The sequence below is a fragment of the Amaranthus tricolor genome, chromosome 6 (genome assembly GCF_026212465.1).
Source record: "Amaranthus tricolor cultivar Red isolate AtriRed21 chromosome 6, ASM2621246v1, whole genome shotgun sequence".
NCBI classification, from domain to species: domain Eukaryota; kingdom Viridiplantae; phylum Streptophyta; class Magnoliopsida; order Caryophyllales; family Amaranthaceae; genus Amaranthus; species Amaranthus tricolor.
The window spans coordinates 5,799,756-5,871,844 of NC_080052.1; the positions used below are offsets into that span (position 1 = coordinate 5,799,756).

Consider the following 72,089-nt stretch of genomic DNA (forward strand, 5'->3'; position numbering starts at 1 on the left):
TGATGACATTAATGATCAGACTGGCCTCTTGCGAATCTTATTTAAATGAAGTACTTTTTCAAATGATCTCCATTCCACGGGCGGGGTAGCTTCTTTTCCTTCATGTCTTCCAGTTCAAATGTTCCAGGCTTGATGATACGGACAATTTTGAACGGACCATCCCAGTTGGCTCCAAGCTTTCCTTTCTTTACTATCTTCCCTGTGGCCTCGACTTTGCGTAGGACATAGTCCCCCACATGAATATGTTTGGTTTTAACGAGCCGGTTGAAGCTGCGAATCATTTTTTGCTTTTGGGCCATGGACCTTAATAATGCGTTCCCCCGTGTTTCTGGAAGCAGATCTAGGTTCTCCCTTTTTCTCTGTTCATTCTCGTCGTGTGAGTAGTAGGTGACCCTTGTGGAGGGTATGCCTATCTCTACTGGAAGCACTGCTTCAGATCCGTATACCAGAGAGAATGGGGTATGCCCCGTTGCTTCTTTGACGGTTGTTCGGCTTGCCCACAGGATTCCGGGTAGTTCTTCATCCCAAGTACCCTTAAGTCCTTCTATCTTCTTTTTGATACCGTTTAGGATCTCTTTGTTTGCTGATTCGACTTGCCCATTGGTTTGTGGCCGAGATACGGAGCTGAAACGGATTTGAATACCAAACTTAGCACAGTATTGTGTTGTGTTTGTACTCATAAACTGTCTCCCATTGTCCGTGATGATCACACGAGGAGTACCGTATCTTGTGATGATATTTCGCCATATAAACTGACAGACTTGCTTGTCTGTGATTGAGCTAAGGGCTTCTGCTTCTACGTACTTGGTGAAATAATCAATGGCCACAATGATAAACTTCCGTTGCCCCTTTACGGGGGGAAAGGGGCCAAGGAGATCCATGCCCCATTTGTCGAAAGGCAGAACAGCTTGCATGACGGTCAAGTAATTTCAGGGCTTCCTTCCTATCTTTGAGTGGTACTGACATTCGGGACATCGTTTGATCAATTTTTCCGCGTCTTCTCGCAGTGAAGGCCAATAATATCCGCTTCGGAGTACTTTTCCAATGACAGTTCGTACACCCTGATGTATACCGCATCCGCCTTCGTGTATCTCGCGAAGGATGTAATTTCCTTCTTCAGGGGAAACACATTTTAAGAGGAGATGAGTGTATGACTTTTTGTAGAGTGTTCCCTCGTAGAGTTCGAACCATCTAGCCTTCTTCTGGAACACTTTTGCTTGATTTTCATCCTGGGGAAGCGTCTAGTTTTGCAAAAATTCGATGTAGGGTTCCATCCACGTTTCTGACCGGTCAATGGTGTTGACCATGTGGTTGATACTGGGGTTTGGAAGCACTTCCCAGATAATGTCACGAGTCGCGGATGTTTCTGCTGAGCTGGCGAGTTTCACCAGAGAATCGGCCTGTGCATTTTGGGATCTCGGGATGTGGATCAACGTGAACTTGTTGAATTTTTGAACAGATCCTTTTACTTGCTGCAAGTACATTTTCATGCTGTCATCTTTGGCTTCAAATTCCCCATTAACTTGTCCAACTATTAGTTGGGAGTCAGAAAACGCGGACAGTACTTTGGCTCCTGCCTCGTAGCAGATTTTCAATCCCATCAGTAATGCTTCGTATTCGGCCTCATTGTTGGATGCCGCGAACTCGAATCTGACCGCGCATTCCATACGGACCCCAGCGGAAGACACAATGAGGAGACCAGCCCCACTTGCTGATTGCGTTGAGGACCCATCTACGTACAACTTCCATTCTTGATTAGGCTCAAGAAGTTGGGGGACAGTACTTTCGGCGATGAAATCCGCCAAGGCTTGTGCTTTGATAGCCGTTCGTGGTTCGTATTCGATGCCGAAATCCGCAAGTTGATTAGCCCAATCCGTGACACGGCTGGATTTATTCTTTCCTTCCAGAATCTTTTTCAAGGGTTGGCTGGACCTGACGACGATCTGATGGGATTGGAAGTAAGGTTTCAGTTTTCTGCTCGCCATCACGATTGCAAATAAGACTTTTTCAACTTCGCTGTAGTTTCCTTCAGATCCTCGAAAGGCATGACTCACATAGTATATGGGGAATTGCTTCTTCTCTCTTTCGGCGATCAATACTCCTGACAAGGAGTATTCGGAGACCGAGACATATAAGACCAATTTCTCCCCGTTGTATGGCGAGACTAGTTTCGGCAAAAAAGACAAATGCTCTTTTAACTGCTGGAAGGATTCTTCGGCTTCTTTTGTCCATTCGAACTTGCTCTGCTTAAGGGTTTTGAAGAAGGGTGAACATCTATCAGCGGACTTGGACAAAAACCTCCCCAAGGCTGCTATGCATCCTGTTAGCTTTTGAACTTCTTTTACAGATCTTGGGGACTTCATGTCCCGGATTGCCTTTATCTTATCAGGGTTAGCTTCTATTCCTCTTTCGTCAACGAGGAAACCAAGGCATTTCCCACCGGTGACCCCAAACACGCACTTTTCAGGGTTGAGTCTCATTTGATGTTTCCGAAGAGTGTTGAATGTTTCGCGTAAGTCCGCGGCATGTTGGGACGCTCGTTTGCTTTTAGTGATCATATCATCCACGTATACTTTCAAATTTCGGCCTATTTGAGATTGGAAGACCTTATTGACCATTCTCTGGTAGGTAGCTCCAGCATTCTTTAGCCCGAAGGGCATAACTTTGTAACAGTATACTCCGGCATTTGTGATGAAGGCCGTATGTGGCTGGTCTTCTATGGCCAAAGGGATCTGATGGTAGCCGGCGTTTGCATCCATGAAACTCAATAGAGCGTGGCCTGCCGTGGAATCAACCAGACAATCTATCTTAGGGAGAGGATAATCATCTTTGGGGCAGGCTTTATTCAGGTCCGTGAAGTCAACGCACATCCTCCACTTGCCGTTTGCTTTTTTCACGAGGACGACATTTGAGAGCCAGTCAGAATACTTGCATTCTTTGATGAATCCCGCTCTTAGCAATTTCTCCATTTCCTCTCGGGCGGCCTCTATCCGCTCTTTTCCTTGATGTCGCAGCTTTTGCTTCACGGGTTTGTAGCCTGGTTTTATATCAAGTTTATGGCACATGACGCTTGTAGGGATGCCAGGCATCTCTTCCGTGGAAAAAGCGAAGATGTCGCGGAACTCTGTAAGGGTGGCAACGATATCTTGCCTAATCGGGGCAGGGAGATCCTTGTCTATTTTGATGCGTTTTCCTCCGAATATGTCCACCTCCTCGTATCGTTCTACGGGGCGAGGCCTTTCTTGCGGGTTGGGGCTCTCTAGATACACACTCATGACGCTAGGTGACTGCTCTTCCCTTTCCCTTTTAGAGGGGGTGGTGGAAGTTCCTCGCTTTAAGGTGTTGATGAGGCATTGGCGCGCCGTCACCTGATCCCCTTTGAGGATTCCTACCTGTCCATCATCCCGCTCGAATTGTAGCAGGAGTTGATGTGGAAAGATTGCGGCTTTGATTTTGTTGATCAGCGGAAGCCCCATGATAGCGTTGTAGGGAAAGGTGAGATCCACCACCGTGAATCGCATGGGCATGGTTCTGCTTTCATTTTTTTCTCCCACCCGCACGGGGAGGATGATCGTGCCCAGTGGAATAACTTGACTTCCCCCAAACCCAATCAGCGGCTTGTCTAGGGGTTGCAAGTGCTTTTCTTCGAACTTCATCTTTCTTAAGCACTCCATTGTTATGAGATCGGCCGTGCTCCCGGTATCCACGAGTACCCTTTTGACTTTCATTTGCCCAATTTTGAGGGTGACCACCAGAGGGTCCGTGTGGGGTTGTTGCAGTGTTTGGGAGGTCGTGGCATCAAACTTCATGATCGGCCCCCTTGTTGAGGCCTTCGGGGGCCCTTTCAGTAGAGTGTGGATGCTATCTCTCGCTGCGCGGATGGTAGGATATTCTTCCGTATATCCTCTGAAAATCATGTTAATAGTTCCTTGAGTGTTGGAACTTTCGCGTCTGGCCTCATCCCTCTTGGGGGATCTGCGTCTTGGATTCCATGGCCTTCTTTCTACTTCCTTTCTAGTGTCGTAGTCCTTTCGGTTGATGAACCTGGACAACTTTCCTTCGTCCGCCAATTGGTGGAGGATACGTTTGAGTTCGCGGCATTGGGCCAAAGTGTGGCCATGCTCTTTGTGGTAATCACACCACAGATTGTAGTTGCGCCTATCAGAGGGGGTAGCCGTAGGAGGTGGAGTTGGCAATTGATCTCTGATGGCGAAGAATATGTCCTTCCTATTCCGGTTGAACAGCGGATCATTGCCTCCATCTAACAGATTCCTCGTCCTGGGCTCCCCTTCAGTGACATATACGTGACGGGGTCGTGGGGGTCCCATATCTGACGGGGGTTCCTGACGACGCGGCATGTAGTTTCTTTCCCTCCTTGATGGCTGTTCTTCTCTGTTCCTTGAGGGGTGATTGGCAGTAGGGTCCTTCTTATCAGACCTCCGTTTTTTAGGATCATGGGCCTGACATATTTCGGAGGCCGTGACATAGCTTTGGCATTGCTTCATGGCCTCCGTGTATGTCTTCACTTGACTTTCGACCAACTGCAACTTCAGCCGTTGGGCCTTCATTCCGTTGATCAGGGCATTTAATGCAACCGATTCTTCCAAATCGGTTACTTCCAGCACCGCCTCATGAAACTTTTTTAGATAGGATGATATAGACTTCCCTTCCAACTGCGTGATGCTGAGTAGATGGAAGTTTGATTTCTCCTGCCTTCTGGAAGCTACAAAGTGGCCCAGGAACTTCTCTTCCAGTTGGGCAAAGTTGTGTATACTTCCTCCTGGAAGGGAGGTATACCATGTCAGCGCTACTCCCGTAAGAGTAGTCGGGAAGAACTTGCACCATAACGACGGGTCATCGGTATACAACAGCATCAAGTTTTTGTAGGCCATCAGATGCTCCTCCGGGCAGGACGTTCCATCGAAGGCCGCCATGTTCGGAATCTTTATTTTCCCATTACTGGGGGTATTTAGTATCTCCGGGGCTAGTGGAGAGATTATTGGTATAAGATTTCCAGAAAGGCTACTTTTGCCGGCGTCATTCCGCGGCATGGTAATGCGGCGGCTAGACTCCGCGGCTTGGGCTTGCTTTCTTTCTTCCCTCCTTTTATCCACTAGTGATTGGACGCTTTCAGATGTCTTTTGTTTCTTGCTCTCTAGGAAGGTGCGGGCGTCTCGAGAGGCGGTTTTAGATTCGCCATCTCGCAGATCTGTTTTGCTGAGACTTGGGTAGGTTCTAGATCTCTCCCGCCTCTTCTTATTGCGTCTACTGGAGTGGGAAGTCCTCGAGTTCCCATCTTGAGATTCATGAGACTTTAGTATCTCCTGATGGGGTTCGATTCGTTCTTGCAAGTTTTTTATTTGGTCCGCCATGTCTTCTAATACTCGTTGTTGAGTAGGAGTATTATTTATGACGGCGCGGAGTTGTTCAGAGAAAGCGGCAGTGAGATTTCGTGCTAGCATGTCCAGATCACGGCGAGTCACGGCTTGATTATTAGCGTGACCTGCAGAAGTGTCTGTATCTGTGCTATGCACGGTGGCGGTTTGAGTCGGATTTTTCTTAGGAGCCATGACTTCTTATTCTCTCCCCACAGACGGCACCAAACTGTTTCGATAATGAAACGAGGAAGTGCAAAAGACACTTACAATACTGTGAATGGAAGCGTTGTCTGGAACGGCGACTCGTAGAAGGAAGCGGCTTGGATTCCTACAACACAACACGTTAGCCTTGTCCGGGGGGTGATCTCCCAGAATACCCCTCCGACGCTCAAGTCAGAACGTAGATCAAAGATTATTGAATAATAGATTGTAAAGAATGCGGTAAATGATATCGAGATTAAGATTGTAAGTGTTTGGGTAGGTTAATGAAGCAGTGGGAGTAAGGATACTAGTAAGGTTATTTTTTCCAGATGATCCTCCCTTCTTGATGGTAGCCCCTATTTATAATGGTGAGGAAGGGAAGTTATTTCTGAGAAGAGGTGGACTATCATGGGAGTAATGGGCAGTTACCAAACTTGAAACAAGGAGAACCATGCATTGTGGGAGAGTGAGGAGGTGAGTCAACTTGATGGTCATTTCCTTATGGGAAGTTAAGGTTTTTAGAGATAATTGGCCCATGGGCCATTCAAGGAAGATGGGGAATCCAGAAAAAGCCCGTTGACCGAAAGTCAAAGTCAACACAAAAGGTCAAAGGGTATTTAAGTAATATGACGTTAATAATTTAAATAAATAAATAAATAAAATAAATGATACCATGACATATATATATATATATATATATATATATATATATATATATATATATATATATATATATATATATATATATATATATATATATATATATATATATATATATATATATATTTCCATAATTAGCTTTTGCCAAACACATATTACAAGTAATAATTTTAACAATGAATCACTCACAAGTAACTACTACTTATTCATCCCCATAGATCATACAATCTATCACAACCACAATACTATTAATTGCTCTCAAAAACTGCTTTCAAGCACAAAAACCTTGAAAAAAACAAATTAATGCATAACACTATTTATTGATTAAATAGTTCTCTTTTTATCAGTTTAATTTTGCCATATTATAAAGTTTTCAATCTCATTGTTACTTTGCTATATTTATTTTTGTTTTGTATTGTTTCATACATCCTATCTCATACACATGAAGCACTTCCTCCGTTCCAAATGACTTACGGCATTCAATCGCACTATTCACTCATCATCCTTAATTTGTAATTAATTCTTAATATATAAATTAAAACATAATCAAGTGAGATCTTGTTTGATTTGTCTCAATGCAAAAATTATTAACATTAATTTTTAATAATTTTTTATTATGTATAACTAGAGATACTAAAAATTAAATTAATGTATTAAATTACGTAAAAAAGCAAATGTTACAAGTAATTTGGAACAGAAGAAGTATTTCTGAAAGAAAGCTATTGCTTATTCTAGGCTTCTAGTGCTCCTAGCATAACTGTAAGGGCAAATTTGTCAATTTGTATCCTTCTAGCTAACAGTTTCCCTAGGAAAACAACAACCCTCCATTTTTTTGGCATAATATACATCAAAGAAAGTAAAACTGAATTTCAAAGCTTAAATCCAAGGAGAGATCAAATGGCCACTACTCTCTTTTTGGCTACTCCACTTTCCCAGCCTTCTCAATGTATGTCATTTCCTTCCTTTGCTTTTCAGTGTCTATTGTAGCTCTTTTCTTTGTTTTATCTTTTCAAAATTGACGCTTAGAAATTTGACCTATAATGTCACTGATTTTGTCAGGAAAAGGTTAAGAAAATGTAATTACTGCTTGAATTATGTCTAAGTTATCAAATTGCACTGGAATATATATGCAATGACCTTAAAATTTTGGAATTTGACTATGGGTTTTTGTAGCAGGTAGAGAAGTAAATTGTACAGATTTTAACAAACTTCATAGCTCAATATTTGGGGAAGTGATTAGGGGCACAAGTCTTGTTCAAAAAGGGTTTACTCAGAGCTGCAGAAAGAGGAGTGTCTCCATCACTTCATTGGTACACTAACCCTTGTTTTCACATCTTGATATGTGGGTGTTTGGCGAATGGCTATAAATGATAGTTGATTGCTTTATGAAGTAGTTTGAGCGACTGATTTTGAACGTGCTGCTATCAGTAGCTTGTTAAAAATGGCTTATTCATACCAATTAACTGTTTGAACCAACTAATTTACTTTCCGCCTAACCATCTGATGTGACAAAATAAGCTAAAATAGCCCAATGTATTTTTTTAACAAACACCGCCATATTGTGATAGCCATATTACTCAACTTAATAATACAATATTTCATTATTTTGAGAGGTAGTTTAGCTATGTGTTACCTAAACTCGGGAACTCATATCCTACACAAGTACGTCTAAGTGTCCGACTAGGCTAATTATGGAAAAATTTCTTATTTTTAGTCCAAATGAAGTGACAAATGTCATACACATGTTCAACTGTCAAGGATTCGACACAGGCACTTAGGTCAAATAAAGAGTCCGACTAATAATCTAATGTAGTTTCAACTAGATTATGACTTTATGAATGATAATTTCCCATGGATGTTAGAAACAGAATTCTCCTGTATAGGGCAAAAATGGTAAGGTGATTAATTCATAAGATCCCTGACCTGCTATATCTCAGTTTCCCAATTGATTTTAGGATAACAGCTCACTAGTGAAGTCATTGGTTTGTGCCCATTATCATCACATAGCTTTTTGTGCATGTAAATATCATATATTTGTCAACCAAAATGAGTTTTAGGACTGCAAAATATAAGTAGTTGTGCAGACTGTCTGTCCAACTTGTGCTCAAACATGAATCATAATTCAGCTAAGTAATGGAAATCAGATGACTTATTGCAGTTTGGAAGGAAAGTGAAACCAGCTAAAACTAAGCGAGAAACTGTGGTACCTGACCCTGATTATCGAATACCAATCGTCCTACTTGGTCAGGTTTTCAGAATTTCTTGAGCTTTGCTACCGTTTACAAGTGTTCTTCGCATATCCTCAAACCATTTTCTGAGTTGCTGTCAGCTTTGAATCTTCTGCATGATGGTTACAGGTGCTGCTGGTGCTTTAATTTATTCCGACAATATAGTAGCAGCCGTGCCTGTTGGTCTTCTTGGATTGCTTCTTTTAGTTCAGGTAATGTTAGAATCGGTTTTGGATTTGATAGGTGAATACGAAAAGCACAATATATAACTCTTGTTATTTCTGCAAGTTAAATTCGGAGCCCTAGTATTTTAAAGAATCGCTTCATAGTCAAGGATTTTGTCGCAGAACATAAAAATGATTTGAGCTGTTTACTACGTTCTCATTTTTTTATTTCAGGCTACAAGAGTCAGATTTGTCTTCGATGACGAAGCTCTGGTTAGTTTGCTTTGGCTCCCCTAAATGTGAATTCTCTATTTCTTTTACGTTGTAGCGAAAAGAATGAGTTGATATTCCATATGGTGTCCCTCAACTGTAGCGAAATGCGAGATATTATAATTTTTTATGTTTCATCACATGGTAGCACTTAAACTATTATTTTGTCCATATGGTAGCAAAAATCGTTAAACTGACATATTTTGTTTAGATTCTGTGAACTTTTTAATTTATCACTCCTTCATTTTAACGAGAATTCTTCTTCATTTCAACCCAACATCTTCTTCGTTTCTCACTCCTTCATATCAACCAGCACACTTCTTCCCGATTGCTCCAAGCTTCTCCATTCTTCCTCTCCATTACACTGAACTTTAGCCATCTTCGTGTGTGTGCTTTGTTGTTATTTAATTGGATACTCATTAGCTTTTCATTTTTTTAACAACATTTTTCTGAAATGGAATTTAACAGCATTTGAGAAGCCTTCACCATCCCTATTTTAAAAATTGTCCGATTCCAGTCACATGAATGAGTAATCCCACATTGTTACTGATCTCTTCTCAACAGTTTTCAAGTTCTAAACATGCAATCTTCAACGTATTGTTTCAAAATCTTTCTTTCTCGCTGTTCTTCCTCCTCGTCCCTCAGCAGAGAAGCAAAGGTCAATTTTCCCATGAAAGTATCCACAGAAAATTGCCATTTTTGGGATTGACCCAACAATGATACATGATTTCTGTTCTATTTTTTGACTATTCAAAAAAAAAAAAAACGTTTTGATTTGCATGTTGTCTTATTCATCACTGAATTTTGTTGGCTTACATAACCAGTGCCAGTTACTTGAATTTGGAATTTAACTTGGAATATTGTTCTATACTTGGTTAAAAAAAATTGGATCAATTAATCAAAATGCTGCATTTTTTGTTTGCTGATCTCTGTTGCAATTGTTACTAAAAATCTTGAAGTGGATTATCAAAACCTAAAGTTGGTTACATTTTGTTTGTTGCAAGAAAAATGGTGGGAACTTCTGAAATTAAAAAAAAATCATTGATATCCAAACTTGCAACTTGCAAGAAGGTATTTGGGATGCTGATATTGAGATGAATCCCGCCATTTTTCAAGAGTATAACAGTAAATATACATGGTTTTAATATACAAGTAACGGAAAAACACATATTTTGCCCCATTTTCTAGTGTATTAGTTTAATGCTACCATACGAACAAAACTATATAAAATTAATACATCTTGCTCTTCGCCAAACTTGAGTGTGACCATATGGAATATCTCAAGAATAATTACAACCTCATATGTTTTTGTTTACCAATTTTATTTGATTGCTATTGAAGGAAGTAAAAGTGGGTTCTGAGCTCAAGGAATCAGGAGAAAATGTGTTTGTTGGTGGCAAGAACCGTTGGAAGTAAGTATATATGTACACTAAGAACCAATGAAAACATGAAGCTCGGTAAGTAAGTGTTAAGACATGTAATCGTGTATGATTGCATGTGCAGGTACTCCACGTTTGTAAACTGGGAGTTCTGGTGGCCAAGTTTTCCAATCTTGGTGTATTTCAAAGAAACACAAACCAAGCCAGAAGGACAAATTCACTTCTTCCCTATTATATTTGTGAGTAATTACTAATAAGCGTACCTGTTTCTTCCGATTCTAGTGAACCAAATAGACCATATGACTGTGATTTTAGTCTTATAGTTACCTGTTTTGACACAAGAAAGGACTTTTTTGGTGGACAGAATGGAAAGCAGCTATATGATGTCATGGTTGAGCGAGCAGGTCCATCGAAAACCAGTGGCCCAAAAACGACGTAAAAATTTGAGCTAGCATCTCACTGATTTTGAGTTTAAGATTACAACTACAATGGTATGTATGACCATTAAAAGTTGCCTACTGAACAGCCCAATTTATTCCCATACTACTGCTATGTATTTCTGAATGTGGCCCTTGAACATTTTAAGATATCTGTTTATAATATATTTGCAACTGTATCTATAGACTATAATTCCTTCAAGACTTTAAGTTATGGTCATCATTTCATAGGGATCTTTCCACTTGAGGAGTTTTAAGTTATTTGTTGAAAGAAATGTAAATTTTGTTCAATCTACGGACTTGAATGTGCACTCTGTATTTTCTCGCTTTTGATGGAATCGCTTTTATTTTTGTCATATCGGGTACGTAGCTCTCTCCCTCTCTCTCTCAGACAATAATGAGCTTGTGGTTTGAACTTCGGAAACACAACAAAACTATTATTATTCGTTAGAATCTGTTCCAAGTTTAGTATCCCGTTTTTGGTCATATCTAAGAATAATCGTATCAGGACATGAATAAATCAATAAATTACATTGCATGATATGGATCAAGGAACAAGCATATCAGAACTTAGTAGAAGATAAACATAGGCTCGCTAATAAGCTGCCGCCTATTGACCCCTATCTTCTTCCACTTCTCGATTCATGTAACTGTTCATGGGAACTGCAGACAACAATCTCCCATAACTCATTATCTTCTCTTACCGTCAACACACGAATGACTACAACATATGAATTAGTTAATCAGTTAGCCAATCATCAACAACAAAATCCTACTTTGTCTCCTTCATATGCTTGTTCTGATGTGTTTTCATCGAACGCCTCTAGCAAATTTCTCAATAAGCTCAGCTGGAAACCCGGATAATCTAGAGAAAATTTCACATCACACCCCATCACTTCTTGGTACAATGAGCATCTGTGCCATGTTTAGTACAATTATCATAACCAACACTCTGAAGGAAGTCTCGGATTTCTTTGGCTGTGGTGTTACTCGCTTGCAACAAACGTTCATCTTCCTCATAGATCAGGTAAGGGGCTTCAACTCCTTTTCTAGAGAGCAGATTTTTTGCTCCCTTCAACACATGGTATTCCCATCCTTGAACATCAATTTTTAGTAGCAGGACGGGTTCCGACTCTGGTATAATTTCATCGAGTGGTATTGTCTTCACTTCAACTGCTATCTCTTCATTTGATTTGAATGCCAACTTAGCGCCAGTAGCAGAAACAGCACTATTATCCAACCTGCCAACTACCTGTCAACCACGATACATGCATCCGAACAATTAGTTTTATACATTTACAAGAAAACATAGAGATTTTTGTTATGAATACTCAAATACTAAAATCTTGAGTCGTGAAACGAAATGAACTTCTTTGAAACTAAACAGGTCCTCAAGTATTATCTTGGTTAGTCACAACCAAACAATTAGGGCAACATTTTAATTCACAGCAAAAACAGAATTACAAAAGATGTTCGGCAACAACCTTCGTACTGATGGCCAAGGACGAGACAGAATAACTAACATATAGGGTTCGTCCGAATCTCAAGTAAAGCTTTGTTTATAATGAGAGGAAGACTGACAGGAAGCCCTATGATGCACTTATCTCTTTTCTCAACAAGCTGCTATGTAACTAAAGTCCACTGGAAGTCTATTGAGACTCAAAATAGATATACAAAGTGTATACTAACTAGGAAAGATAGTTTGACCTTTGCGATACAGAACTCTCTCCTTTCTCAACAAGCAGAGCTTTTCAAAGAGAAGTGGGAGTACATACCTCAATGAACATATCATATTACTAATAGTTCCAAGGCAAACAAATAAGTCGATTTCCTTAACATCAAATTTATTACACATATATGACATGATGGGATTTTAAGTGAGGAAGCTTTCCCTCAAAACGGACCTAATTTCCTATCGTTGAGAGTTTTACCAAGGCAACTATCTCAAAGCTACCATGTCAATGCTCTTTTTGCTTTCACATACATATGTGAAGTCCATATCACAAATCAACTACACAAATTCTTATGAGAGACGGTCTCTTTGAGAGACCATCTCTAATTGGGCTGATCCATCATATATTTTTTAAAATATTGTAAGTAGGTATTAAGATAATGTAAGTAGACATTTAAAATATTGAAAGTAGGCATTAAGGATACGGTAAATATGCATTAATGATAATATAAGTAGGCATTAAGAATACGGTAAGTAGACATTAATCTTTAATGGGCTAGGCTTGAGATACGTCTCTCAAAGAGACGGTCTCTCAAGAGACTAGCTGAATCTACTAACTTATTACAAGTAATGAAAATAGCACAAGTGTCACATGATTCGCTAATTGCCTTGCGAATCGCGAATCGAAAAAAACGAATTATGTTCAGTTTTAGGATATTATTAAACCATTTTGAGCAAATCGCGAATCCAAAAGGCAAATTAACTAGTGAACTATGTTTCTATGATACAAGCCATCGTAATGTGAAAGTAGTTAAACCTCATGCTCACTCCATTTGTTCAAGAAGCAAGTAAGACTCGAATGTTAGTCCAACAATACTGAAGAGGAATAAAAAGGTGAATATTAACCTAAAAATGACAGGAAGTCCCTATGATTCATCTATCTCTCATTCCTGAACACGATATGCTTACAACAGTCAACTGGTTTATTGAGACTGGCAACAAAATATAAGGTGCATAAAACTAAGGAAGATAATAGACATCCATGATCTGCATTTCTCTCTCTTTTCTCAACAAGCAAGCCCTTATGAGAGAACTATAAGCAAACACCTCAAGAAATATTTCATGCAGCCATATGCCCATGGCAACCAAATAAATATCCAAATATTGCTTTCTCATATATCAAATTGATCACATGTAAATAGATAGGAGTTATGTGAAGAAGTAATCCACGAAAAAAAGACCGGCATTTCCAATTGTTGTGAGTTCACCATGACTTCTATCATTTAGAGGTACCATGTAAATGCCCTTTCTTTTCCACAGATAGTATATACATGTATATGGTAAGTCTTTATCACAATTCATAAATCGAGTATCTAAGAGCAAGCACCCAATATTCCTAATAGATTCTACATTACAAAAAATGTTCTACTAAAACAAAGAAAATACTATTACCAACTTCCAGATTGATCATTCACAAAAACTGTCCAAATGCTCCTAGAATATACATCTCAATATTCCAAATACCACTCCAGTTTTCTACTAAGTGTGTGTTTGAGTAGAAGGAAATGGAGGGAACGGAAGGGGAGGGATTTGGAGGGATGAGGGATCCCTTATTTTGGATAACAAAATGGGAGGGAAGGGATTTGGAGGGATTGGATGGATATTTTTGGTTAAGGTATCAATCTCTCTAATATTAGAAAAATTTGAAGGAAAAACTCATTTTCCTTCCTTTCCCTTCCCTTTCCTCCTAAACAAACAAAAGTTTCTTCCCTCCCATATCTCTTCCCTTCCTTTCCCTTCCCTCCCTTCCCCTTCCCCTTCCCCTTCCCCTTCCTTTCCTTTCTCTCCAAAGTTGCTATCCAATATAGTGTAAGTCTTACACTACTAAATAAGTTATCCCAAGTTAAAAAAAAAGGCTATATTTGCAAATTTTTGACTAAATGATAGTCGTTCTAAGTCATGAGAATCATAAGCAAGACAAGTTAATCCACTAAAATGACTAATATACTTTCTCATGAATGCCACGCATCACATCAAGAACACAAAAGTACATTACAATCAATATTGAAATACATAAACTATATTGCACAAAAAAACAGAACAAGTTTGAAATTACCATCAATATGAATTAACATTAACCATAAGAGTAAATTCTCAATCCAACACACAAAACCACCCAAAAAAAGTAAAAATCAAACTTTAACACAGCAATCACCTTATGAATAGTAATACTCCCAAAGTGATCGGATGCAGCAGCTTCAAACACAGTAACGAAATCCCCAACTCGATTAAAATGAATCCCATCACAAATCCTCTGCAAATTCTCAAAAACAGGCTCAAATGCCAAAACATGAAAGCCCATTACAGCCGCAGCAAAACTAGCCATACCCACATTGGCACCCACATCTACAAAAACCCCATTTCTACCTTCACTTTGGAACTTACCCAAAACATCTTGAACAGTCACAGAAATATCAGGCCTTTTAAAAGGTTTATTCTTTAAGATTCTTTGAATATTTTTATGGGGTTTTTCAGGCAAGTTTCCCAGATCAGCAAGTGAATATAAAAAGGGAAATTTAACACCTTCAACAGTGTTGGCAATTATAGGGTGAGATTGTGGAGATTTGTAGCAATCAAAAGGTGGGATCTTATAGGTGAATTTGTGGGCAATTGGGGAAGTGTAAGAGGATTTGATACTGGGAGAAGTAGTGAGATTTGTGGGGTGAGAAGAGAAGAAGAAAAGGATGAGAATAAGGAAGAAAAGACAGAGGAGTAAGAGAAGTGTGTTGAGGGATAGCAGATTTGGAGACCTTTCTCTTTTCCAGGCGTTTGCCATGGGAATTGAAAGCTTGAAAATTGGTGAGATTTTGAGGAAATTTAAGGATCTGCGTAAATTGGGAACAACTCACTGGGGATGGTGGAGTGACGAAATGCTACTCTTCGTTTGTTAAACATACTTAGGTTTTTTTTAAATATTTTCAGCAATGTTTTTAGACATGTATTATTAGATATATATATAGTCTATCTCTTGTATTTCATTTTAACACACAATATACGAAAATAAGAAAGGGGATATACAAAATCTAATTTTTCCCTTCCTTTCTCTTTCTCTCCTTCTCTGATATTATCTTCTTCCTCATGAACATTGCATAATCAAATCAACATGGTATCAGATGTTAAGGTTCAAATTGAATACCTAGATCATTTTTCCATTCATTCATCTCGTCTCTGCTTGTTTCAATTTACTTCATTGATTTAGGTATTTCATTTTCTTTTCTTTTTTCTTGATTCTTCGCTTAACCTAATCAAGTTTCTGGTCTTCTCTTTGTTTCTTCTCTGATTTTATTGATTCAATCGGTCTTCCGCCATGACAAATCAAGATTCTAGTTTAAGCTTTCTTGATCCTTCCGATCCCCTATTTCTTCATCCTGCTGATCATCCTGGTTTATTATTGGTATCAAAACCTTTTCATGGTTCGAATTTTGGCTCATGGAAGAAATCCATGTCGATCGCCTTGTCCGCAAAGAACAAATTGCTATTCATCAGTCCGAATTCCCAACCTAATCCCACTGATCTAAAGTATCATCAATGGAAAAGATGCAATGATATGGTTACTTCCTGGATTTTGAATGTCTTATCTCACGACATCGCTGATAGTGTTCTTTATTCGAATTCCGCTCACGACATCTGGAAAGATCTTGACGATCGCTATGGCCAAGCCAATGGTGTCAAACTATTTCAATTAGAGAAAGATATTCGTTTATCAGGCCAAGGTACAAATGATATCGCTGGATACTTTACTAAATTGAAGAAAAATTGGGATGAGTTATCCACTTTATCTTCTCTGCCTATTTGTTCTTGTGGTGCTGCACAAGTCTTGCAAAAATTTAATGAAGATCAACGCCTTATTCAATTTCTTATGGGACTCAACAGTGATTACAACCATATCAGAGGTAATATTTTAATGATGCAACCCTTGCCTTCCATAAGTCAGGCTTATGCTCTATTATCTCAAGAAGAGAAGCAAAGAGAAGTTCATGCCTCATCACATTTTATCACTGAATCAACATCCATGAATGCAACAAATCATATTCAGGTTCATCCACAATTCCAACAACATAATCAAAGTCAGAAGCAAAAATTTGATGGCAAAAGGTTCATCTGCACTCACTGTAAGAAACCAGGGCATCCTGCAAGTAAATGCTACAGACTTGTTGGTTTCCCTAAGGATTTTAGGTTTACTAAAAACAAGAAATTCTCTGGTAATGTTGTGTATCAACAAGTCAATGATGTTCCTCCATCTGCAGAGACCTTCATCAACACCTGCACTTCTTGTAACAATGACAATGGTAATCAGAACACTTCTCCAGATTTCCAATCCTGGAACTCCAATAATCATCCGCAAAATATATCTCAAGCTCAGTTCCATCAACTAATGACTATGATGAGTAATCTACAAACAAATAGTAAACCTAATACTTTACCTGGTGATAATAATACTCTTTCTTATTCTGGAGGAAACAATGGTCAGGCATTCACAGCTGCTAATTTTTCTGGTATCACTGCATTTTCTTTTCATTCTTTCTCTGGTAATTGTACTTCTTATAATGGTTGGTCAGCTGCTGATTATACTTGGATTATTGATACTGGTGCTAGTGATCATATGTGCCACAATGACAATTTGTTCATCCACACACACAGTCTTCCTCAAGCATATCATGTTACTTTGCCAAATGGTCATGTTGTTCATGTGCATAAAGTAGGTTCTGTTCACATTCATTCTGATCTCATTCTGCATAACGTGCTCCATGTTCCTCAATTTAAGTACAACTTGCTTTCAATAGGCAAATTATGCAAGCAGTCCTCTTCTTATGCCCTTTTCACTAATTCTAAATGCTATTTTCAGGGCCCCTTAATGAAGAGGCCTCTGGAACTTGATGAAATCCACTCTGGGCTGTATCTCCTACAACATTTTCCCACTTCTCATACTCCTAAAGAAGCCAAATCTACTGCATCTCATCCACACAAGCATTACAGAGACTCTACTCAGCTTAACACATCTTGTGATCTAGTTTATTATTTTTCACAAAATAAATGTATTCCTAATTTCTATCAACTAGATAATACAAACAAAAATATTGATGATTCTGTCTCTTCTTTTTCTATAAATAAAGCTTTGTGTAATTCTGTTAAATGTAATGAAAATGGTCTTATTTGGCACCAAAGATTGGGTCACTTGCCCTTATACAAACTCCAACAGCTTTCTTGTTTTCCTAATAATTCTATTGGTACTATTAAATGCTGCGATGTTTGTCCAAAAGCTAGACAACACAGGCTACCTTTTCCTCTCAGTCATACTCAATCTTCCCATCTTTTTGAACTTGTTCATATTGATGTTTGGGGTCCTTATCACACAGCTACTCATGGAGGATATCACTATTTTCTCACCATAGTCGAGGATTTTAGTAGAGCTACTTGGACTCACCTCCTCAAAACCAAAAGTAATGCTTTTACTCTTCTTCAGACTTTCACTGAAATGATCTTTACTCAATTCAATGCCAATAAAAATTTTCCGATCTGACAATGCCCTTGAACTAGGGTCCAGCAGAGCTGCCACACAATTTTTTCAGTCTAAGGGCATCATTCATCAAACAAGTACTCGAGATACTCCTCAACAAAATGGCATAGTTGAGAGAAAACATCGTCACTTGCTTGAAACAGCTAGAGCCCTTTTCATTCAATCCAAGTTACCTATCATTTTTTGGGGTGATTGCATTCTCACAGCTACTTATCTAATAAACAGGTATCCTATGCAACTCCTCCACAATAAATCCCCTTTTGAAATCCTCTTTGGTCATCCTCCATCCTATTCCCACCTACGTATTTTTGGTTGTTTATGCTATGTCTCCACTCTTAGACAAGGACGTGACAAATTTCAACCACGTGCTTCCCCTTGCATTTTCCTTGGTTATCCTTTGGGAAAGAAAGCCTATAAATTGTATAACCTAGACACTCAAAAGATACAGATATCCAGGGATGTTGTTTTTCATGAATCGCTTTTTCCTTCTCTCAAACACATAAATTCTTACCTTCCTCATGCTTCTGACACATTTTTTGATTTTCCTTATTTTTCATCTCAGTCTATTGAATCTGTCCCTCTACATTCTCCTCTCAATAATCCTGTTTCTCCTTCTACATCTACTTCTTCACCCACTGATCACACTACACATACTCAAGGTCATGTCCTAAGAAGATCTGCTAGAACAACTCACCACCCTCTCTATTTGAATGATTATGTTTGCAGTCATGCTATGTTGCATTCTCCACATTCTTCTATTGTCTGCATCAATGATTGTCATCACACATTAACATCATCTTTTTCTATTCCAAATCATATATGCTGCTTAACTGACTCAACTATATATAAGAATTTGCCTCTTTCTGATACTGAGTCACATGAACCTTCAACATATGAAGAGGCTGCTGCCATACCTGCTTGGCAAGTTGCTATGCAACAAGAGTTATCTGCTCTTGAAGCCAATGATACTTGGGTAGAGGCTGCATTACCTAAGGGTAAAAAGCCTATTTCATGCAAATGGTTTTACAAAATAAAAAAACATGTTGATGGAACTGTAGAGCGATACAAAAGCAGATTGGTTATCAAAGGATGTACTCAAAAAGCTGGAATAGATTACACTGAAACTTTTTCTCCAGTTGTAAAAATGACCACCATACGAAGCCTTATTGCTACTGCAGTAAAAATGAATTGGACAATGCATCAATTAGATGTAAATAATGCATTCTTACATGGAGATTTACATGAAGATATCTACATGAAACCTCCTCCTGGATTCCTCCTTTCTGATCCCACAAAAGTTTTGAAATTAAGAAAATCCTTGTATGGTCTCAAGCAAGCTTCAAGACAATGGCATGCAAAGCTTTCTACAGCATTAAAATCAAGAGGATATATTCAATCAAAGAATGATTACTCTCTTTTATAAATCAATGGGCAAGCACATCATATTTGTAGCTGTATACGTGGATGATATTTTACTCACTGGCAATCATTTGGAAGAAATGCACAATCTCAAAGCATTTCTGCATTCCACTTTCAAAATTAAGGATTTGGGTAATTTACATTTTTTTCTTGGCATTGAAATATTGAATGTTGCTAATGGTGTGATTATGACGCAGAGGACATTTGCAGCTGAATTATTAAAGGAATTTGATCATTTCAAAGCAACTCCTGCACATTGCCCTTTGGAAACTAAAATCCAATTGAGAATCAGACACTGGCAAGCCAATCCCAGATCCTAGTTTATATAGAAAACTGATTGGTAAGTTGAATTACTTAACTAATACTAGACCTGATCTAACATATGCTGTTCAATTCTTAAGTCAGTTTTTACAAGATCCTCGAGAACCCCACTGGCAAGCTGCTCTGCATACTTTAAGATACTTGAGTAAAGATTATAGCAAAGGCATCTTCTTCAATACCTCTGCTGACTTGCAACTTGAAGCTTACTGTGATTCAGATTGGGCCTCTTGTCCCAATACCAGAAGGTCAGTCAGTGGATACTTTATCCTTCTAGGTGGTAGTCCCATTTCTTGGAAAAGTAAGAAGCAAAATACAGTTTCCTTAAGCTCCGCAGAGGCTGAATATAGATCAATGCGCAGAGTTACGGCTGAACTCGCATGGCTTACCAGGTTATTACATGAGTTCACCATTCCTAATATTGTTCCTGTGCCCCTGAAGTGTGATAGCCAAGCTGCTATCTACATTGCTCGCAACCCTGTCTATCACGAGCGCACTAAACATATTGATCTTGATTGTCATTTTGTGCGGGAAAAATTGCAAGATGGTCTAATCAGTTTGTCATATGTTCCCACAAAACACCAGTTAGCTGATGTCTTCACCAAAAGTCTTCCTGGACCTGATCATCAACTACTGATCTCCAAGTTGGGGATGTCATCACCCTCCAACTTGCGGGGGGTGTTAAACATACTTAGGTTTTTTTTAAATATTTTCAGCAATGTTTTTAGACATGTATTATTAGATATATATATAGTCTATCTCTTGTATTTCATTTTAACACACAATATACGAAAATAAGAAAGGGGATATACAAAATCTAATTTTTCCCTTCCTTTCTCTTTCTCTCCTTCTCTGATATTATCTTCTTCTTCATGAACATTACATAATCAAATCAACATCGTTCTTGCCTTTCCCCATTTATATTTTTCAAAATAAAACATTTTTTATGATTAAATAAGCCATCTTTTTATTCATCGTGTCAACTGTCATTATTCTTTTAATAATTTTTCAGGTGTTCTTGTTAAGGAGAATTTACGAATTTTAATGTCGAATTTTGACTACGATTAAATATATTCATGTAGAATCTGATTAGATTTATCTCAATACTTTCTAAATATTGATTTTTTAAAATTTTTTAAAATTTACAATTAAAATTATTTTATTTTAAAAATAAATGAAAAAAATATTTAGAAGTATTTAAAGAAGTTTCATGAAAATTTCTAATGGAACTATAGGGTCGCCGGTCGCACAACATATGTGACTCAACTAAGGTGAGTTGTACTGTCAAATAGATTTTACGAATTTTAGTGTCAAATTTTGATTACGATTTCTTATTAATTTATAAGAAAATATATATTTATGTAGGATATTGTTAAATTCATTTCAATATATACTTTCTAAATATCAACTATTTAGAATTTTTAAAAACTCACAACTTAAATTATTTGATTTTTAAGTTTTCATTGGGTTTTGCGAAAAAAGTAAATGTGAAGAACATATGAAAACAGAGGGTGTATTATCTATAATTATTTTTATTTTTATTATTTAAATACTATTATTATTTTTTACTATTTAAATATTATTTATTTATTTATACTTAATTTTTAGATTATAGTGATGTAATTAAATTTGATTAGCATTTTTGATTAGTAATATTTTTTGTTTGAAATTTATTATTATTGTTTATCGTTGGTGTGAACGAAAATTGTTATGAATGTGAATACTAATTACTTTAGTTTAGGGTTTATTACATATGTGTTTTAAGATTAGTGATTAAATAATTTTTATTATTTATCATTATTTTTAATGAAGCTTATTTGATCTCAATGTACCGAAAATTAATTGATAATATTGTATCACGTCATGCACCGTCAAAACTTCCACCATCCCAAATTCCTTTAAGATTTCTTATAGTTGATCTCATTATACCTGAATTTATTTGATAACATCAATAATATATAAATAAATTAATTTTCTAGTAAAAATTAAAGAATCAATTATTTATAATAAATTGAGATGAATTAGGCATGTGTAGAGAAAGGCTTTTGACACCCCGTGCGGCAGATCGAAAGCATCATAATGAAGGGTAAGAGAAGTCGAGGAAAACCTAGGAGAACGTGGGAGGAACAAATAAAGAAGGATTTGGGTAGTTGGAGGCGCCATATCCAACTACTAATGTCCTCTTAGATTACCTCTTGGTATTCTTGCGATCTTGCTTCTCTCGTTTCTTTATTAGTTTTTTGTTTTCTTTTTTTGTAGTTGGTTCTACTTATTTATTTTATCTATATGCATTCATTTTATCTTTTCCGTGTAGCTACGTCACCTTATCTCTCTCGAGCCAGGGGACTCTTTTGGCCGCGCTCTCCTTTATGGGTATGAGTTGACGCCTTCCTTCCCTCCCAAACCCTGTCTATAGTTTTTCTATGAGTGGAATACACTGGGTAGGATGATGATGATGCTCTTTCGCTTTCTAGTTGGTGTTCTTGTTTTTGCCTATGCCTTTTATATCATTTTTATTCGTTTTTACCTAGTTTCTTTTATAAAAAATATATTGGAAGAGACTTGCTTTGCAAGACAAAATAAGGTAAATGAATTTAGCGTACAAAAATGTAGAATTAAGAGACATAATGCACAATTACTCTTGTAATAAGCAATTAAGCTCTATGAAAGTTTTAGTTGATACCAAGTAATGAAATTAGGCAAATATCTCGAATGCTAAAAACTAAATTATTTAATATGATTTTTTGGTAATTCGTAATTGGCACGGGTAAATACAACCTGGTATGTGTTTTAATTTTATGAACCCTTTTATACACACTTGTTTTCGCCTCTTAACTTCCTACCTTTTCATCCCATAACCGGCACAGACTGCATTGCTCTTCATCGTAAAAGATTTCAGATGAAGAGTGCACCATTTTAGTGGTTTTTGTTGCTGGCAGCAATTCAAATTGGCGAGAGAAAATTAAAATGTAGATGAATGAGACTATTAATACCAGCTTTCTGCTCTTTTTACTCTACCCAAAATACATTAATTCACTACATCATTTTTGTAACAGACAGTATAAATGCACTGTCAATAAATACATAAGCAATGACCTTTCATGAAGAATATACGTCTATTTGGCACTAAAGCTCACAGCGGATACATATAGTACATACAATATAAAAATTATATCTGCCACAAATATCCGAGCAAATTTTGAATTTTGATGAGTTATAAAGCCAGTTTTCGAACGGTCAAATCCTTGAGAGAAGTCACCAATCGGAAAAACACTTTGAGATTTTGTCCAATCTTATCCTGCACAACGACAAAAATGATCAGACATGTGAGGTATCAAGTTTTGAGATCAAGTAATACTCACTTCTTTTGTGAGTCAAATGTGGAGCTTACAACACGAAATTATGAATGAGATTGAGAGTGCCACAATATCAAGAACAATCTTTGTTTCTACTACAGTCTACAGTAGTGTAATGTACATCTAACCCTTCCAAACTCCGCCTAGATGGTAGGCACTTAACATCGGGGCAATGAAATGTGTACAAATTGTTCAGAACAAAACAGAGTTCCTCAACTTCATGTCACGCAGAGGTAATTTCTAAACAAACACATTAAAACTTAAGGCAAATTGGAGTTAAGAGAGAGAGAGAGGGAAAGATACAAATAAAAAGCTTTTATGCCAAAGCACTATCTATCACCAATGCTAAACTCTGTTCGAATCAGATGCAACAACTTGGATGATCACAAATCAACCCCAAATTAATACCTCGTTTAGCAATTCCAATCTTTCTAAGATTGGAAGTAACTTTCCACATAATGATGAGAGCTCCTGCTCAGATTCCTTATCTGAAGTATATGTAATCAGCATCCTATTTCCATTTGTTTCAGCCATAAAAGAACTGTAATAATCAAGCCATTACACACCAGTAAGTCTAGTTAGCAGTTGCATAATACAGGAAGAGAAGAAGGAAACAACTCAAAAAAAAGAGATGACGCAAAGAATCCCAAGGGCAAAGAACATACGTGTCCTGGAAATGAGTTAGGATCACATTCAAAACATGCTCTGCCAATAAAAGCAATAAAGTGACCAGCTGATCTCGATCACCGACTATTTGGCACATCTCGACCATTGCAATATACCGTCTGCAGAGACAAGAAATAAGGTAATAAATCTCCGACAATTGCTCATAGTTATCCACCAATAAAAAAGCTGCCAGAAGGCCAAGGAATAGCGAAAATGCTATTTGATCAAACACTACGAAGCGCAGGGAGCATGTTCTACAGATCCAAATTATTGTAGGTGCTTTTCCTGCAAGAACTCATTTTCAGAAACTAAATATTGTCAAAGCAATACCATTTCCACCTTGAAATGTGGATGCTGTCTACAGAATAGTGCTGGCTATGGGGTAAGATACATAATAACAACCACAGTACATATACTGAAATACAAATATCATTAATTCTAACCAAGCATAACATCTACTTGAAGAATTGGATACCATATATACTGACATGAGATTCACCCAGCAGATCCCAGATTAACAATAGATTAGTAAATATAGTAAATAAGCTTTAACAGCAAACTCACTGACTATAAATAGCTACCTTGTGTTTGTGTTGTCGGATGATGATACACGAGTCTTCTCGGTGAAAGTACTGATAATGCCATCCACTTCTTGTCTTGATAGCTCATTTACATCTTGAATCTAAAAAGTCATGAAAATTAAAATGAGAGCCAAGTCAAAGTTCAAGGGGGGTATTATAAGAACTTCATAGTTTTCTTCTTCTACCTTATTAAGCAACAAAGACTTCTCATCAGCAGCCCTTTCCAGAGAACTTGTTACAGTATTGAGAAAATGGACAAGCAAGGCTAATGTTGGTTGCAGCTTTCCACCAGATTTGTGATAAGCTTTTTGACGATCTGAAACCTATATGCCCCAGGGTCAGAAATATAGTGACAGATTACAGCATCATTTTTACCTATTGTGTATAAGCACATGATTTCATGATCATTAGCTCATGGTCTAGAAATTTACCTGCAGCCTAACGGATTTCTTTGTCACTTGAAAATATAGGTAAGAACATAGTTTGAAGCCTATATGAAATTTCCTTAGTTCTAATCTCCTTCGGTTCTGAAAGAAAAAAAGGGGAAAAAAAACAAAAATCAGTTACAACTTCACCAAATGACTTGACAACATATAAAAGACAAAATAAGTGAATAGAGATAAGAGCATATACCAAGGGAGACAGCCCTGAAGAAACAGAAGAAAATGATTCCGTATCCTGTGAGAACAAATCACACATCATCCGAAAAAGGCTTTGAACAAAGCCATACTCGTCATTCTCTTCATAAGGCCAGACCTGTAAGATTCGCAAAGTATAGATAGTGAATTTGGGCTAGATGACATAAAGTAATCAGATAGTATCACACAATCCCATAGGTCCGTCAATACAGAGAACTTTAGACACTTTCCCATCAACCAAGAACATCAAAAACAAAAAGCACACGAGAGATTAGGAGGAAAGGGGTCGTGTAATAGTATACAAGTAACGAGAGAAACCTCAATACATAAATAAGACTTATTTAACAATGAGTAACTAAAATCAGTCAAATGATCAAAAGTTTAATCTGTGGTGTAAAGAAATGATATGAAGCCAAAGTTACAAAACAGTAATAAATGCACTTTTTTATCGACTTCTCAAGACCATTGCATTCTTTTCTGAAACCTAAACAAGAGGGCAGAGTTGTTCCTTTTTTTCTTTGCCTTTAGTGCTAGATGCCAATCAGGTCAAAACATAAACGCCCAACCAATACCTTACTTAATATGCCAACAACAAGATTAATAAGCTCCATCATTAATTCATCAGCTTCAGAAATGTTTTCCAGCAGAGCCCGGTCAAATAGAGAAGGATGGGCTTTCACAAACTCCATGGCCTCACGGACAATTTTATTCTTCACCTATCAAGAGAAAAAAAAGATATGCATTCTGCGTCAGAATATTTCTCAAAATTTCACCAGTTACATCTAAAATCATGCACTAGTATAGAAAAAAACATGGTAATCACCTAGAATAAAATGGTACGTACTAGACAAAAATCTTAAGTGTCACTTAGGCCAATGCAAAAAATCAGCACACCAAAATAGAGGAAGCATCTAAGAGAAGGATATGCGGGGAAGAAAAGACATGGAGTGAGCCGACAGATTGATAGCATAAACCTCAAATGGGGTTTGGTTATGTCTGACAACCACTAACAAGTATTCTGCTGATGTTTGACCAACTAAAATCATACGCATTTCAATCACTAACTAGGTTATTACATACTCGATAAGAAATTCTTAAGTGATCTTAATAGGACATTTAATAAATGTATTTGATGGTAACGTATCACCTTTTTGACAAGTAGGAAAATAATCATGTTTACAACGCAAACGCCAAGAAAAACTCTGTTTGTATTTTGTGTGGAAATGGATCTAAAATGAACAGTTAGATCAGACAAATTAATTCCTTTATCGTTTATAAAATGCTAGAAATATCAAAGATCAAATTGTCAAGTTTTAATCAAGTGTTATAATCAATGCACTAGTCAAGATCGGAAAACTGTAATGGAAAGATATAGATTAAAAATAATACTTTAACAAGGTGTAAAAAGTTAGATTTAGTAGACCAGATGGGGGCTTTAAGAAATCAACAAATGCACTGATGTTATAAGCTGTAGGAAAGACAACTATATTCACAAACCTCGAAGAAATCAGATGCATCGACCAATGAAGTCAAAGAAAACACCAATCTCAATACTGGAGCAACTACTACTTGTTGCTTGTCCGCATTTGCTGGTATTTCCCTTCCAAACCTAGTCTCCAACTGCCTTAAGCTTCCCTAGCACAGAGATAATGCAGGTTAAAAGCATCCAATAAACCAGAGGACGCTAAAGTCAAAATTAAAAAATACCTTCAGGGGTATATGCAAGGCTTTGCAAGTAGCCAAATGCTCCAAGATACCCATAGAGGACAGAACCTGGGCTCCCGCCTTTCCATATTTATGACTGATTCTCAACATCAAAGCAAGTTCAGCCTCTAGTGTACACGCTCTCTGCAAAACCTCCATAGGGCGACGAACATCCTATGATATAAGTCCAGAATATTACAAGTTTAAAACAGTGAAAGCAGGTCATATACAGGAAAAGAGATTTTTTGTCAAGAACTACCATAACATTTGAGTTTTTGTAAAATACCAAATAATATTTTAGACCACTACCTAGAAAAAATTTTGGTTTGGTACCACAACCAAATTCCTTTTGACTTCATTTTTTCCGCGAAGCCCTTTTGGCATCCCTTCTTTTGATTTCAGCCCCCAAAAAATATACCAAAAGTTACGAAAAAACCTAGGAACAAAATTCTTTGCCTTCGAAAAATTAAAGAATTTTCAAGAGTACTTCAATTTTTAACTGTGGTCAAGTACGAGAAAGGTGAAATTTGAGCCTCTGATTTTCTATCTTACATATGAACTTAGGGTTTTGAATTTGAAATGATGGGAAATATTTCTGTAAATAAATCAGGGTTTGCAAAATTGGAAATCTTATTGAATTGAAAACAACTAAGCAATTCAACCACACATGATGAAAGGAATCGTCATTTTTCTTATTTGTTTCACTCTCTATATCATATTTGATTCTTTAAAATTTTCATGTACGATAAAGAAATCTCATATTGGAACCAAAAACACAGAAAACACATTTTTAGTTTAGAATTAGATGAATTGAGCAAAAAAATGAAGTATATGAAACTCAAATGAATAGTTTGGAGAACGTTGGGCAGAAAAATGCTTTGGTTGACCCTACAGTCGAAAAAATGAGGCCAAAAGGGAATTCCACAGTGGTACTAAGGCAGAAAAGTAGGGCAGAAAAATGTTTACAGTGGCTCATAAAATCATGTGCACTTCTTATTTATGTGAAGCTGCAGATCATGTTTGATATCAAGTGTCAATTGCACACAATCTCTTTGTTATCACTAACAAGGATATGGTTGCGGAAATCCAATTTACGTAAACCCGTGGGAGTCACTTAATGGAACTGGGGTAGTGGAGTGCTATAAGTAGTGTTGTTGGGTTATTAGGTAGTTCTTTACAAAAAACTTGAAAGGAGGTTATTAAAATACATTTCCAGAAAAAGAACACTCCACTTAATGTACTGAAGCTTGCTATTAATCACCAGAGAGGCACTAAACAAGTCAATCGAGATTTCAAGAATTACTACCAAGTTTCAGAGATTGTACTTCACTTATAAGTTCTAAGAAAACAACACAAATCTGGTCTAAACACTTGGTATACACCAACCCCAATGCACGAACTAGCTAATATTACTAATAACATTCCTGATTAGTTCCATCAACATAGGGAAGAAGCCAACTGCAACCATTTCAAATTAAAATAAGTCGTAAACATATAATCTGTGACCAATGTCCACATATACAATATTGCAATATAAAAAGTCTTATCTCACTGTACATACATCATCTCTTTAGAATCTTAATTTGAGCCCTTAGTCCACCAATTATACAAATGCAGGTACAGAAGGTAGGCTCTTGACATTTATAGACAACAAAGGTTTACAACGTCAAGTGATACACTTTACCATCACACTACATCACTTCCTTTTACAAATTTAAAATTTAACTTATTTTCCCTTCTAAGGATAAGTGAAAGTAGGTCATTCATCATCCCCGGCATGGTACGAAACCAATTTAAAAGAAAAAAAAAATACAAACCTGTTGAGAAAAATTACTGATGCTCATCAAGCAAGACCTCAGGAAACCTCTGCTCTGAAGTTGGTTCAAAAAGAACTTCTCGTGATCTATACAAACTAGCGCATCAAGAACAAAATGAGACATTGTCTTCCCAGATTCACTTCCTTGAGTTGCATCTTTGATGACCTGCATATTCAAGGAACGTAAGTTTATAAGAATCTAGAATCAACTAGTAAGAAAACACCAAATATAAGACGGGCTAGAATGATCCAAGTGTACAACGAACCGATGATGGCATTTTTTTAACTACTAAGACGCAAACAATTAACAGAGTTATGTTCCACTCAAGGAAAAAAATAGTTGCACATAAATGAGAATTATCAGTAGTACTATAGCGAATACTGAGAACTATGTGTCAAAACAGTACCTGAATTCATAAATTACTTATTGTGAATATTATCTAGGTGAATTCATAGATGACTCTCACCCTTACCTTATTCATTCCAACTCTTTCTAGAATACCTTTTAATTACACAGAAATGTTCTGTTCCCAAGAGAAACTTATTTGCAGTATCCTATCTTCTAATTCCTTCACTAGTACAAAACCAGAACAGATCGATACCATTCTTGCTTCTGTCCAGCTCAAGAAAACTGCAAGAGAGCTTAAAAATGGCCTTTGTTCCAAAAAAATCTGAGAAAATGGTAGATTAACAGCTTCAGAACAAATCAAACACTCCTAAACAACAATCAAAACACCTTGCATTGCGTCAGAACCATTGACCACTTTCATCTGAAAAAACATGACACTTTTATAGCCTACTAAACTTTGCTCCTTTAGTCATAGTATCTGGTTTTTCACTTTATGTTTAGCTTATCTGATAGGCTGTTAGGGTGGCGAGGAAGGACAGGGCTTCAAGTGTGTCACTTCAGGTTAGCTTCAAGCTTTTCAACACTTCATATGCATCATTGCAGGTTAGCTTTATGCTTTTCTATCCCAGAACTGAAAAGTGAAAAGGGGGACTATTGACTGAAAAAAAAGTCCTTATTCTCCATCTTGTTTCCCCACCATATGATAAAGCATCTTTGTTGCAAAAGAACTCCCAAAAAGAGGTTTTTAAACAGCTTTTAAAAATTAATGAAGCATACGATAGACAGCCTGATACCTACTCCTGTCTTGATATCCCACGTGCAGGGCTGTTCTTTGTCATCCTCATAAGGCTATTCCTCTCGAACAATAAGTGATTAACATCAAGATGGCATTATACTTGTCAAAAATCACTTAACCCTATACCAGTTTATGTAGAAGTCTTACTTTGACAGTTGAAAATCTAATGGACATGATTCAGTGGCATGGGATGAGGGAACACTAAACACAGACATCCAGCAATTTAATGCACATTTGGGAGAGCACAAAGAAGCAACAACTTTCACACATGCACAACTGATAGATTTTACACGCCACATCAAACAGGAGTCACTAGTCAGCTTAACAATTACAAAAACGCCTCCAATCTAAAAGAGTTGCACATTCCAAGTTATCTGAAATTGCTCCACTACATTATCAAATTATCTCCTTGGAATTGGTTCAAAGCAACTAGTCCACCTCATGAAAAGAATTGCAATTATACAATATAGAGCAATAGCATACCATGGTGTACTTGCAATTTTTGGTTCCACATTTCAATTCTTCAGTTCGGACAGTCCACTCATATTTACATAAATTCAGCGTCAACAGATATTGAAAAAAGAAAATGTATTTCAAGTTTAATTACAATTCATTATAATTTATATAAGAAATGAGGGAATGATGGACCCACCAAATCTAGAATAGCTTGACCTTCCTTGCGCAATATAGAGAAATTTGATCGTGCCAGTTCCGCTTGTTCTTTGTCAATCTGGAAAATCAACAGGACATTCAGGATTTCACCATTAAAACATATTCACACTTTCATGCTCATACAAACCCTGCACCGAGGACATGGCTTGTATAATAATCAAAGGGCACCTTTTCAAGGTCCATATCTTCACTGTCCTGTTCAGTTCCAAGTAGTAATTGCAGAATCCTCCTAGGTACATCAGGGTCGAGCACATGCTGACAGTATTGGAAATAGCTCAGAAGCAACGCATATTGCCTATATTGATAAAAAAAAATATTTATCATGTAATGGAACCAATAAGACTGCAAGAAAAACATGAAAAGAATACAAACCTTCTCCTTAAGGCTTCGGATGAGTCATGTCTCAGCAGTGCCAGTGTAAGTTTGAATAATATAGAAAGACAAGCTCCATTCGATAATTGTTTAAACATGAGAACACCAAGACAAGTTAGAGCATCAGAACTAAAACCAGCAGGGTACAAATATCTATCATCCCGTAACTTGGCCATACATGTGAGGGCAACCTGAAAACAATGAGGTTGAAAGAAAATTTCATCGACATGAACAAAACAGGAACAAGAAACAAGAATCAAACAAAAGCATGTATGGGCACCAGAATACGGAGTACCTGAGTCAAAAGAAGTGCCATCTTGAGAGAGCAGTCAACTGATGCAGAAGCACTCAAAGACGCATCAAGTAATCTGGCATATTACCAATTACACCAAAATTACAGAGTACCAACTACATAGAAGAAAATGTTAAAATTTAGAAAATTTACTTACTGTAGTAAGACTTCAGTTCTATTTTCAAGGGATGATAATCTTCTTGAAGCAGAGATCTACATGGAAAGTAACAAAATAGGGATGATAATCTTCTTGAAGCAGAGATCTACATGGAAAGGAAAGACATAACAAAATAGGGATGATAATCTTCTTGAAGCAGAGATCTACATGGAAAGGAAAGACATAACACAATGGAAACATAGAACACAAAAGAGATAAACACGGCGTTGCATGTACACGCAAATTTTAAAGGGAAATACTCCATCCGTTCTTTAGAGTGCGTTTGAACAAAGAAAGAATAAAAGGAAAGAGAGGAAAGGGAGAGAAGGGAAGGGGAAGGAAAAGAATTCGTTTTTCCTTTCAAATCTCTTCATTGCAGTAAATCTTTGTTTCTCACTAAATGAGAAGGTCATTAATCCTCCAATTACTCCAGTGCCATTTGTTTAATCCTCCTAATTTGCTATCCAAATGGAGGAAAATCAATCCCCTCCCCTCGTTTCCTTCCCATCTTGCCTTCCTTTGCCTTTAATCCAAACAAAGCATTTAAGTATTCTCTAAGACTATGCCACATATAATGAAGTTATGCGTTATACCATTGGCATTCAAACTTCCAAGTATTAAAGTGGTAACATAAAAAGATTTGATAAGAATACACTGCCAATTTAAGTGATAAATATGGAATAAGCAGTGTCAATTAAGCTGGCAGCTAAGAATGTAGAATGATCATAAAGGATGAGAAAAGAAACAAAAAAAATATTTTCTTTGAAAAGAGATAAGAACCTCAACAATCTGCGACCAGCTTGTTAGCATATGAAGCTGCGCAGCTTGCTCCTCCAGATTTCTGTTATATTTCCAGGCCCATCTCAGCAATTGCTGAACCATCTCTCGTAAATTGTTAAGCTCGAGTTCATTGTCAAATGAACACAGCTGGAAATCAAGGATACCCACATCAAAATATGAACAGGGAAGATAGAAAACACATAAAACAAGAGACTGAGATGAGACGGATCACATAAGACAAATTTAATACACACACCTGCCAAAGTTTGTCGCGGAATGCAGTGAGGTTGATCAGACGATCTCCTCGTTCTGAGTAATAATATATACCATCCTTCTCAGACGCAGAACTTCGAAGTATTTCCTCTGCCTATAGAATACATATCTCAAGTAAACAAAACTATAATATGATATATATATACATATATATATATATATATACATATATATATATATACATATATATATATATATATATATATATATATATATATATATATATACATATATATATATATATAAAAGTTTATCCCAATCTCATACCAGCAAGCTAAATTTCGTATTAGATACAATTTGTGAATAGTCTCTAGTGACCTCCGGAGGTCTAAATTGTATAATGTCAAGCAGTTCTAATGCCTGGAGAAGTAGATAAGATACAAGTTAGTTGTATTAACATAAAAGCCAATATAAGACAATCTGAAAATTGAGATAAAAATATCAAGCAGACAAAGAGTTCTCTAATAAACTAATACAAATCCATTCCTAATTCCAATCATGATGAATTCCAGGTATGCCTAGACAGGAAACCACTCCCATTCAGAGTGCCACATTGGATCAAGAAACACTACTTTATTCACAAGCTCCCAAGTCCTGACTAGAGTCAACACCTGAAAATCACCTTTCTTTTCCATCGAGAATACCCGAGGCCAGTCTTAAGCATCCTCCCCATAAAACAAGGTCGCATCGTATCATACCGGCATCGGCCACATTTTAAAGTTTTTCAAATTTACCAAACCGATATTGCGCGTTCTGTAAAGGTGTAAATATTAAAACGGTTAAAGTGATATCTCATGATTTAGGCCGATATTTAATGGTATGACAACAACATCACTCTCAATACTGGATCACAATGTCGTTACCACACTCATGACCATTGCAATATTTTTGCACGATGATCCTACAAGCGTTTTCCAATCCTTAATCGTCCCAGAATTACCCAATACATCTACTTCATTTAGTTAGGTTATAGTAAATATTGTCAGTCGATTCTCGGAATCCTCACAAGCCGATATGAAAACTACATACCCCACTTACTAGAACTTGGGTATACTTTCATAAACAACAGGTAGTCTAAAAAAAGAATTTGAGAATGCTCAAGCATGAGCTAGCTAGACAGAAAAGATTATATGCCAAATAAAGAAATATGCAACATCTTTTGACTTTTCACCCATTAAACCTCTTCGAAATGCAATCGATCACTAAGACCTAAAAAGTCCTTTCATCTTAGAATCCCTCATGTGCTAGTGTCTTGCTTGGAATTATTTGGTGATAATGCTCATGTTAACAGCAGTGAAAAAGTTTTAGCTATTCTCCTAAATTTTGAATTATTCTCTTCATAAGATAAACAGTCCAAATATTGTTTCTTTGGATTCAAGTCAATCTATTATCTTTGATAGTTTGTCTTAATTAGCAGTCACACCATACATAATTTTCCCCTTAACTTTAGTGATAACCCCTAAAAAGGTGGTTTTGAGAATATCATAAGATAAAAAGTCCAAATATTGTTTCTTTGGATTCAAGTCAATCTATTATCTTTGATAGTTTGTCTTAATTGGCAATCATACCATACATAATTTTCCCCTTAACTTTAGTGATAACCCCTAAAACAGTGGTTTTGAAACTTGGGTATTGAGAAGAATATTAGGAAACTCATAAGAATCAGAAAATCATTCATCCTCTTTTTATCTCTTCTTTATGAGGGGGTTAGGTGACAAAATCGTATGACAAAAACTCATAAAAAACAAGTGGCCAAGACTAATTAAGTAATTAAGGATACGGCAGTACATTTTTTTTACAAAAAACCTTTCCACTATTTACCTCATCTTCCACCTGTCCTAGTTTCTTCTCTCTCTGCTCTCTTCAGTCCTCTCCTCTCTGGTCTGATTGCTAGCTTGCTAGCTGCTCCAGATGCAAATTTTACATGTTTGAAGGATATATGAAGAAGAAATGGATACATTGTTCAATGACCCAGAACATGGCTGCCAGCGATTCGGGACGGATTCAACCCGGATTCGAAACGAACGTTCCTGATCGGAGATTCCTGTCCGTTCCGCAATCCAGGAAACAATGGGCTATAGAAAACATGATTCCCACAGGTATAACTACCCATGAATGTCTTTTATTATTGAAAAGAAATGCAAAAAACGTTAGCTCATCATGGTGACCCGACAAAAGTTTTTCTCTAGCAGAGGGTTTTTAGATTTAGTGGTTTGAATTTGCAAGGTTGCCCCTTTTACTGTTTTGGATCTATTGCGACCTTTTGACTTTCAAATGTCAGCACTATTTCATTACTTTGACAGTTAGTGTGCAAAATGATCAAATAGGATGCTTCAACTATACTATCTTACAGATCGAACTATATTTTACAAAATCACAGCTATGGTGATTATTGTCAAAATTTACTGAAGCAAAAATAAAGTATTAAGAAGAACTAGTTATCTACAGGAATCACAAATAACAAAACAAGGCATAAATCAGAAACAAGTGGCTTATATACAAAGAGCCATCATGTGCAGTCAACAAGCAGACGAAATGCCATGTGAAAATACCTTGCTTTTATTGATTGTCCTGGTTCCAGCACTTTCTCTATTTTGCAGAGAAAGGGAAGATGTTATGTCTTGATCACCCTCCAGCCCGTTTGTATCTTGCCCAAACAAATAAGCAAGAATCTTATGGCATGTTTCTCTATGACTGGAGTTTTTAATATCGCCAGAGTGCAACTCCACTGTCAGAAGCTTCAACAGCCAAGCTCTCTGAAAACATGACAAAGTAACAAACAATGAGAAATTATATATCAGGACAAAACAGAATGCTCCATTATATGGTTGATAACTGGGATCAACCATGCATGTATATTTCATAACTGGAGCAATAATAAACATGGTCAAGAGTTATGATAACCAATATAATTAATCTATTCGATCCGAGCTTTGAGGCACGGGCTTAACATATTACTTTGAGGCACGGGCTTGTCATAACTAATTCAAATATCCTTTTTTCTCTTAAAAATGCAACCAGTATTAGTACCCCTAGTTCAACTTAGTTGCTACACTTGCATGGTAACTACTATTCATCAATCAATACTATTTTACTTATTCTATATTTATAAGAAAAAATAGTCAAGTGAGATCTTCATAAATTCATCTCAATGCATATTTTCACAATATCAACTTTATTCAATTTTATTATGCACAACTAAAGATATTAAAATCAAAATAGTGTGAAGTATAGCAACTAATTTGAACAACGAAAAGTACTGATTAATGGTTCCCAAAGAAAATAGCCCACGGAATGGGGGACATTAATGCAACTACAATACTTAGGAATATATGCTAAAATTTTGCGAATTGCTTAGGGGTAAGTCAGACGATCGGCTGACATCTATAAAAGTGTAAAACTGTCACACAAACTTTAAATAGAGTTGAGTACTAACAGGTATAGCTAGCTTAAAGATCAAGCACTCAGAAAGCTGTAGTAAGCACATTTGTAAAGTGACAAAGCAAAACGAGCAGTGCGTTTCTAATACATACTTGGAAATAAGGTCAAGCTGACAAGTAAACTGCTCCACACATGATGATAGAGCGCAGTACATGAAATAAGACAGTTAAAAAGGCAAAGCTAGTTTACCACGACAGACTAAAGTAATAGTAGATTTTCATGTCACACAGAATGTACCAAATACAAAAACATGCATGCAGTCACCGTGATCTGTTGCTATGCTTTATTTGTCTTGTCTATAAGAATATGATAAATCACTCACATTGATGGACAACACGTAAATAGAAAAGAGCAGCAGGGGGAGAAGAAAGACCAGGAAGAAGATTTGGGGCAAGGAAAAGCACTAATGAAACTTGCAAAAGGAGCAAACACCCTAAACTTTGCAACACAGAATGGCCTCACAGGTGAAGAGACAATCATCATCCTTTAAGAAAAACCAACTCCTGTAGAGAATAGATTCTCATCATTGGAAGTCAGGCATAATGCATCTTTGGAAATCCATCGTTATATTTTATGGATTATCAATCCAAATTATATAAAAGATTCTACCCAAAGGAAATGATGAAAAAGTTGGCCTTTCAATGAACATTATTGACTTTTGAAAGTTTCAAAATGTTTACAGAAATACCTTATTTGGCTAGTAGATTCTCTATAATTCTCTCCACATCACTTGAGTTTATTATATCTCTCTCCTGTCTTTTATAATCTTACTCCTCATCACAAGAGTGCTTTGTCTTAGCTCTGTTTATCCCCAATCCTACTCCTCATCAAGCATCAACAAAAACACATCCTCTATATTATGGCTTCGCACATCGAACCCCTCTTGACACACCAGGCGGTTAGGGCAATGTAATGTTATTATGGTGGTATCTCACTCTTCAACACATGAGCTCTTTTAATAATGAGCACCTCCAATACAATGCCGCAACATGTTACTAGAAGTCCCGACACGGGTACGTGTCCAAGTGTTTAGTTCCGCTTAATTATGGATTAATATTATATTTTTGGTCCAAAATAAAGTGTCCAAGCATCATGAACTCATACCTATGTCCGAGTGTTGAGGATCAGACAAGGGTACTTAAGATAAAATGAAGATGCTCGATAACAGAGGTTGCAACTATTTTAAAATAAAGTATAAAGAAAACACAAACACATCAAGTTATCAAATTCACAACCAAGCCATAATGTGCACACAATAGAAGCTACTTGGTAAGTTTAAGAGGAAGTGATCAAAAATAACAAACCTGATGAAGTGAGCTGGTTCGCAAAGCCTGGGAACTATTCCGTTTAGGCAATAGAACAACACCGACAGTTTCCAAATGCTGCATTGTAACGAGAGGATCACTAACATGTACATGTAGTAGTTTTCTCAACTGAAAAGATGATGAACAGAATGCACTCTGAATAGTACCTTTACAAAAAAATTATATCTCTTACTACACAATAGGTCCATCACTGGACCAGATGTCAGTTCATCAACACATAACTCGTAAAGAAGCTACAGAGAACAATCAACTTTATCAAATAATAAAACAAACAGATCAGACAAGAAAAATTACAAAGCAGAGAATCAATCATTGCTATAATGATCATGGCAAGAGTCGCAATATCACATTCAGTGGTTATGAGAATGGTTTGCAGTGATTGCCGCCACGACCAAGTATGTTCAAAACCATTATGACGAAACTGCTCGTTTCCAGTAGCAATTTCAACTAGATAAAAGAAGTATATGCTAACCTGAAACCCAAACTCATGAAGCAATGCATTAGTATCTGGCTTCAAAAGCTTATCCAAAATATCAAGAATAACCTTTAAGCAACTGTACATTACATCAACGTACACAATAGAAGATTAAGAAAGTGATATTGATAAAATGAAAATCAAACAACTGAAAACCTCCAAACCTGTAATTAAATCTTGGCTGTAAGACTGTACGCTCAATAGGGGTATCAAGATCAAATTTAAGAAGCAAATGTGTAATATTTGGTGCTGGTCTTCGGATATTCTCAATTAGAAGCTAGGGGAAAAACACAAGATAAGAAGAGAGCCAGATATCAATCAAGCATTACCCAAAAATAATAATAAAAGGCAACACACAAACAGTGCTCTAAGTACCTGGAGTATTAGGACACCTAGATCATCACTACTATTATCCATATTCTGGTTTTCTTGTGAACGGATCTCCAGACAGGAAGCATAATCCTCCACCAAGGAGCTTGCAGCATGAGATTGCAGCAGCAATTGAACAAGCCCAACCATACGAGAGCTGGAAAAGACGGTAAACATGATATTCTAGAATCTTGCTAATGAATTGAAAGTGTTGCGAAGAAAAAGATAAATTAACAACAACTAAGAAGCATCCTCAAAGGCTATCGAGGTGATCATCGGTCACAGAAGCAACCAACCAACTATGCTCAAAAGCATTTAAAGAACAAACAGGATGAAGCAAAATGGCACATCAAATGATACCTCAGCGCACTCATGATTTTAATAGAGTATTGCTGAATGTGTGGCTGTAGATCATATCTCACATACTCCAATAAAGCTACAATTTGATTATGATCTTGTGAAAGTATCACATCTAAAGGCTGGAAAGTGAAAAAAAAAATTTGATCAGTAATGAATGCAGTTTTTTAACAAAGATATACACAGAACTGCAAAAATATCCAAAATAGACAAAGGAACAGCACTACACACTGCTAAAACACAACAATATGTCCGAGCCTTAATCCCAACAGTATAAGATTGGCAGCGCCTTAATCCAACTAAGAACATAATTGTTTAGGTCTTACGGTGACTAGAATTAAAACTCAAGCCCGACTTTGAGTGAGAAAAACTAGCTCACAAGAAGGCAAGGCTAACAAATAGACAAAAGATTTGGCATAAGTTATGCAAGGTACAAAACCACAAAAAAAAAAAAATCTATTTTGATGGTGCAGCTGTTTAGTAAGACATATTATTAGTACCTGATAAAGAGGGCGCCAAAAATCAGCAAGTTGTAAATCCTTTTCCAAAACAAGGATTATGATTTCCAGAGATAAATGAACTGCTTTCTCTAAAAGGTTTCCATATAACTGGCTAGTGCGTTCAGAGATAATAGAATTAACTCCAGGTGAGAGAATACTCATTATGTTTCTGAATACAGTTTTACCACTCATGAAATCCTGCAAAATTTACGCACAAAAGATCTTTCAAAAAGGTTGAACGTATAAGATACTGTCAGATGTAAGAGTTCAATATTATTTACTCCAACTGGTCTAGTGACTCCTGATTCACTGAGAGCTTCATGTTAAAAGAAATTGCAACATTAGACACATGGTGACACAACAGGCTTCTAAACACATATCAAACACAAAGAAAACTATATATGCAATCCACAAGTCACAACCATTGTCATAACTCGAAAATAGATATAATACCATTCACTCCAACAAACTTGCTTTATATTTATTCTTTAAGCAGCACCCATGACAAATATCATGATATATCAAGAAATGTAGTCAAGTCATTTCTATAAAAAAACTTTCACCGGTCAACATAATAAGAGCCTCCCATGGAGATTCTCTTTGTTGACAGGAGTTCAGGCTTTCAGCATAAAAGTTAATAAAGCTAGATAATTCTAGGCCTTCGAACATAGTAGTGGCCACAAATTTCAAGTGGATCATGAAAAGTAGTAAATGGAGTCGATCAATTGCAAACCTTCATAAGCTCAACAGCAGGAAGCTGCAGTTGGAGTTGAGCAGGCTGCTGAGCTGTAGACAACTGAGATCCGTCAACAACACTCTCAATATCCTCAGCATTTATCTCATACGTACTTAATATCCTGCAGGAAGCAATCCTTCTTCATAAACATAACTAAGAAATAAAAAGAAGAGGACAAGAAAAAGCATAAAAAACAAGAAGACAAAGAAAAGCCATATAATGACCTCACAGAACAGAAATCCAGTTGGCATTTCATAAAAAGAGCATGCCGTACAACTTCAGGAGAGGAATTGCATGGTAAAAATATAAACAAAGTGATTGGAGAAAACCTTTGACCATTAAAATATTATACGATAATGGCAAGTAGAAATTAAGCAACTCACATCCGAAAATGATGAAGACATGCAACTACTAACTGCCACTTTTCACAAAGATCACCATAGGCCCTTTGCGAAAAGGGCCCGAAGACTTGATCATATATGAATCTGAATATACCAACAAACCTGCAGCAAGTACTGATCAGCTAATAGGGAACAAAACAAATATCAAGAATATAAAATTCAAGGAGTAAAACTATTTTCTCTCTTGTGGAAGGGAAAGTAACACTACTACCTACGGCCTCTATCGCTAAAATCCCTTTCTTCAGCAATCAGAGCATTCAAAAGATTTATAAATGAAATGGTGGACGGGTAATGTTCTGTCCTTGCCTCGATTTCGTTCAACTCAAACTGCATATCATACACCTACAAATGACAAAATTAAAGATTTAGTTGATTTCTAGATCAAAAGAACGGAGGAAAACAGGAACATTTTGCAGGCAAAATAATTGGGATCCCAAATTTGCACGAGAAATCGGAAGATAATGCAAACAATGAGAAGAGACATATAAGCATTCCAAAGCTGGCAATTTCTAAGTGTAAAATAAGTGTCATGGTGCAAAAAAAAAAAAAAAAAAAAGTGAAGCAATGGGTGTAAAGTTGATCACTCAAATTCAAAAGAGCAACCAGTTGTCCACTATAAAAGCACTTGCAACTATCACAGACTTATTTCGAAGATTTTAAAAACGGAATCTCAAAAGGACTTCAATATTAGGAATATTCTTTAGTGCTTTTAAATTATTAGTATTTGGAAGCATTCATAACTTCATAATTTTCTTTCATTTGGTAAGCTTAAGCTATATGAAGAAAAAAAATGGAAGACATGTCCAACATATGGTACTATACTAGAGAACAGCAAAGTTTCACCGAGAATTGTCTTCTGTTTAATACTACTGAGGAATTAGGTGAGGTATAAGCCTCAAGAGGTGAAACTGTTGTGGCTCCCTTTTTGTCATCATCTAGGTTGGAGGAACTTAAGTTTGGATGAGATGTTTACCGAATGGATGTTAACCCCATGTATCAAGAGTTAGATGGGAAACTTGATTTTTTAAGCCCAAGCATTTGTCATTCTGCAGAACAAATTAACCAAATGTTCTATTTGAATGTTGTAACTTTTCCACAAAACCACATTAGGTATCATGTTAGAAATCATAGAGTAACAACCATTGTATGTTAATATTGTAACAAAGTAGCAATTATAGTATGCTTCTTTATATGCATTAGTTTCTATAAGGTTTATTATAAGCTTTGCTTTATAAATATGTTCTATAAAAATTGAATTACCATGATAAGATGGACATTTAACTAGTTACTGACACACATTGTGATGTTTGCGAAACGAGTTGTAACACCGCGAGGTGCATCACGTCTGTCACCACAATCGCGATAGCATCCACAAATTTTTTATGTTGTATTCTAGAACTCTAAGCGCTATGTAATCTAAAACTACTCTGTTATGTTGAATTCTAGGACTCTAAAGGGACGTGAAATATAGAGGGTTTGAAGCCTAAGAGATGGATAACCTATGTCAGCATATTGTATTTTGTCTCTATTTATTTTTTTCTGCATCAAATTCACATTCTGCTTATTTCCATAAATTAAGTTTCTGTTTAAATATCAAGGCCTTGAAACCATACTTCCAAGCTTTCAATATTAGCCCTTGAGATTAAGTCAATACCTTCAGAGATCAGATAGAACTTCAAGGGGTACGCACAAACTGGGCACAAAGTGTATTCACCCCCTCCCCCTTTCCGATCCTGCATTGCACCTTCTCTATTGATTCTTCAATGGTCCCAACCATACTCCCATTTTTGCTCTCCTTTCATCCACTTGGAATGATCCCAAAATCCCATCATTGAGAAGTGTTACCCCAAAGTCCAGATCAGTTCTATATCAAATTTAACTAGATAAGCAGGTAATATACGTGAACAACGTCATTAGTTAGTTACTTTATTATTCTATTTTTGAAATGCAGTTTGATCCCCCTATCACCGTTTCCACTTGATCCCCTCCAAAATGACAAACTGCCAGTCACCCCGCCCTCAACTTTCTCTCTTTCTCCTCTACCTCTCCCTCAATTTGGGCCAATCCTTCAACAGCAACCCCCTCCCAAGACACCCTCTGTCTCATCCGGCTTTCCTCCTCTCTCCATTTGTTCCGAGTCTTGAAAAAGTTCCTAACCATGATAGAACATAACAGCCCCTCCACATTGCTTTCCAAGAATTTATGCCCATACTGCCATACAAGTAACACCACCATCAAACCATGTTTGAAACTTCCTTCATTGAGACGTAAAATGCAGCTTTGTTCTGCAAGATTTTGAGTTTAATTTCCTCTCCCTTTTCTCGTCGTCTTGTCTTTATGAAACAAAAGCGAAACACATTGATGGTGTAAAGCCAGAGAGGGTGGTGTTGAATCCATGCTGGGAAGGAAAGAGGGAGATAAGAGAAGAGAGTGTGAAGGCAGCGGATGGTTGATCACATGGTAAACAAAATATATTGAAAGAAAAGTACTCGTAACAGATAGATTTAACATAGAGCAACCAGAAGAAGCTTGGACTTATTTCTGAATAATAATAATGTGGTACGTTTTGAAGTAACAGATAGATTTAACATGGAGCAACCTAAAACGAAAAAAGGGCTGAGATGAAAAGATACGACACAGATACCCCTTCGTAATGCGAGAGAAGAGAACATGGCAAGTCAAAAGAACCCTACTTATACCCACCGCACAAAGGTGATCTTTCCCAAAATGGCAAGGCAGAAACAGAACACTGTTGTCAGCCTACCAGGCTGCACTCGACAGGTCCGAGCAACTCAAATAAAATATACGGAGACTAACCAGGCTGCACTTCAAAGGTCCAAGACTCAAATAACATATTCGGAGACTCAAAAGGCAGAAGTTATTCGCTAGAAAAGCATATTTTGGTCAATCTATTATTCAGATTCCAGTGTCCTATATTTTGATGGAGCAAAAGATTTATAATTCTTTGGTTTCGAATGCACTATATTAATATGTGAAGGTAAAGATGAAGTTTTCTATCAAGGGTCAATCGGAAACAAATCAGTTGTTAACACTAACAAAGATAAAGTTGCATATACCACTCCCCCAAAACACCATAGATGGGAGCCACTTTATGGTATTGGAATAATGAGATGTTGCAATTGTCAAATTCCACACCATAATTTTCGGGCCAAAACCATTAGGTTCTTGTAATTCTTTTTTTGTTACAAACAAAAAAGTCCCAACTCATCGCCTTCCACAATTTCCATCTGTTTTGGAAGGGTAAGGTCACTAAGAAGGAAAAACGCTTTTCATGAATATCAAGGGTCTTTTGGAGAATATTAGCAGTAGTATGATCCGAGAGGTTTAGACAAAAAAATAGACAGTGATCCACAGTTCCAGACATCCAATACGTGTGTATCTGATGTTGTGTAAGTGAAAAGACAGGAAACCTTTTTTCCTTGTATAGTGATATGACTATATATACAAGATAAGCTTCACCACCCCTTTTGTGGTGCCTTGGCCACCAGCTATTTCCAATCATTTGCATGTCCAGTATATAAGATCTGAGAGGTGTAAAAAGCACGAAATTTCTTGGCAAAGTTTTTTTTCCAGTACATTGGTGATTTGGATAGAAAGCATTATCCGGCCAAATTACATGATTGTATGGTGACTCAGCGTCCCTTTAGGCTCCACGTACATGGAATAATCCCTTTATGTGCTCTTCATCTATATATGACATTGGAATTCTCCACCGCCTTTTCTAAAAAACTTTTGTCTTCCTCAGAATAGTTCTTCATTATCAAGTTAATGGAATTGTTTTCAATTAGAGAAATGAAAAAATGAAGCAAGAACACAAGTAACATAGGTCTGTACTGTGATGAAGTAAACTCTATCAAAATTGAAAAGGGGATGAGAAACCATGCTAATTCAACTTTTGAGGTAAATAAATCAGCTAATAAGTTCATATAAACACAATCGATAAAGGCAATAGTTTATTCATGATATACACATTTATACTTAGTAACTGACCTGGGTAGAGATTGGTTGAGTAGTGTTTCCAACTTGAGGTCCAACTACAACAGGCAGATCATACTGCTCAAGATACGCCCAAATACTGCCTTTCATCAATGGACTAACTTGGATAAAAACTGCAATGGCATCTCTTAAAGCACCCTGGAAAAACATGAGATGTCAACTCTGAACAACTAAAAAACCATCAAACATTGCTCATTATTTGATCAAAAGAATTAATGAGAAGCATCAACCTTGAGAAAAGGAGGCACATTTTCATAACTAAGGAGCTTGAATAACGGCTCAATATCAAGAAACCAGTTTTTCCTGTCAATAGGATTCCCATTTTCCACAACCTGCAGTTAGAAATTCTATATAGATCAAACCATAGTACAAATCTTACATGAGTATGATACTTGGTGGTAAAAGAGTTTAGACTAATGATGGAGCAGATACAACTAAGGAGCGCTTTTCCAATAAGAAAATACCATTCACATCCACTACAGTTGCAAACGCCAATCAAGATGTTCTACCCAATTTCAGTATCATCTTTCCACCAGCAATCAGATCACAACAAAATCAAACATTTCAAAGAGTACAAACACATACAGAGAGAATGACCATCGTAAAAATCAAACAAAAATAAAAGATTTAACCGGTCTTCACTGATCCATTGGTCAGTCTGCAAATTGCCTTCCAGAACACGCAAATTAGTAAGTGCACATGATATAAATTTAGACTAATTTACCAGAACTAGGTGGTGAACTTCAAACCATACCAGCTCTCATGAAGAAAATTAGATGGAGGTTAATAATGATGTAACAGTTTGAAGAATTTTTGATAAGCAAGAAACAACCTTTCGAAGAACAGTCAAATATGCAACCAAAGCTTTTGCATCTCCTTCAGGAAAATCTGGCAGCAAGGACCCAGTACTTTGAAGAGTCTGCTTAAATTTATCAGCATATATTGATAGGCAATCAAACAAAGTGCTCCAGGAAACAGATCGAAAAGTTTTCCCTTGAAGTAGTTCAAAAACTTTTGAGGCACCCTCTTGACTGCAAGCCTGCAAGAAATTAGTCAATTAACAAAAAAATTTGACCTTTATAGAGATTCAAGTTATAGAAAACTTCAGATCATTTCATGTACCAGGGCACCCAGCATTTTCAAGAACGCCACCAGCGTGTGAAAATTATTATGATCTTCCCCAGCGAAATTCACAAATGTCCACACAACATCATTGCCAGAGAGTAACTCGGGTTCTTTCTGGACAATCAAACAAAGGTTGGCCTATTAAGCGAGTACCATCAGTAAAAAAGCCACAAACTAAATAAAAATGAAAGATAAATCAAGAGAGGAAGGATGAGAAAATTGATAATCATGTTCTGTTCACCTTTCCTGACAGAAATAAGAAAATGAGTCTAACCTCTAACATACCTGATTAACTATAACATACCAAAAAAAACACCAACTGACTAATCCCAATAACCAAAAAGACATGCTCACAAAGAGAACAATGTTTGAAATTTAAACTTGCAAGTTAAAACTGTTCTCTTATAGCATAAAGGAGAATACTATGAATAGGCAGGAGCACTTCAGTGCTTGCCTTCTAGCCTTTTCCACAACTGGCTAGAAATTTAGCACATCCATTCCATGAACCAAACAGTATGCTAATTCCAATAACAAGGAATGCACACAAAATGGACATTAATTAGGTTTTTGTCATACATGGCATATTCATAGGGTCTTAAATAATGTAAATAAATAAAAGTTGTTAGAGTTGTATTTTTAGGTTGTTATGTTAGTAGTCTTTTCTTGGGTTTTATTCTTGTTTGTATTTCCCCTCCCATATCTTATAAATATAGGGGAGTATGGGGTGTTTGGGACATAGGAAATAACTAGAGAGAGGAAACACTTAGGAGTGTCTAGGAGACTCGAACGTCCCATAGTATCGTTCTTGTATTCATTAATAAAGTCAGTTTTTGTTACTATCTCGGCTGATCTGTTACAATTTTACCAATCCATAAATTGAAAATTCACCAACTTATATATGCAACGCGCCAAATGTGATCCAAACATATCAAGGAACAAACAAGAGCAAAGAACTCTTATGGCATTAAGAACTGTTCACCAAGAAATCTAGTATTGCTCATGCATTCCATACTACACAACTATTTCTACTCCCTAGAAACCTAAGTGTGGGAAAGTGCCACTGCCATATTTTAACAAGGTGATAATCAAAAAACACTGCAGACATTAAAAGAAAATGCAGCAAGCAGAATTTATGTTGTATCTTCAGTTCACTGAGCTAGAGGGATCAATGTGAAGAGATCATTCAAAATTTACAAAAACTACCTATTCCAATGGAGATTGACCATAGAAATATCAAATTCATTCACAAAGCTAAAGCAGGTATCTAGAAACCAGCATTCGATTTATTCATTCCTACTTGTAGTTGAAAAAGAAAACATCTTATACCAAGTACTATCTACTCAAGCAAGTTTGATTTGAAGAAAGAGTCAAAAAGAAAAAGTATTCTTGTGTTTGCATAATGAAAAGTAAATCTCCGTGTATTAGTAAAAAAGTGTACACAGCAGATGTGTATATATATATATATATATATATATATGTATATATATATATATATGTATATAATATATATATATATATATGTATATATATATATATATGTATATAATATATATATATATATGTATATATATATATATATATATGTATATATATATATATATATATATATATATATATATATATATATATACTGCTACAAAGAATTTATTTTTTTTTAAAATATGATCATAAATGATATAATTAATAACTTAATATCTACTAATAAAATAATAAAATCACAAATATAAATATTTTTAAGAAAAATTAAGAAATAAAGAAACACTTCATACATTTCAAAAACATTTTAAAGGAAAACAACCAACCTTTCCAATTAGTCAGAGTTTTGCATGACAATTCAAATTAATAGGATAAAGTAAAAAAATAATAATGGAAGACAACTAGCAACCTAGCACGCTCCACCTTAACCTACAGCCTACTTTGTCTTTACTCCAAAAAAGACTATTTCATCTACTTTTCAATTTGCATAATCTATCAAACCCAGACTTCATCTTCCTCGATCTTTTATCTGCTTCAAGGTGAGCTCTACCTTCTCCCATGGTGGGTTGCTTCAAAATCGCCCATAAAGATGAAAATCCGCCCGTATTAAGCGAGATACACCGTTTTAGAACGGTAAAATCAGCCGATTTGCGTTTTAATGCGTCGTTTTCTTACACAATGTTATGAATTGCAAGATCTCGGGACGGTGAACTGAAAATCCGTTTTATCTCGCCCGTTCCGAGTTGACTCGGCCGAGTTTTTATACCATAATTCCAGTAGATTAAGCAGATTCAATTACCACCCCAAATGTAAGAAATTGGCTCTAAACCACCTCATTTTTTCCTGATGACCTTATGTTGATGTGCAAAGGGGACTCTGCTTCCATCCAAGTCCTAGTTGAAAGCATTACCTCCTCGAAGGCCTACAATCTAACCGCTAACATAAACAAATCCGCCATGTTCCTAGCAGGTATGTGCACCATCCAAGAGCAAGAAATATCCGAAAAGTTTCAGTTCCTTCTAGGAAATCTCCCAGTAAAATATCTTGGAGTTTCACTGTCCTCAAAGCGTATAATTGCGGTGGATTGTGACATTCTTGTTGATAGGATGACTGAAACAATTAGATCTTGGCATGCTAAATATCTAACTTATGTGGCTCCAATTGGCGAGTTTTGTGCTCATGAGCATTTTTAGTTATTGGTGTCAAATGTTCATCCTCCCCAAGAAATCCTTAAGGAGGTCAATAATATTTGTCGTGCGTATCTATGGCATGGTTATGCTAGCACCACCACCCCTGGGAATGTAAGTTGGGCCCAAGTGTGTACTCCAAAAAAAATCTAGAGGTCTTGGAATTAGAAACCTTGAAACTTAGAACCTAGCCGCAGTGGGGAAAATTGCCTGGCATATCAGCATGAAGCATGACTCGTTGTCGGTCAAATGGACACATAAAGTCTATATGAAAGGGGGACAATGGAAACCCTTCAACCCACGTATAACTTCTAGTTAGGCTTTTAAGAAAAATTTTCATATAAAAGAAAATTGTGGGATTGGATGGAACATGGCAGACATTGTAGAAAAGAGGTATATCAAAATCTACACACCCCGCAAGAAAAAGTGAATTGTGCAAAATTGGTGTGGTCCAGAACCATGCTTCCAAAAACAGCGTTCATCCTTTGGCTCGCTTTCCTCAACAGCGTTACATGATTCGCTAATGTCCTCGCGAATCGCGAATCGAAAAAAGCGAATTATAGTCGGTTTTGAGCTATTTTTGGACAAATTTGAGCAAATCGCAAATTTAAAAAGCGAATTAGCTAGCGAATCATGTTACACTGTTCTTCAACAAGCTAAAGTGAAGTCCATCGAGATGGTGCTGAAGACCATCAAGCTAGAAGTGAAGTCCCGATCTTCTTTTATTTGTGCCAAAGAATTTGATAGAGATTCTAGTTGGATGTATAGAATCATCAATTATGTATAGCTTTGGTTTTTAGGTGATTGCTATGGTATCCTACTTTTTGGGGCTCTCGCCCTTTCTACCAAACCAGAACAGATCATTTGAAATCAAATCAGATCATAACTTAGTAAATTTAGATCAGATCAGATCAGACAAAGAGAACATGCCCTACATAGTTGTTTAAAAACATGTAATTTAACTAAACAAACAAATAGAAATATACGTCACAAACTCAATATCAAGAGCCAAAAAACATGTTAAAGGTTATGAAAAACCTCATTGTCCTCGGGCATGTGTTATTAATATCGTCACATGAGTATTTTCAAGTCGTTCCTACTAGTTACTCAAGATACCTCACTTGCCTGACCTTAAAAAATTGAACAAGTTATTGGTGAGATAAAAATGAAAAGTCCACATGAAAAATAAAAACATCAACTTTAACTCTCAATTTCCTTCGTTATTTTTTTATGCTTTAAATAGTATACTAATTGTGATCACAGATAGTGAAAAAAATTTAGATATCCAAAGATACGATTCAATGGGCTTTTGGTGGAAAATGATTTAGGAAAAAAAAATAAATGAAATTAAAGGTGAAAGTTTAAGTGTTTGGATCATATGAGTAAAATTAAATCTAATAAGGAAATATGTTTCATTCCTGTTATGGTTGTATAAAAAAACTAGTAATAATCAATTGCCATATAGGATGTTGAGCTTCTAATAGAATTAATACACATAAGAAACACACATGAGAGCTTGACATTTGTAGTATTACTTTCATCTTTATTACTCGTATGTATGATGATATAATGAGATATGATAATGTAAGAACCATAAGTGAAATATCGGAAAGAATTTAGAATATAATTGTAGCAGCTAAATTCGATGCAAATTGTTTCAAAACAATATTAGAAAACAATTCTTTAGGCCAAGCTTAAATGTGTAACTTGCAAGTAAAATCTTTTTGTTTAGAAATGAGCAAGTAGAATCTTAATATTTAGACAATTGCAAACTAATCTCCATAATTTTCATTTGACATAAGTGATAGCTTTTAACATTACAGATTTACAGCTGGCTTGTACTATACATGCCCATTAGCATGAAAAATTTTTACAAGTCATTGGTGATTTATAATCAATTAACAGACATTATGGATAGTGTTGAGGATATAACATGAAACCTGGTTCTCAAGATTGTGCATGCTAAAAACCATGAATTTAGTACATAGGCAACCATAAGTAGACCATGTTAGAATTGAACACATATGTAACACCACAAGGCAATCTCTATCCTAAAACCACAATAAAAATCATAGTGAAAACTTCTTCAGCTTAAACAAAACAAAATATCAAATGTATTACTAAGCTCCCTCTACTTTATGAGTGAAATTGATGAACTGGCTGTGTTTTTATCCTTCCATAAACCTATCAATAATAGCATGATAGCTCATACCCCAACAATAATGGTGGTAAAGCCAAGCAGATCTAAACAGTTCTTTTATGCACGAAACAGCACAAAGAAAACTAACCTATCGCAGAGCATATCTCATGCTTGCACTCAAGTAATTGTATACCGTATCTCACAAGTAGTTTAATGGTTAGAACTACTCTTTAATATTTAATCAGTCACCAAAAACTTGAAGACTCGTACCTGATAGATTTCACTGATAAACTCTAATAAAGATATAAATGGTTGACGTTCCACTTCAGCAGAATGATCAGCATTTATATCGTCCGTGTGAGGAAAGACGTGTGGTCCACCCATGCGATAAGGGCTTAGCATAGCCATAACCTTCTCTTTCACTTCTTTTACCTGTAACAATAAGACGTATATGAAATCTATGATACTTTGACTCTGCAATCTGCACTTCATTTTACATACCCTGGTCAAAGCTCAATCTGACAAGGGCATCGCATGTCAGCAAATACTTTAATTATCTAGAATCACATATTTATAGGTAAAAAAAGACATATAAAGAAAGAGAAGTTATATGATATAAGCTCATGAAAGGATTTTAAATGAGAATTAACAGAGCTAAATAACAACACTACCTAAAATGTATATATAACTATCTCTGACATAGAAAACAGATGCAACAAGTCTAAAAAGTTGGGAAAAAACATGTAACATAAATTTTAACTTTTTGCGTCCAATTCCAATTTAGGACAGTTTTCAACTTCCCATGTTCGATAGCTTGAGCCATGACATCAAAGTAGACCACTCAACTACCTTTGTATAAGTATCCTACTTCACATGTTAGCTACACTATAGTAAAAACAGGTGGATGGCACAATGGCACTTTGCCCATAAGCTATCTTCCTTCCCTACAAAGGATTCAATTCTCAATTTATCAACATCAATTGGTCGAGGCTTCCAGCCTTCCACCTTACTTCCCCATGCAAGACTGCATGTCAATACATAAAACAACTCCACTTAGTACTCAAAATAAAGGTCTTGATCAGAGAAAAATAAACAAACATGTGGAGGTAACTATGGCATATTGGCATGGGAATTTCAAGGAAGGGAAGGATAATCAAGACCCCTCTCTCCTTTACAACATGTTTAGTAGATTTTTGGAATCCCCTTTCACCTTTTTCAATTTTTAGAGTGAAACTACCCCAAGTTTTTCATCCTGATTCACACCCTGAAATTCAACTTTCTAAAACCCCTCAACAACTTAACCAACGTTGACATATGTAGAAATCATATAAAAAACATATATATATATATATATATATATATATATATATATATATATATATAGAGAAATTCCATCCATTCAACTTAAATATATACATTTGAAAAGGTATGAATGAAGTTACAAAGTCTAAATGAAAAACAGATTTTTTCCATTTTTGTGAAGAGGGACAAATAAAAGCTGCAAAAACGACCGCGGTGTCACGAAAAATGGCTATAACAGAATAATTAATTAACTTAATAGTTAATTATTTTGTTTAACTATAAAAATTATGAGTAACTATAGTTAATGAGTATTCATGAAATTTAACGAGATGTTATATTAACTTTTTCTACAATTTAGGAAGATGTTAGAAGAAAGTTTTCTGTAACACCTTCTAGACAAATAACTTTTCTGTAACAGAGAAATATCATTGTAAGTGTGAATATCGAGCGTTACACGTTACGTAACGGCAACGCGACATTTTGACGGTGAAAATCCATGCACCGTAATATAATGGGAATTAACACCGCAGCAACTCTCAAACTAGTTACAAAACAATTGTTATATAACGTAACTACATAGTTACTAATAAACAGTTATATTACAAACTATATATACGGTCAATAGGCAATACAGATCAACAAGTACTTCAAAAAAACTCAAACAGACAAAGGGCATTAAGCTTTGGGGGCCGCATAATAAAAGGTGGAGCCGATAGGGAAGAGGCAATAAGCTGACACACTTTGCTTGACTACAATAAATTAAGAACAATGAGTTAAACCGACCTTTTCTCTAGCAAGAGGTTCAGACAAGAAGATGGTGACAAGTTTGTGAAGGTAAGCATTGTACATATACGTCATATCTTCATCATCATTCTGTAAGGAGAAAGAGAGGATTATGTCCAGATAAGCAATTAGCTTACATCTAACAGACAATTATCTTAAAAGTACCTTATAAGCAGCAGTTCGTAGTACTTTGTGCAGGAAAAATTCAAACACGTTGTTTGAGAAAATGACATCCAAACAAGAACTGATATTCTGGAAGTCTTTTGATGAAGCACTAGACACTGTGTCCCTCACTTCAGTTCCCTCTTGTACTAACATCAAATGTACTGACCATGCAAGTCGTACACAATCAACAAATCCACTTACATTTGGATCATTAACAGGACTCATTACCTGAAATGATTTTTAAATCATAAAACAGAGGTTCAATTCAAAATTACTGAACCAACAAGCACATATCTATTCAGTAGTTCTTACAATTTCCTGAAATTCTTGTCTGAAGGAAGCATCGTGAGAAAGGAGAGACAGTTTCTCTGGAGCAGTGCTCAATGCATCAGAAGTGAACGCAATTACAAGAGAATATAATATGCCATATGTAATCTGCACAGAATAAACAACCAAATTAAAAAAAAAAAAAAATCAAGATGGGACAAAAAGATAAAATTAAGGCAGCCAGAATATTTGGACACAAAACGGGGTCTGAAACATATTTTCAAAATGTAATCAATAAGGACTACCTGATATTTTGAGGTGTCACGACAGTCATTGAGTTCCGCAGCTTCATCTTTCAGAATGGAGAAGATATCTTTGATATCTTTAGGAGCTAAAAAACAAAAGGCTTATTTAGTCCACTAATCTAAAAGGCTAACAGCCTAATAGATGACTAACATTTTCTTTTCATATCAACAACAATAAGATAAAATATCACATGTAATCCCAATTGCAATTATAAGATACAAAAAATTATCAAAACCAATTTAATGTTCTGAACATCCCAATTCCCTAACCTCCACCGTCAACCCTGTAGTTTGCATCACTCCAAGGTTGTTTTACTCGAAATTTCCCCACTACACTATTAAATTTGAAAATTTTCTAAAAATGAGTGTTGTAAGATCGCTTATAACTTAGGGGTCTTACAAGCTCCTAACAATGAACAAAGGAAAGAACAAAGAAGGGGATGAGAGGGGTGAATGTCGAATGGAAAAATGGAGCAAATTTTTGTTGTTTTTGTGTAATTTTCGAACAGAAACAAAAGGGTACGATAATGGCTTAACTCAATACTCACTATAAATCCATGTAGCAAGTAAGGAGGCTCTTAATGCACAAGTGTAGGCGCCACTTACACGAAGCATACGAACTTTTGCATATACGACTCTAATCCAAGAATCATACAAACAACGGGAATTTGAAACAAAGTTGTTTTGGGTTTTTCTTTATCATTAATTCACCAAGTAAAACGGAGTACAATCTAAAATATATAGAGGAAAGCAAAAACAAAAAATAATTACTAAAATAAACCAAGGAAACCGTGAGATATGGCCGGCCACAACCGTTTGGTGGTTACCAAAAGTGGCCGGTTGGTAACCACTTGGTAACTGCCTCCCATGTGCTCCATTTGTGAGTAACTCCTTACGTAACTTCCGTCCCATGATTACCTACTTACAAAAACCGAAAATAACTACTAGAAACTTACAAAAACCGAAAACAACTACTAGAAACTAACTATAACTTCTAGTAACTAATATTGTTTCTGCAAATAACTACCTTAGCTCAATTGGACTAAACAAGGACTTTAAAGATGATGGTTTTAAGCATGTATTCCACACGCCAAGATGCTTGAAACTTAATTAAAATTTTCGACCTCTTTTTTGTGCCTTTGCTTGATCTTTGTCTTTGTTTGCTTCATGATCTTGTACTTTCATACTTACCTAAAAGCTTCTAAAATACTTAAAGTAACATGATGTTTTAACTAAACAACTAACACTTAACATAAAAGGTTCGACTCAAATAAACACAAACTAAAAGCTAGTAAATAAAATTCAGATTTGATAAAGACAATGCTTGACTAAGGATGATTTTTGAAAGGTGAATTAAAAGATTTCTTGTTGAAAGAGGGTGGGACGCCAAAAATGAGGGTCCTCATATTTCAGTCTGACAATTTTCCAAATAAATTTCAAAACATACAAAACCAATCAGAAAAGGTAGCAAGGTATTATCATACCCTCATCTTCCATTCCGTTTTTACTAAAAAGTTATAAAACACAATGAAACAGTTAGGAACCCATTGCTACAAAGTGACATTCAAGAAAGGCCAACGGTTATAAAGGCCTCAAACCCCTAGACATATACCAACAATTCATAATTCAAGCAGTTCCAATCTAACCCCTACAATCACAGCCACCAACAACAAACAATGGCACCAATTCTAGCAGAGATGAACTTCCCCTAGTTGTACCTAACTTGCTTAGTAGGGTCCCACTCTAATCCATGGTCTAATTTTTGCTAAATTCTAGACAGTCTAACCAACAAGTCCTCTCTCCTACATTCATTACACAAACAAGCCAAGTATAACCTTACTCCTCCACTGACCCAACATCCCTGTCCTTCATCAAACTACCAAAAACACCAGGACACAACACCTCATCAACAATCACCCACCAGCAACAAGGGGTAAGGAAAACACACACTCTTTAGCATATCTCGAAAATGCATTTTGCCAACTTGTTGTATATATCATCCTACAGTTCAATCTTTTCTCGATGACAAGATCCAACCATGGTCAAAAAGGGATAACAACCAAAGTTGGCTTAGATAAATATTCATAGTTCATTATGTAAAAACTTTAGACGGTAGGAGAGATGTAATTACATGGAATAAAAACTTGCTTGTTATGTTATGTAACATTTTTGAGAGCTACTGCACCGCTAAATCATGTTATAAACGCGGCGTTGACCGTTACGTAACATGTAACGCTCGATATTTCACCATTACAACGTTATTTGTCGCGAAGAGGTTATTGAAAAATTTTTCAAACATCTTCCTAAATTGTAGAAAAAGCTATTCTAACATCTCGTTAAAACTTTACTAATACCCATTAACTATAATCGTGAAATAAAACAATTAACTAATATGTTGATTAATTATCCACTAAAACTACCTCATATAATGAAATTATAATAGCTATTGGCAGATTATTGTAATTGTATAATGACAGTGGTCCACCTACAAAAATGCAATTATAAGTTCAAAACTCTCCTTTTGTGATTTTTTAAATTCACACTGCATAACCGCTAATCGCATTACTACTCCGTTATAGTCGTTTTCTGCGACACTACAACGTATCCGCAAACACATGCGCAACCGTGTTTTTTCCATGGATGTGAACACATTAACATCAATGTTGGTCACATATTGATCCAACCAAATATAAGACTTTTCGGTCTCTCAATTACAATAGATTTTACTATAGACATTGCTTGGCTGATAATAGAGTCCTTAGAGCACCTACAATGGGTGACAACTTTTAGTCCCACAAAACTAATGGGAGGGTAATGAGTATGGCACACTATTGTGAAGAACTATCATAATTAAGTGCAAGCACACAATATTTATGTTCAATACATAATGCACGTGTGGACAATTTCTATGCCACTTCTCAATTTTTGGGGAAGCACAATGTTGTAGGACGGTTACACAAATATGTGAAGGGTGAATGAATAAGTTAGTGAAAAAAAAATGTGGCAAAAGAAGAAAAGGAAATAGAAATTTAGAGAGCAAATGAGTAAGCACATCACTATTGATGCTCTTCGAAATACTGACACAAGAACACGATACAGGAAAATTACGAGACACAATAAGTGAAATGAGATAAGTGAAATGAGATAAACTCAAGAAAAAAAGAATACAAATTCTTCTAGTACACAAATTAGAAGCTCGAAGAACACCCTAAATTAATTCATTTACAAGCTAACTATATTCAGCCACTTACTTGTCCGCACAACAAGAACAGACAGAACAAGGCAGTGCGAGAGAATTAGTCTTTCCCTGCTAACAACAGCTTGACGCTCTACAATGGCACCACGAGCATCAATGATAAAGCGCTCTGCGTTAGGGCCTCCTGAACCACCGGGTTCTTGCCAATTGAGTTCCTAGATACCAAGATACAACAGAAAATCATAAAGCCAAATGAAATTCAGTGCTTGCAATCAGGCCATTATTTTTCCCTCTTATTTCATAAAGAAAAAAAAAGGATTGTATTCTTAAGCCCAAGTATTGATATGATATCAATATTTATAAAAGAGAAAACAGTTAAAGCCATAGCGGAGCACAAGGTGAAAATCACAAGGCGAAAATCACAAGGCTAACCTTGATTAATTTTATCAATCGTTGTCTAAGACCTGCTTTTATAAGATCCTCCATATATTTTTGAATGTCGGCCACAATATCCCCTTCAACATCCTGGTCAAGCACAACAGCCTAGAAAAACCCAAGAAAATCGGAAATGATGAAAAATCATCATAATGACCGCAAATAATGAGGACATAGAAAACAAAATACCCTTAATAGTGTGTACAGGGCTGTGATTAGATCTCTTCTTTCTGTATACCAGAGTCCAGTAGCTAGACGCAAAATTTCCAAAGGTTCTCGTCCTAACAATCCCCACTAAAAGAAACCATTATGCTCATTAGAACCAATAAAATAACTGATGCAAGCTAATAAAACATATTTTTATGTGCCAAAAGAAGAAAAGCTACACAATAAGGATGTAGTAGTACCTCTTGGTTAGTAGAAACAAGCAACCGTACACATTCAATTTCATTAAGATGAAGATCATCACTGAGTTTCAGAGCCTTGACATTCAATAAAAACAACATTTTGTCAAAAACTAGAAAATGTTGAAGATTTTTTAAAAAAACTCCATAGTATTAAAAAATAATTATCCAAGAAATATCTAGAGATGTAAGAATATTGATTACATCCAAGTCGTATGAGGATTCTAAAATAAAAAAAAGTAGTAAACGACCCTAGCAACTATAAAAAGAACAACATTGCATTTGTTGATTGTAGTCAAGAAGCTCAGCGACAATAAGAAACAATCATTTCACACATTATTATTCTCTTTCTCATTTCTAAATAAATATTATCCATCTGATAAATAATTTAATCTTCTAAAGTAAATGTTATAGAATAAACAAGAGAACTCACCCAAAACACTAGCCTAGTAGGTGAGATAGCCCATTTATTCTATAAACCCCATATTAGTTGCCAATACAACCAACGTGGAACAAAGTCCCATAACTTTGTAATGGCCTCAAATCCGTTCCATGACAAACCCCCATAAGTTCCAGCGTCCTCATTGGTCACAGCTGGCTTAACCCAGGCCACCACTCCATAGGCCACCACTCTAGGTTGGCTCTAATACCATTGTTATAGATTAAACAAGATAACTCGCCCAAAAGACTAGCCTAGTAGGTGAGAGAGCTCATTTACACTATAAACCCACATTAGTTGCCCATATAACCGATAAGGGACAAAGTCCCATAACTTAGTAATGGCCTCAAATCCATCCATGACATTAAACATATCTAATACACAATGGACACGATTTAAACTCGGCCATTTACATGTTTAATAGCTCATAGTAATTAAAATTAGGACAAGCAAATAAAATATCCTTCAATAATATCTAGAAACATTATAAAACTTGAAAGTTCAAGTAACTAACATCCAAGAGCCATTTCTGAAGTATAACAAAATACCCAGTCCAAAATAACAAGCACAGAGTCTACCCTCTCATAAATAACGAATACTTAATCTATAAAATCAAATATAATAGTAGAGCTACTATGACCCTCTTCACATCACTCAATCCAAGAAGCGCCTAGGTAGCACCATTTCTTCTAAAAACTTCAAGAGCTTCATCATAGAAATGGTGCATCAAAAAGACAGGTGTTTGGTGTTGAGGAAATCATTTTGCAAGAAAATTGTTTTCTCTACTTTTTGTTGTTTGTTTTCTTCAGAAATGGAAGGAAACCAATTAACCAAATTTTCTCCACCCTTCCATCCCAAAACCTCCATCTGCCCTACAAGTTGTCCATCAAACCAAACAAACAAAGTTTAACTATCATTTGCATTTTTTAACGGAAAGTAGTTTTCATGGAAATGAGTTTCCAAAGAAAAAGTTTGCTACCAAACGAAACACCCCTTACATACAACTTGATCAATGAACTACCTCATCAATTCAGTCTACTATCTACAAATTACTAACTCCAAACAAACAAAAGCCAACATTTTAAGCATTCAAACCACTCATGTGCATTGTGCAGTACTAAAAATCACAAACCAATGCAATTAAACAAAAAGTGAAAAACTTACAAGTTGGACATCTTGATCATCCAACGTCATTGGAGGCGAATTGGGAAACCGAACTTCCTTGGATTGCACCTCAGTACGATCGGCTGGTCGAGGTGGCTGCCACAAAAAACCCAAACGTTCAACAAAATTGAGCAACAAAAAGAATTAAAAAAAATTGAAAATGAAATCAGAAACAATTACAGGAAAAGAAAGGAGATTTTGCAGAGAAGAGATAGAGCTGCGAATGGCGTGCATGAGTTCAATACGCTCGGAAGGAGAGGGAGATGAAGAAGTTAAGAGTGTTGATTCGATTGTTGAAAGAAGTTGTTTTGGCGACACCATTTTAGGGGGTTTTGAAGGGTTTGGAAACCCTAGAATGGTTAAGAGTGAGAGTGGTGTGGAAATGGTGGAATGAAGAAAGGGTTTCAGGCGGGAAATAAGAAGAAGGCGAGAGTGGAGAGGTGGATTGAAGAAAGGGTTTGGTTTGTAAAACCCCGTCAAAACCCTTCAGCCTTCAGGTGTGTGCCTTGCTGAATGACAGCGTCAGACAAGCTATGCTTAGTACTTCTAAATTATAGGATTAGTAAGCTAAACCATAAATTGCACTATTTATCATTGTCAATTTTAGGTGTATAAAAAAAATGTTTGATTTAATGATAAGACTTTCTTATTCTTTGTCTGGTATGTGAGGAACTCGAAAGAAGAAGATAAAAATAAAAGTCTCAACCAAAATATTCATTCTATCTCAAGATATTTTTCTTAGGGACTTTAACCCTTTTTTAGTCTCATTTTCTATTCTCATTCCCTTTAGACAAATAAGGATTTGAACCTTTTTTTAAGACAAAGATCCATTTCCTTTCTCAAATCCCACATGCTAAACACCCCCTTAAAAATTTCAATTTTTACTTCAAAAAAAAATTTCAACTTTTATTTGTCCGTTAAAAGTTAAGTATCAACTTTTAACTAAAAGATGTTCTAATTTAGTAATTTGAAATGATCGGTTACATCTTCATCTCTTTTATTTCTTCGTCAGATTTCTTCCCTCAACTATGGCATCTTCAGCATTTTAATCTTTCTTCATCTCTTTCATTTCTTTATTTGATTTCTTCCCCTCAATCATGGTTTTATCACCGTTTTAATCATCCCACTACTTCAATCTTACTTTCTTTCTTTTTTCTAGAGTTGTTCATAGGAGGGTTTAGGTGGGTACCGGATCAGTTATCCTTAAAATCTACCCGTGGGCTCAAATATTCAAAAGTCCGCCCGCATTTGCGGACCAATTTTTTGTCGCAGCATGTCTCTTGTCTTACCGAGCGGGACCTGCGGATAAGTAGACATTTCTTATATAAAAATTAAAAAATTATAAAGTAAAGTCTTGATAACAATTAAAATAATATAATACATTGTCCAAAATACTCTAAATACATAAAAAGTCTCAAAATACTCAAATTACATAAATATAAACATTATGTTGGATGATCCAACCAAAGCAATGTGATCATCGACTATCATCATCTTATTACGGAGTAATGTAGACATAAGATGAATAAACTAGAGTACTAATAGTAGTATTAAACTAAGCTGAATAATTATTTTTTAATGGATAATGCAGACAGTAGATAAGTAGAGTAGAGTGTCAGGCCACGATCAAGAACGTTGACTTGCACATACATTTTGTGAGGTTCATTGTTTCCCAAAACCATATAGTAATAAGAAGGTTAGCTCATCCAATATATATGCAAGTCAACAACCCACTATTTTATTGATGTGAGATTTTGTCTCACATGTGAAGTATTTCCAACACTCCCCCTCACATGTGAGCCACATCATACCAGGAACCACCTTCGGCTCTGATACCATATTAGGCCGTGATTAAGAGCGTTGACTTATGCATACACTCGGTGAGGTTCATTGTTTCCCAAAACCATATGGTAGTAGGAAGGTTAGCTCATCCAATATATATGCAAGTCAACAACCCACAATTTTATCGATGTGGGATCTTGTCTCACATGTGAAGAATTTCCTACATAGAGATACATAAAAAAGAATAGAAAGATTATTTAATAATGAATATATATTAAATTAAGCAGACGGGCGGGTATACCCGCGGGTATTTTTTTGGTGTCGCTATCCGCCCACTTATCTTGGCGGGCAGGTATTACCAGTCTTGATTTTAAATTTTTTTTTAAAATGTTGTCCAAGCCGGCTCATTTTTCGAGTCAGGTGGGTCGAGCTTGGGGGTAATCTGCCCATAAACAGCTCTACTTTTCACCATTTCTTCACCATTTGTGCATTTGATTAAATTGTAAGCATTCAAATCAATACAAAATAAATTAAAATCATATACTAGTTTATAATTTCAACCCACTTAAAAATTCTCAGAAATGTAGCCACAAACTCATCTCAATTTTTTATTTAAAAGCTCATAAATTTTACCTTCATAATAATTTTTAATGATTTATTTGGGAATTTTAAAAATCTATCTCAATTTTCTTTTCTTTTCCATTACAATAATTATTTAATATAATTTTTGTGATAATGTCTCAATCAGAAAAAAAGTGAATGAAAAACAATTATTTATTTCATAAATTAATCATTTTAATGGAATTCTATTTTGCAAATTCATCATTTTTGATGGAAAGAGAAAAAGTGAAAGAAAAAGATTTTGAGTCACCAACAATTTTAATGAAAGATCAAGAATCAACAATTTTAATGGAGGATCAAGAAAGAAGGAAGTGAAAGGAAGCATATGTTATATTTAATGATATTTTAATCATAAAATTAAAATAAATTCTAAAAAAATTAAAAAGTTCAAGAATGACCTATTGGCTAGGTTAACAGTATGTAACACCCTATTAAATTATCGATTAAAAAAGTAAATTAATAATAAATAATTAGTCGATTAAATATATTAAATAATTATTTCGAGTATACTTCTGGTTGTGCGCGCGTTTCGTCGCGATAATAAGTTTATCGCGTAACAACTTTTGCGCCTAACAACAAACCCGAACAACAAAGTAATTAATTTAAAAAAATAAAAAAAATACGCCTAAGGTTGCCGTTTATGGGGAGGATTTGGAGAGGGTTTTGAAACTCCTCCCTAAATGCCAATTAAGAGGACATTAAGCTAGGCAATTAAGGAAGGATTTAAGTATGATTAATTAAGGTTTTGAAGGGTCTAAAATTCATTTGAATTGCATCAAAAATTAGAAAAATTCCTTCAGTATTTGCTCCAATATTTTTGTCATTTAGGGAAAAGTGAGAAAAATCTTTGAGTGTTGTCTTGGGTATTTAATTGTGGAATTCAATCTTTAATACTTGAAAATTGTAAGTCTTTGATTCTTTTACAAAATTTTAATTTGTTAAAAGAATCTTGTTCATAAGCATTATATTTAGTTTGTATCTTTAACAAAATTTAATTTGTTAGAAGAATTATATTCATGTGTTAATTTTATATAGTTTCTTATGATTATAATTCTTTAACAAAATTTAATTTCTTAGAAGCATTATATTCATGTGTTAATTTTATATAGCTTCATAAGATTATTATTCTTTAAGAAAATTTAATTTATTAGAAGAATTATATTCATGTGTTAATTTTATATAGCTTCTTATGATTGTAATTCTTTAACAAAATTTAATTTGTTAGAAGAATTATATTCGTGTGTTAATTTTATGTAGTTTCTTATGATTTATAATTATATAACAAAAGTTAATTTGTTAGAAGAATTATATTCATGTGTTAATTTTATATAGTTTCTTATGATTTATATTCATGTTTAGTTTTTCATGAATATATAACCTTTTAACAAAATTTAATTATTAGAAGGGTTGTGTTCATACATTTAGATTGATAAAGTTTTTTTTATGAAAACCTAACTCTTTATCAAATCTTAATTTGTTAGAAAAGTTATGTGTGGATATTTATTTATAACCATTTATAATTCTTTAGCAAAATTTCAATTTGCTAAAGAAGTAATGTTCATGATTTTTTATTATTTATCCGGGTCCAAAATGGGTCTGACTTGTTTTTTTTTTTTGTATTTTTGAATGGTGTTGAGATTGCAATAATACTATACTTATAGACTAATGATAATAATATATATAATTTCACAATCGATCAACCAAAAAAACATTATACAACTTAAAATTGTCTTCAAAATATCCAACGAACACATTAAAGTTGTTTGTTACATAAATAAATATAGCCGATACATAATCTTTCATTCAAAATAACTTAATATAATAAACAAAAGTTGATCATTCATGTCTTAGTCATCCAATCTTCACAATTTGTCAAAATTCTAAACTCAACATAAATCTACATAAATGGGAATAGGAGTAGTACAGTAAGTCAGTAACTCAGTGTGTTAGGGAAATCGGAATAGCAACTTAGTAAAATTATATATATTTAATATATAAAAAAATAAAATGGGTCCTCTAGATCCGCGGGTCCAGGTTTGGGTATTTTTCTCAGATCCAAATTCGGACCCGTGAAATTTAAACGGATCCGGATCCGACGGGTCCATTTTTTAAGATCTAGATCCTTGAAAACGGATACGGATCCACGGATCTGGGTCGGGTCCAATACCTATTGTCATCCCTAGTTGGGAATTAGAAGGTCAAATATGACATCTTAACTATTAGAGCCTTTGCTTGCTTGGATAAATTCATTGCTTGTATGTAACATGTATAATACATTGTGTGAGGATTCAAACGTTAGAACCTGTAAATGAGCTGACTGTCGCACATGAGTTTATATTATTTTATCGTTCGAACTTTATTATTTAATTTAGCAAGTACGTTTTTATTTTGAACTAAATTTGGTTTTGAAGAGGCCCATAGGCTCAAGGTGTAAACTTTAAGACTTTCGCTGATTTTATTTTTATTTTCCGTTTTTATTTACTCATTTTATTGTCACTAGCTAGAACATTGTCGATCCTAGTTTTTTAAAGGCCCAAACTTAAATTTCTCCCGAGATTCATATTTACATGTGAATATTCGGTTCACTTTAACCCAGATTATTGCACAGTAAAAAAGTTTTTAAAAGGAAAATTCAGTTTACAATTAAAACACCTTAAAGATAAATCAAAGTTAAAACCTTTTAAAGAGAAAGATAGAAAGTACGTACTTTTAAAATCAAATTTTCAAACAAATAAATATGGGATATTTTTTTTATACTCTCGTTAATCAATATTAAGCATATTTACCAAGTTTGTTATTCTTTTCCGACCAACACTTAGCATGTTGAACAATTGGTTGATCTCTTTTGAATGATATATTAGCATTACAATTAAAAAGTACATATTCTACACATGTGATGCAACTATGAATGTAAGATTTTGGGCTGATATGCTACGGTGAGAGTGAATGCTTCTCCACTATATCTTTGATGTCTCATCATCATTATTTGCAAAAATAAGTGGTGCTAAGCTTTAGGCTAATATGCTACAGTGAGAGTGAATGATTCTCAGTAACAGTTCTAAAAAATGGCTCGGATACTTAAATATGTACTTAAGATCTAAGAGCTTGAAATAGATCATTGAGTGAAAACTTAAACTATATATGTCAATAAAGAGTCGTTCTACCCTTATACAGGTTTTGTTACGTCAATATAGTTATAACTAAAGGCAATATTAAAGTATAAACAACAACAAAAAAGATAGTTAAAGTCTACCATCTATTAAAATTTATTACATCTTGAGAACGTTATATGCCTCACCAAAACATACTCAAAATAAACCAAGTCAAAGGAAAATAAATTGATAAGAATTATTCTAAAGTGCAACTAAAATAGTTTGGTGTACTAAGAGGTCCACTTTAGTCCCAAGTTCCCAACTAAAAACATTCTGCTAGTCATCAACGAACAACATCAATATAGGCATAAGATATATGTAAGAGACAATAGTCAAATGCAAAACAAACCAGTGGTTTAAGATCATAATCAACCTAACACACAAAGGCTGTAGAATTTCTTTTATAATTAACATATCTTTCCAATTTTCAAATCTCTGGCCATAACGTTGCCCATTATTTTTAGATCATCAAAGCATTATGTAATTTGAAGTAATACACGTAGGAGAGCTAGTCCTAAGGTAACTTTCTTCCTATGATGTTGCCTGTTCTGTTTAGGTCATAGGTAAAGTATGCATATCCCATGGTGGTCTTTTTAGGACCCTGCCATAGGAACCAAAATTATCGTATTGGGTATTTTATCCAAAATTACGCCTTATAAAGAGTATCCTTTCCACAACCCTATTGTGTATCTAAGTCCTTATGCGAATCTTGTTAGTTATAACCAACATAATTCTTAACATTTCCATATGTACAAATGACATCCAAGGCTTATTCATAATCACGTCCAAGCGTGTACGTACCTTAATAGCATTGCACACAAACAACAATCATAGTTTAGTAAAGGCACACAAGTAACGCCTTACAAATTGAGATCCTAACAACAATCAAACATCCAATAAACCACATATTAGGTTGTGTATAACCACTACCATTTGACTTGATAGGAAATCACACAACTTCCCACATCATTGCAAAAATGTCTAACTACTAAATCCATACACAATTAAAAACCAAAAACGACTAGTAACTTCAACCCCCACATATGACGGTTTTGGTTGTCTAAATAGAAAATTAGACTTCGCCAACGCGTTTGAAAGGTATCATTTACCTTAGGTACCGAGTTTTGTAGTTTTTAGCGACCGTCTACTATTCTTAAATATTTTAGGCGTTTAGTGAATTTTAAAATTGCATCGGGATTGAAGACGATCTAAACGTTAAATCCTGACACCCATGGGTCATGGCCGTATAACACGCCTACCAAGATAGAAATTTTTCTGTATAAAATATAATTTAGCATTATCTATAATCATTTAACCAAATTCGATATATATAACATCAATACAGAAAACAATTGAAACATAAGTTTTAGAGAAAAATTAGGGTTTTTATGTCTCTATTTTTGAATGAATCAATGTGTACAAAAAAGGTCTAATATATAATGCAATTATTTGCTGTATTTACATTCTTGTAATTATTCTAATTTAGCCTAATTTAAGCTTGTTTCTATATTTACAAATATTCTGCATTTATTCTATAATTAGCAAAATTATTTCCTACACTCCCCCTCAAGTTGAGTCGTAGGATCTCCTATGCTTTACTTGCCAATGCTTTTGAGAAGGGTTTACTTGCCAATGCTTTTGTCAAGATGTCCACTAATTGATCTTTGGACCGAAAGAAAGGTAGACAGATGATTCTTGCTTCTAGTTTCTCTTTGATGAATTGTTTGTCAATTTTTAGATGTCTTATTCGATCATGTTGCACTGGATTTTTTGAGATGCTTATAGCTGCGATGTTATCATACATGAGCTTGCAAGTTTCCTTTGGTGGAAATTCTATCTCCATGAGCAATCTTCTTAGCCATAGAACTTCACATATCCCTCAAGCAATTCCTCAAAATTCTGCTTCAGCACTTGAAAGAGCTACAACTTTCTGTTTCTTACTTCTCCAAGTAACGAGATTTCCGCTGACCGTGGTGAAGTATCCGGAAGTGGATTTTAAATCATTAAGATTTCTTGCCTAATCTGCATTGGTATATGCCTTTATCTCCATATTTGTTTCTTTCTTGAACAGAACTCCAATCCCCAAAGGCTTTTAAGTACCTCACAATTCGAAAAGCTGCATTTATATGATCTTCTTGAGGATTGTGCATGAATTGGATTATCACTCCAACTGCATAAGCAATGTCTGTTCTAGTATGAGCTAAGTAATTAGCTTGCCAACTAGTCTCTAATATTGTTCTTTATTCGCTAATTTTGCACCTTTGTTTATCTGAAGACCATGGTTTACAATAATTGGGGTTTCTGCTGTTGTGCAATCAATCATCCCAGTTTCAACTAATAGGTTAAGCACATACTTCCTTTCAGAAATAAATATCCTAGCTTTGGATGTCAACACTTCTATTCCTAGGAAATATTTCAACCTTCTTAGACCTTTCATTTTGAATTCTTTAAACAATCTTCCTTTCACATTTTTCCATCTCTTTATTATCACTTCCAATAATTATTGTTAACTGCATTTTATTCATATTTTATCCCCATTATTTGGCTTTATTGTATTGGGATTTTGCATAACTATGCTTGCTTCATTTGGGATTTTACGCTTGGATAGGTGTTTTGGTGTCTTTGTGCATTTTAGGTAATATTCAACAAAACTAATCACAAACCAAGTACATTTGGCGCATACAATACTCACTTAACTCCAAAAGCTCAAGTAATCAAAGCCTTGATGACCTAAGTCAAGGAAATAAGGCCAAAAAGAGCTAAAGTAGACCTTTCTAAGCCCACTCGGCCAAAACTGGGTCGAGCCAAGCTTGCTCGAACATAAAAAAGACTTGTATTAGAGATAGAAGCTGAGTAGGACCATCCTGAAGGTCGCTCGACCCGGTCGAGCGATGTTGGCTCGGGTCAAGCGAAAGTACTATTCACTTCCAGTAGCTTTAGAATGTCTACAGAAACATGTTCAATGGGTCGAGCGAGCTTGCTCGGTTGAGCGGACAAGTCGAGCGGATTTGGGCGGTCAGAAATAATTACGCTTTTAAAAGCTGCTGATTGGCTACCCACCCATTTCTTATGCCTCTCATACTCTACTGCTCCACCACCCCTATTTGCTACCCATCTATACCCTGCCTGGGCATGGCCACGGTCCGGGTTGGTCCGGTTCCGTTCCGGTTCCATCCGGTTCCGGTTCCATTTGGAACCTGTCGCGAACGGTTCCGGTTCCGGTTCCGGTTCCGGGCGGTTCCAAACGGTTCCTTGGCGGTTCATGAGGCGGTTCCGGCGGTTCCAACTCACGGGACGGACGGGTCGGACCATCGGTTCCATTTTTATTTTTTCTTTAAATATTTATATAATAAAAAAATACTATAATATCGCGGACGTACCTTTGATGATTACTTGATTATTAGCAAAATTCATTGCATGTCAAGTTGTCATCGTTATTGAAATATTTACTAAAAAGAATGAAAAAAATAAATTAATAAGAAACGAATCAATGATAATGTCGATAAAGATGATTAATAAAAAAAGAGGGAGAAAATGGACTTGAACCTAGTACCCAAATGAATACTAAGCTGCCTACGTATCCCGAATGAATCAAAGCCCACGTATTTCTTTGTCATACCTTTTATTTATAGTTGTTGAATGTTGATTTATCGTTGTCGTTTGTCGGATTGATCCTATTCGTCTTCGTCATCATCATGTGGTTGATTAGATGCTTCCGCTGACTCTCCTCCTGACGATGATGCAGATGTATCCATCATCATCCATGGATCATCATCGTCGTCTTGATCATCATCATTCCTTAGTCCTTGTGTTCGAATCTCCGCTTGATCCCAATCTTTCTTGCAAACACATATTTGAATACTATGTGGAGCAAGACGAGATCGCTTTTCGTCCAAAACTCTTCTACATGCACTAAAAGCAGACTCCGACGCAATTGTTGACGCGGGAATTGCAAGGATATCCTTTGCAATTCTCGATAAAATGGGAAATTTAACAGATTTTTCTTTCCACCACTCCAAAATATCATAGATACTTTGGTCTATTTCAAAGTGGTGTTTAAGATAACTATCTAGTTCTAAATATGAGGTCGAGGAAGAAGAAGATGATCCTACAAAACTATCATCTTGAGTCATTATGTTAGCTATTACCGAATTATAGTAAGAGGGACGTGCCGAAACGCTAGCACGCCTAGACATATCGCGTTTCGGGTTATATACACTAGCGTAAAAATCATAGAGTTCTGCTAAATATTTTTTACATGTTCCTACATAATTATGTACATCAGTAGACGGGCGATCTAACGATTGGTAATAAAATCCTATTACTTTAGTAAGGACCTCAGTTTTAAAACGTGGGTCCAAAATGGTTGCGATTCCATAAATATAAGGAAAATCGGTAAAATATGCTTGCCATTTTTCCATCATATCTGCAAGAATCGGCCTCAATTTTGGGTTAGTATCTTCATGTGTATATTTAAGGAGATGATAAAAAATAGTAATACATTCACTTATTACTAAGTGAACGTTCGGTTCATAAACATAAGAAAAAATCTTAGTCGCGTGGTCATACGCTTCTAATATGTTATGTACACCTATAGCTAATTCCCAAGTGTCATCAGCTATGAAACTATCTGTACACTCACTATATAGTTGTGTTATTACTGGGCGATAAGAAATCGCCTTTCTTAATAAATCGTTGGTTGAGCCCCAACGTGTAGGAGTATCTAATGACCAATATACTTTTTTAAGTTGGTATTGGTCACATAATTGTTTATATCGTCTTTTTATCTTTCCGATCCTAAGCCATTTCACTATATCCCTAATTGGTTCTAATAAATCACTTAATTGTTTTATGCCTGCTTGGCAAGATAAGTTAATTATATGCGCACAACAACGTATGTGTAATAAGCTACCCCCAAGGATTAAACTAAAAGCAGGTTCGTTAAACAAAAGTTCTATACATTTAATGTTCGCGGTTGCATTATCAGTTGAACAACAAAATATTTTATCTAATAAGTTCCATTCTCTACATATCTCTACTAATCTATATTTTATGTTTTCACCGGTATGTCTTTCTGGCATTGTCTCAAAAGCAATTATTCTTTTTTGCATAATCCAATTTCGATCTATCCAGTGTGCTGTTACACACATATAAGGTTCTAAATGTGGGGGAGCAGACCAAATGTCAGTTGTTATGCTACCCCAACCATTAAACGATTTAAACATTTCAACTAATTCATAGCGCATTGATTCGTATAATTTAATTGTGCGTCTTTTAAGAGTGCTCCTAGGGATTGCTCTATATTGTGGTTGCAAAGTTTTTCTATTGAGACGCTCGTATGCCCTACTTTCACCGTGGTTAAAAGGCAATTCATCACAAACTACATACCTAGAAAATTCATCAATCATGTCATTACGATTGTATCTAAAAGGCATACCTGTGATGGGAATGTCCCATTGTGTCTATCGGCTTCCACTTGTGGTCCCGCTCCCGCTTGCTGCATGAGTTTCTTTTGTGATTCCATGCTTCTTTGTCAAATGTTTGTTAAAAGATCCCGTACCACCACCTAACACGTATTCACAAAACACAATAAATAAATGTTTATAAAATATGAATATATAATGTATCAATGTATTATGTATGTCAGTATGTATAAAAAACTTAAAAAGTATTTACCTCTGGCGAAACTGTATGAAACTAAGGGCTTTACTCCTTGACTTTCACAAATTTGACAAGTGCAAAAGAAAATATCTGGATTCTCGGTTGGTTCTTTTGTGAAATACGACCACACATGTGAAACAGCTCTACCACTAGGAGGTGGCATTGCCGGAAAAGGTTGTCTTACTGGTTCATCTTCATCTAAATAAATAATTTAAAATTATAAAACTATAATTAAATAAATAAATAATTTAAAGTTTAATTAATTTGAAGAATAAAATTATAAAACTAACCGATAGTTTGGAAATTGACTCGTTTACCACGAGCTTGTCTTTGTTGTTGTTGTTCTCCTTGTTCTTCATGTGATCTTGTTGATGACTGTCGAGATATATTTATCCCAATTGGGGTCGTTGGTTCCTCTTCTTGTTCTTCTTCTTCATCAATTTGTATTTCTCTTTCCATTTCTTCTGCATAATTATGTAACTCCGGGTCGTACCCTTCCGGATAATTATGTTCATAATTATAATTACTAATGGAAGGTGTTGTTGATACCGACGGAGTAGAAGTGGCCTTTCTTTTGGACGAACTGGAACCTCCCAATGATTTTGCCACTTTAGTAACTTTTTTTGTGGCTTTTTTCAAAAATGAAGACATGATTGATAATATTGAAGTAATAATAGAAATATAGAATTAAGAAATAAATAAATAATTAATTATGTAACTAACTAAATTAAGAAATAATTAAAAGACTAATTATTTAATTAAGAGAATAATTGCGTAATTAAAGAATTAAGTAGAGAGAGTAAGTAGAGAGAGTAGGAGAAGAGATGAGTTGTGAATGAAAATGATTGAAATTGATGAGTATTTATAATGAAAAATGCAACGGCTAGTTCAACGGTCATAAACGGTAACTTTTGGCGAACCGGTTCCATGGAACCGGTGGGCCGGTTCAACCGGACCGGTCCCGGTTCCGGTTCCACGGAACCGTTGAGCCGGTTCAACCGGACCGGTTCCGGTTCCGGTTCCAGAACCGGTTCCATGGAACCGTTGGACCGGTTCCGGTTCCAAACCGCGGGTTTTTTTACCCGGTTCACGACGGTTTTTTCCGGCGGTTTCACGGTTCCGGCAACTTTTTTTCCGGCGGTTTCACAGTTTCGCGGTTCGGGGCGGTTCGGAACCTGTCGCAAACGGTTCCGGTTCCGAATCCGGTTCCAAGCGGTTCGGCACCGGTTCTGTTCCGGGTAACCCGCCCCGTGGCCATGCCTAAGTCCCTGCCTATCTCACACACAGGGTGGTGGAGAAATCATGAAGCCACTACCCACCACTTGTCCTCCCTCCTATAAATAGAGAAGAAGAAGGCTCAAGCAAATCATCCATTTCTTCTACAACTCATGTTCTGAATTTTAAGCTTTCATTAGTTAGTTTTAATCTTCCTTTATGTATTTTCCTTGATTCATTCTTGTACTCTTAGTTGCAATTTCTATTCAAACACTTATTAGAAGGTTCAAGCTTTTGATTAGTTCATTATTGAAGATCATTTGATATATTCATTTAATTGAGATTAAGTCAATGTATTGAAGCATTTCATCAAACATTTGTATTGCAATTGGAGCTTATGGAGTTTATCATTGGCATTCTTTAGACTTCAATTGATTTTCTTCTTTGGATTGAATTCCAAGCTAGTAATTCCTATTGTTTACATTTTATTGCTTTTAATTTTGTTGTTATTTATCATGAATTCAATGTCTTTAGTTATGTTCAATTTCAATATGAGTGAGTAGTTCAATTTGGCTTAGGCTAGGTATTATCATCATGTATGTAGTTTAAATTGCTTTCTTTACCTTTGGCTTGGTTGTGTTGTTTATGGTTTGAGATGGATTTTGCTATTATTGTAGTGTCATTGGGTTGAGAGCGAGAGTCGATTTCTAATGATAGTCTATGCTTGAAAATAGGTAGATGTTTTGATTGGAAATGATAAATGTGTGCACCATGTCTTAAAATATGCTTAGCTATATGAGAATAGGTAGTTGAGTATGTTTTAGGAAGCTTTTGTTGCTCGAGAGAAAACATTAGTATCCAAGATGCGTTCTTCCCCATAACCCATATCTATGACCTTAGGTTGAAGATTAGTAAACACTACTTTGGTGAGAAAGCCTAACCTTTGCCTCTTCATCATCATATTACCTTTTGATGTGTTTGTATTGCCTTTGATCTTATGCTCTTGGTTAATTAGCATCTTTACTTGTTTTATACTTTGTTTTAGCTTTAGTCTTTATTTGCTTGTTTTTGTTAATTACACCAACAAACATCTATATATACATTGTTGAACCAACTATCCCTTGATATACACCCCATTCCCTGTGGATTCGACCCGTACTTGCCGACATATACGCCGTGCACTTGCGGTATTACTATTGAAGGAAGCAAAGTCCCAATCAATTATCATACCATCCACATAGATTATAAGACATGTCAGTAGACGTCCCTTCCTTTTGAGAAATTAATTTGGTTTTTAAGAGTCTTGATGGCAAGTTCTCAAGTTGTATTTGGTTTAACTAAAATATTATTTTATTTTGCTTCAGCTAAAACAACAAAAAAAAAACCATATCTTTTCGTTTTCTTTTAACTATTCAAGCTAATGGAACTTGATCCACAAGAGAGCTTTGAAATCCTTACGTAGTTATGAGATGGCTAACAACTTTTCTAGACTA

General features: G+C 35.7%; 4 protein-coding genes across 7 annotated transcripts; 1 reads left to right on the forward strand and 3 right to left on the reverse strand.

Annotated features, from left to right (window-relative positions):
• Positions 1-7,031: 7,031 nt before the first annotated feature.
• LOC130815122 (uncharacterized) lies at positions 7,032-11,071 on the forward strand. Of its 2 annotated transcripts, none has more exons than XM_057681482.1 (8): positions 7,032-7,185; positions 7,413-7,549; positions 8,398-8,482; positions 8,597-8,679; positions 8,866-8,904; positions 10,243-10,313; positions 10,405-10,519; positions 10,645-11,035. In XM_057681482.1, the coding sequence occupies exons 1-8, from the start codon at positions 7,137-7,139 to the stop codon at positions 10,717-10,719; spliced, it is 654 nt and encodes a 217-aa protein (XP_057537465.1). In that variant the 5' UTR covers positions 7,032-7,136; the 3' UTR covers positions 10,720-11,035. The 2 variants fall into 2 exon arrangements, with proteins under 2 accessions (XP_057537465.1, XP_057537466.1); XM_057681483.1 differs by having other exon boundaries at positions 7,033-7,185; positions 7,416-7,549; positions 10,645-11,071.
• A 49-nt stretch (positions 11,072-11,120) lies between these two features.
• On the reverse strand, positions 11,121-15,531 carry LOC130815121 (uncharacterized). Its single transcript, XM_057681481.1, has 2 exons — positions 14,605-15,531; positions 11,121-11,969 (listed from the first exon to the last, which is right to left on the reverse strand). The coding sequence occupies exons 1-2, from the start codon at positions 15,223-15,225 to the stop codon at positions 11,610-11,612; spliced, it is 981 nt and encodes a 326-aa protein (XP_057537464.1). The 5' UTR covers positions 15,226-15,531; the 3' UTR covers positions 11,121-11,609.
• Positions 15,532-22,104: 6,573 nt separating this feature from the next.
• On the reverse strand, positions 22,105-58,759 carry LOC130816140 (nuclear pore complex protein NUP205). Of its 3 annotated transcripts, none has more exons than XM_057682786.1 (45): positions 58,346-58,759; positions 58,166-58,261; positions 56,566-56,640; positions 56,348-56,452; positions 56,156-56,266; positions 55,779-55,938; positions 52,528-52,613; positions 52,268-52,390; positions 51,956-52,183; positions 51,791-51,880; positions 49,976-50,137; positions 44,900-45,016; positions 44,610-44,816; positions 44,008-44,109; positions 43,772-43,915; positions 39,972-40,102; positions 39,743-39,862; positions 39,357-39,480; positions 38,624-38,821; positions 38,127-38,245; positions 37,773-37,923; positions 37,562-37,674; positions 37,395-37,476; positions 37,069-37,155; positions 36,902-36,979; positions 34,709-34,912; positions 32,424-32,516; positions 32,140-32,250; positions 31,884-32,030; positions 31,104-31,159; positions 30,950-31,022; positions 30,655-30,845; positions 30,451-30,577; positions 30,263-30,340; positions 28,467-28,631; positions 26,653-26,793; positions 26,443-26,580; positions 25,518-25,661; positions 24,941-25,063; positions 24,739-24,834; positions 24,493-24,630; positions 24,308-24,408; positions 23,726-23,845; positions 23,469-23,601; positions 22,105-23,002 (listed from the first exon to the last, which is right to left on the reverse strand). In XM_057682786.1, exons 1-45 carry the CDS (start codon positions 58,484-58,486, stop codon positions 22,919-22,921), a joined length of 5,613 nt encoding a protein of 1,870 aa, XP_057538769.1. In that variant the 5' UTR covers positions 58,487-58,759; the 3' UTR covers positions 22,105-22,918. The 3 variants fall into 3 exon arrangements, 2 of the variants coding, with proteins under 2 accessions (XP_057538769.1, XP_057538767.1); XM_057682784.1 differs by having other exon boundaries at positions 26,653-26,823; XR_009042712.1 differs by lacking the exons at positions 22,105-23,002; positions 23,469-23,601; positions 23,726-23,845; ... (2 more) ...; positions 24,739-24,834; positions 24,941-25,063 and having other exon boundaries at positions 25,523-25,661; positions 26,443-26,575; positions 26,653-26,823; positions 58,346-58,686.
• Positions 58,760-69,286: 10,527 nt separating this feature from the next.
• On the reverse strand, positions 69,287-70,454 carry LOC130815202 (uncharacterized). Its single transcript, XM_057681584.1, has 2 exons — positions 69,672-70,454; positions 69,287-69,579 (listed from the first exon to the last, which is right to left on the reverse strand). Exons 1-2 carry the CDS (start codon positions 70,030-70,032, stop codon positions 69,347-69,349), a joined length of 594 nt encoding a protein of 197 aa, XP_057537567.1. The 5' UTR covers positions 70,033-70,454; the 3' UTR covers positions 69,287-69,346.
• Positions 70,455-72,089: the final 1,635 nt, after the last annotated feature.

Coding starts and splice junctions, on each gene's coding strand:
- LOC130815122 (XM_057681482.1), top strand. CDS start 7,137: ATGGCCACTACTCTCTTTTTGGCTACTCCACTTTCCCAGCCTTCTCAA. Junction 8,905..10,242: donor TCTTCGATGACGAAGCTCTG/GTTAGTTTGCTT, acceptor TTGCTATTGAAG/GAAGTAAAAGTGGGTTCTGA. Junction 10,314..10,404: donor GGTGGCAAGAACCGTTGGAA/GTAAGTATATAT, acceptor TTGCATGTGCAG/GTACTCCACGTTTGTAAACT.
- LOC130816140 (XM_057682784.1), bottom strand. CDS start 58,486: ATGGTGTCGCCAAAACAACTTCTTTCAACAATCGAATCAACACTCTTA. Junction 45,017..49,975: donor TTATCAGTGAAATCTATCAG/GTACGAGTCTTC, acceptor TTGATTGTCCAG/AAAGAACCCGAGTTACTCTC. Junction 23,003..23,468: donor GATTGGAATTGCTAAACGAG/GTATTAATTTGG, acceptor GTCGTTGTGCAG/GATAAGATTGGACAAAATCT.
- LOC130815121 (XM_057681481.1), bottom strand. CDS start 15,225: ATGGCAAACGCCTGGAAAAGAGAAAGGTCTCCAAATCTGCTATCCCTC. Junction 11,970..14,604: donor GGAGTATTACTATTCATAAG/GTGATTGCTGTG, acceptor CGTGGTTGACAG/GTAGTTGGCAGGTTGGATAA.
- LOC130815202 (XM_057681584.1), bottom strand. CDS start 70,032: ATGTCTTCATTTTTGAAAAAAGCCACAAAAAAAGTTACTAAAGTGGCA. Junction 69,580..69,671: donor AGTCAATTTCCAAACTATCG/GTTAGTTTTATA, acceptor TTATTTATTTAG/ATGAAGATGAACCAGTAAGA.